Source organism: Cupressus sempervirens, chromosome 4, assembly GCF_028749045.1.
Source record: "Cupressus sempervirens isolate cs-2001-9-10 chromosome 4, ASM2874904v1, whole genome shotgun sequence".
Lineage (NCBI taxonomy): Eukaryota > Viridiplantae > Streptophyta > Pinopsida > Cupressales > Cupressaceae > Cupressus > Cupressus sempervirens.
In genome coordinates, this window is record NC_143121.1 from 248,776,866 (window position 1) to 248,848,954 (window position 72,089).

Sequence of the window (72,089 nt, forward strand, 5' to 3'; positions counted from 1 at the left end):
GTGTTACATTATTTTACTAGAGTGAAGAGGAGGTGGATAAAAGGAAGAGACCAAGTCATAGTGCCCAAAATCTTCTTCCAAGTGATTCTTATTAATCTTTTTAAATTCTAAAATAAATTTTTATCCATTTTTTTCAATATTGGCATATAAGAATTTCTTCTATTAATTACTCTATATTGGAACAACATAGGTAGACATTCACTCAACTTGGATTTTGAAAATGATGCACCAACTACAATACATGCACCCATATTCACTGTGACATTGTATTTTGATATTTGAGTTGCTAAATTCTTGATATATTGATTTTCTCCACATGGATTCTAAATAAGGATATTTGACATTGATTTATATTGAATAGATAACATATAGGGATATTGAAGTCACTCAACTAGGACTTTAAAAATGATGCACCAACTACAATTCATGCACACATATTCATTGTGACATTGTATTCTAATATTTGTGTTACTAAATTCTTGTTATATTGATTTTTTCCACATGGATTCAACAAAAGGAGATTTCACATTGATTTCTATTAAATAGATAACATATAGGGATATTGGAGTATTTGGAACTTCTACTTCTCTGGAGGCTCAGTAGTTTGTTGGCGTGAAAGACCATACAATTGCAATGCCCTTCTGGATCTTTGGTATGTTTGTACATGTGCTCTACAAATTTTTTTGATTGGTATAATGTGGTATTTTTAATTAGCTTTCAATTTTTTTACAAAATCTACAAATCATCTACAATAGTAAGGTAAATTATAAGTTAGCTGATATCATCTAGAATTGATTAGATAAGTGGCAATGCATATGAAGAGGAAAAAAAATAGAAATGGCAAAGCAATCGTGACCAAAATATTCTTCTAGGTACTTCTTCTTCAACAAAAAAGAGGTCATTATTTTTTTTTCTAAGTCTAGCCAATTGAAATATGTGGACTAACTGACTCATGATGAGTTTCTAAGGTAGGCATGTGATGTGAGACCCCACGAAATCCCATTGAATGAATTTGGAGAAGAAGAGATGGAAAGTTCCTTATATTGTTTAGTAGATCACAAATAACTGCTCTTGCGGAATGAGTAGATCACACAGAGAGCTCATTTTATTTGCAAGTCGAGTCAAAAAATTTGTCGAGTAACTAACTCATGATGGGTTTCTAATGCAAGCATGAGATGTGGTACCCAACAAGAGTTCACTGAAGTAATCTGGAGAAGAAGATATGGAAAGTTCCTTATAACCTATTCTTTAGACCACAAATAACTTCTCTTAGCCAATTAGTAGACCACTTAACTAACCAAGTGTTTGAATTTTGTGTTTTTAGGCTATGACTTGATCATTTGTAGTTCAATCTAATGGAGTATTTAATTTAGTGTAGTTCTTTCCTTTTCCATTCTTTTTGCTCTTTCTTATCAATAATCCTTTTGTTCATTCTTGTCTATTTTTTTTTATGATTGTTTAATTTTATTTTGAAATTTCATTTTCTTTGTGTATAGTGTGCAAGTTGGTCCTTTTGTTTACTTTTGATTTTTCATCTTTATTCATTTTATATTTAATTTTTCTGGGTGTGTGTGTTACATTCTTTTAGCAGAGTGAAGAGGAGGTGGATAAATGGAAGAGGTAGTCATAGTGCACAAAATTTTCTACTAGGTAATTCTTATTAATGCTTTTAAATTCTAGAATGAATACTTTTCTATTTTTTGAATATTGGCATACACTCATTTTTTCTATTAAGTATTCCTTATTGGAACAACATAGGTAAACATTTCCTCAACTAGGATTTTGAAAACGACACACCAACTTTGGTGGATGCCACCATATTCACTATGACATTGTAATTTGATCTTTGAGTGACTAAATTCCTGATATATTCATTTTTTTCATTTGGATTCAACAAAAGGACATTCAACATTGATTTCTATTGAATACATAACATACAAGGATATTGTAGTTTTTGGAACTTTTACTTCTTTGTAGGCTCAGTAATTGTTGATGACAGAGAGCATACAACTGCAATACACTTCTAGATCTCTAGTATGTTTCTAAATGCCCTACTCTACAATCTTTTTGGTTTGTATAGTGTAGTATTTTTATTAGATTTCAATTTTTTTATGAAAGCTACAAATCATCTACAATAGTAAGGTAAATCATAAGCTAGCTGACATCTTCTAGAATAGTAAGCTGACTAAGAGAAAAATATTCTTCTAAGTACTTCTTCAACAAGAAACAACTCATTTTTTGTTGTGAATCTAGTGAATTGAAATCTATTGAGTAACTGACTCATCATGAGTTTCTAATGCAGGAATGTGATGGAAGACCCAACAAGTATTAATTGAGCTAATCTAAAGAAGAATAGATGGAAAGTTCCTTATAACCTCTTCACTAGATCACAAATAACTACTCCTAGGCAATTGTAGACCACATAACTAACCAAGTGTTTGAATTCTATGTTTTTAGGCAATGACTTGATCATCTGCAATTTAATTTAATGGAAAATTTAATTCTATTCCATTTTTTCCTGTTTCCTTCTTTTTTTGGCCTGTCAATACTATCTTTTTCCATTTGATGCAATTCATTTATGAGTGTTTCATTTATTTTGAAATTTCATTTTCTTTGTGTATAGCGTGCATGCTAGTTCTTTTGTTCAATTTTGATTTTTCATCTTTTCATTGGATCTGTCGTGTGTGTGTGTGTGTGTGTGTGTGTGTGTGTGTGTGTGTGTGTGTGTGTGTGTGTGTGTGTGTGTGTGTGACATTCTTTTAGTAGAGTGAAGAGGAGGTGGATTAAAGGAAGAGGAAAATCCATGGTGCACAAAATCTTCTTCCAAGTGAATCTTATTAATGCCTTTAAATTCTAGAATGAATTCTTATTCATTTTTTTGAACATTGGCATATAGAAATTTGTTCTATTAATTTTTCTATATTGGAACAACATAGGTAGACATTCCCTTAACTAGGATTTTGAAAATGATGTACCAACTAAGGTACATGCACCCATATCCACTGTGACATTATATTTTGATATTTGAGTGACTAAATTGTTGATATATTGATTTTTTCCATATGGATTCTACAAAAGGAGATTCAACATTGATTTCTATTTAATAGATAACATATAGGGATATTGGAGTATTTGGAACTTCTACTTCTTTGCAAGCTCAGTAGTTTGTTGGCCTCAAAGAGCATACAATTGCAATGCTCTTCTGGATCTCTGGTATGTTTGTACATGTCATGGTCTACAATCTTCTTGGTTGGTATAGTGTGGTAATTTTAATTAACTTTTAATTTTTTTACAGAAGCTACAAATCATCTACAATAGTAAGGTAAAGTATAAGCTAGTTGATATAATCTAGAATAGTATGCTAATTGATTAGCTATGTTGCAATGCATATAAAGAGGCAAAAAAAGGAAGTGGCAAATCAACTAAGATAAAAATATTCTTCTAGGTACTTCTTCTTCAACAAGAAATAGATCATTATTTTTTGTTGCAAGTGCATTCAATTGAAATATGTTGAGTAACCAACTTATAATGAGTTTCTAATGCAAGCATGTGATGCGAGATCCCACAAGAAGTCATTGATCTAGTCTAGAGAAGAATAGATGGAAAGTTCCTTATAACCTCTTCACTAGATCACAAATAACTGCTCTTAGGCAATGAGTAGACCACATAACTAACCAAGTGTTTGAATTCTCTAATTTTAGGCAATGACTTGATCACTTGTAGTTCGATTTAATGGAGAATTTAATTCTATTTTCTTCTATTGTTTTTCTTTCTTTCTTTTCTTGCTTTTCAATAATACTTTTGTCCATTCTTCACAATTATTTTATTAGTGTTTATTTTATTTTGAAATTTCATTTTCTTTTTGTATAGTGTGCACGCTAGTCCTTTTGTTCAGTTTTGATTTTTCATCTTTACTTATTCTATGTTTTTTTTTTTTTTTCTGTATGTGTGTGTGTGTGTGTTACATTCTTTTAGTCGAGTAGGAAAGGAGGTGGAGAAAGGGAAGAGATAAAGCCACAATGCACAAAATCTTCTTCTAAGTGACTGTAATTAAAGTTTTTAAATTCTAGTATGAATTCTTATCTATTTTTTTAATATTGGCATATATTTATTTTTTCTATTAATTGGAACAACATAGACAAACATTCCCTTAACTAGGATTTTCAAAAATGATGCACCAGCTTTGATACATGCACCCATATTCACTATGACATTGTATTCTAATCTTTGAGTGACTAAATTCTTGATATATTGATCTTTGACACATGGTTTCAAGAAAAGGAGAGTTGACATTGATTTCTATTGATGAATAGATAGCATACATGGATATTGAAGGATTTAGGAACTTCTACTTCTTTGCAGGCTTAGTAGTTTTTTGACCTCAGAGAGCATACAACTACAATCGCCATTTGGATCTCTGGTATGTTTGTATAGGTCCTATTCTACAATCATTTTGGTTTACCTAGCTTGGTACTTTTTATTATCTTTTAAAGTTTTTAGGGAACCTGCAAATCATCTACAATATTAAGCTAAAGAATAAGTTAGCTAATATCATATAGAATAGTAATCTTACTGATTAACTAAGTGGTAGTGCATATGAAGAGGCAATAAAAGGAATTGGCAAAGAAATTGAGAGAAAAATGTACATCTAGGTACTTCTTCAAAAAGAAAGTGTTCATTATTGTTTTTTGTGAATCTAGTCAATTCAAATTTGTTCAGTAACTAACTCATGATGAGTTTTTAATGCAAGCATGAGATCGGTAACCAAAAAGAGTTCATTGAACTAATTTGGAGAAGAAGAGATGGAAAGTTCCTTATAACCTATTCACTAGATCACAAATAACTACTCTAAGGCAATGAGTAGACCACATAATTAGTCAAGTGTTAGAATTCTGTGATTTTAGGAAATGACTTGATCATCTACAGTTTAATTTAATGAAGGATTTAATTATATTCCATTCTATCCTTTTTTGTTCTTTATGTTGTTCCCTATCAATATTCTCTTTGTTCATTCTTGTTAATGTATTTATGAGTGTTTTTTTAATTTTGAAATTTGATTTTCTTTGTGTATAGCATGCACTTTAGTCCTTTTGTTCATCTTTTTTTTATCATCTATTTTTTTATTTTTCATTTCTTTTCATTTTTTTTCGTGTTACATTCTTTTAGTAGAGTGAAGAGGAGGTGGATAAAAGGAAGAGCAAAGCTAGTGCACAAAATCTTCTTCTAGGTGATTCTTATTAATGCTTTTAAATTCTAGAATGAATTCTTATCTATTTTTTTTCAATATTGGCATATAATCATTTTTTTTAGTTAATTATTATATTTTGGAACAACATAGGTAGACATTCCTCAACTAGGATTTTGAAAATGATGCACCAGCTTTGGTGCATGCACTTACCGTGACATTGTATTATGATCTTTGAGTTACTAAATTATTGATATATTAACTTTTTCCACGTGGATTCAACGAAAGGAGATTCAACATTGATTTCTATTCAATAGATAACATAATGGATATTGGAGCTTTTGGAACTCTTGCTTCTTTGTAGGCTCAGTAGTTTGTTGACCTCAAATGGCATACAACTACAATGCCCTTTTGGATCTTTGGTATGTTTGTAGATGCTCTACTTTGTAATCTTTTTGGTAGGTATAGCATGGTATTTTTTATCAGCTTTCCATTTTTTTTACAAAAGTTTCAAGTCATCTACTATAGTAAGGTAAAAGCCTATAAGTATAAGCTTGTAGATATCATATATAATAGTAAGCTAACTAATTAGCTAAGTGGCAGTGCATATGAAAAGGTAGAAAAAGGAAGTGTCAAAGCAATTGAGAGCAAAATATTCTTCTAGGTACTTCTTCTACAATAAGAAGGAGCTCATTATTTTTTGTTGCCAGTCCACTCAATTGAAATATGTTAAGTAATTGACTCATGATGAGTTTCTAATGTAGGCATGTGATGCAAGACCCCACAAGAGTTCATTGAACTAATTTGGAGAAAAAGAGATTGAAGTTCCTTATAAACTATTCATTAGATCACAAATACCTATTCTTAGGCAACAAGTAGACCACATAACTAAGCAAGTGTTTGAATTCAAGGTTTTCAGGTAATGACTTTATCATCTATAGTTCAATTTGATGGATGATTTAATTCTATTTTGTTCCATCATTTCCATTTTTTCTGCTCTTTCTTGTCAATAATCTTTTCGTCCATTCTTGTCAAAAACAATTATGAGTGTTTGTTTTTTTTTTGAAATTTCATTTTCGTTGTGTATAGCATGCACACTAGTCCTTTTGTTTAGTTTTGAAATTTTTTACCTTTTCTTGTTCTATATTTTATTTGGGTGTGTTCGATGTGTGGTTTTGTGTGTGTGTGTTAGATTCTTTTAGTAGAGTAGAGGAGGAGGTGGATAAAAGGAAGAGGCAAAGCCACAGTGCAAAAAATCTTCTTCCAAGCGATTCTTATTAATGCTTTTAAAGTCTAGAATGAATCCTCTCTTTTTTAACATTGGCATACACTCATTTTTTCTATTAATTATTCTATATCAGAACAACACTAGCATACATTCCCTCAAGTAGGATTCTAGGAATGATGCACCAGCTGTGGTACACGCACTGAGATTCACTATGACATTGTATTTTGATCTTTGATTGACTAAATTCTTGATATATTGATCTTTGACACATGGATTCAAGAAAAGGAGAGTCGATATTGATTTCTATTAATGAATAAATATCATACATAGATAGTGGAGGTTTTTGGATCTTCTACTTCTTTGCAGGCTCAATAGTTTGTTGACCCCAGAGAGCATACAACTATAATGCCCTTTTGGATTTTTGGTATGTTTGTACATGCCCTACTCTACAATCTTTATGGTTGGTGTAGTATTTTACTTTTTTATTGGTTTTCAAAAATTTAATAGGAGTTGCAAATCATCTACAATAGTAATCTAATGCATAAGCTAGCTGATATCATCTACAATAGTAAGCTAACTAATTAGCTAAGTGATAGTGCATATGGAGATGCAAGAAAGGGGAAGTGGCAAAGAAACTTAGAGCAAAATGTTCTTCTAGGTACTACTTCTTCGACAAGAACAAGCTCAGTATTTTTTATTGCAAATCCAGTCAATTCAAATATTTTTAGTAATTGATTCATGATGAGTTTCTAATGTAGGCATGAGATGCGAGACCCCATAAGGGTTCGTTGAACTAGTCTTAAGAAGAAGAGATTGACGATATTAATGGGCTTCAAGTTAGCAGAATTTCAAAATAGAGAATGGAATTTCAATTTCTAGCATTAAGAAGTTTTAAAAGCTTTAAAGATTTATTAGTTGCGTGCCATTGTTTTACTCATAAATAAACTGAGTGGATTATCTATGGATTATAATTATAAAACAAAACTTTTAGGATTATCTGTAAGCTTTATTAGTACAAAGAATTTACATCTTTCTTGTGTATTTCATTCATTGCATGTCAAACATGCTTTCTTTTTTCATGCTTGTGCATTCATGTTGATTCCTTGTTCCATCTTTTGTTCATTCTCTTAGGCTTTATTAGTTGCATTCCTAGTTGTAGGAGCTTGATGGGTATGTTTAAGTTATTCATTTTTATGAAAATTCAAAATGAGTTATGTGGATACAATTTTCATGGGCTTCATGTAAGTAGAATTTCAAATTAGAGAATGAAATCCAAATTTCTAGCATTGAAAATTTTTAAAGGCTTTGAAAATTTATTAGTTGGGTGCCATTGTTTTACTCAGAAAGAAATTGAGTGGATTATTGGTGGACTGTAATTATAAAACAAAACTTTTAGGATTATCCATAGGCTTTATTAGTACAAAGAAGTTATATCTTTGAAGTTGATGTGCTTGATGAGGTTTTCATGAAAGATTAAAATCAGGATCTGCAACATTTTAGATTGTTTTCATGACATTTTTTTGCATTTCTTTGTATTCCATTTGTTGCATGCCAAACATGCTTTCATTTTTTTTAATTGTGCATTTATGTTGATTCCTTGTTCTATTTTTTGTTTATTCTCATTGTTTGTTTTGTTCTGATTTCTTCATTTTTCTTGTGTAAGAATGCTCACTAGTCTGTATCTTCATCTTATTCATTTTTTCTTTTTCTAACATGTTTTGGTGTTATGTTTTGTCTCTCAGTGTAAGAAGAGGAAGAAAAAAGGAAGAGATAGAACAAGCATGGGGAAAATGTTCTTCCAGGTAATTCTTTAGAAACAAAAAAAAAAGATCAATAATACTAGTTGCAAATCTAGTCAGTTCAAGTTGACTTGATAAACTTTGTAAAGGACTTTCATCTTGGATTCAAATAATTTAGTCTTAGTAATTTTCATCCTCTTGATCAGGACTTAATCTTTTCTCCTTTTCACACCACTAATACATTGCAACCTTTTCTCTATTTTAATAGTCTTGAGACCACATTCTATCAATTTTTTTTATACACCCTTTGTATTATCATGTTCTAATAGCCTTGAAGTTGTAAGCACTTCTCATTTGACATCTAAATGGAGGATAATGTTATGGTTTATAACTACCTCGATATTCAGCACATTATCCTATGCCTAAGCAATGATGTCAAGAAATTTAAATAATCTGAAGGAAAAAGAAACTACCATTATTGAGATATTCATTGGACTCATTATTATGAGAAATTGAGTTATTAAGTTATCCATACTATCACTTGTTAGAAGGATACAGTAGTCCTCAATGAGAGAATAGTGGGAAGAATGTTAGAAGACTCATTAGGAAATATGGCATTAGAAATCTCAAAATCTAGTGTGTTACCTTAAATAAGTCTGAAATTCATGACCATGATGTAAAATGAATATGGATATAACTTATAAGCATAGTTGAAAAACTTGCCAAAGCCAAAAACTTGTCAAGTCTAAAAAAAAATATTGGAAAAAACTCAGCTAGTTTTTGGAAAAACTCAGCTAGTTTTGAAAAAATCAGAAGATACATCCAAAGAGTTAATAAATGAGAGCACAAAAGAAAAAATCTTAGTCTAGATATATTTAAACACAAAGTGGGTACAAATTTGCAATCCTATTTGGATTGCTGATGGCTAGAAGTAGAATAGTAAATAATTTATAAGAAAATTAAAATTAAATGCATCATTACAATTACATCTTCCTCTTCCTATCTCTCGTAAAAATTAGGGGATAGGTAGAACTAGAGGGTCTAGTCCTAGAAGTTTTCACTAGGCATGATTGTGCCTCCTTGCTCAATATGTGTGACTTAGTTAGTGGCTCATCTTCCATCCTGGATGTAGCTTTGCCTCTAGCTTCTCCTAGCACTAGCAATGATTTCTCATTCAACTCAATATCATTCAATGTGAACTCCTAGCCTCCTTAGCTTACCCCTCCAAATTATTGATGTCATCCTCTTCAAAAACTACCACAAATCCACTTCAATTCTACCTCAATTTTTCTCCAAATCAATAGAAATCAGTTTGCAAGTATTTGGTAGATTATTCTCCCTTTCTCATCAAAATACAAGTGAAGAAATGAGAAATGAAATTAATTTGAGTCTTTTTTTTCCTTTAAGTTCTATTACAAAACTAAGACCAACTTTTTAACAAAAATATGCTAAGCAAGTACTTAGTGAGTTTTTTCCAAAAATTTGGCAAGTTTTTGGTACCAATTTTAGTTGTAAAAAATCACCAAGCAAGAAAATTTGTTCAGTTTCTATAACTCTGTGAATACTATATTAGTTTCTATAACTCTGTGATTACTCTCGGTAGTAGTACATCAATCATAACATCTAGAAACTAACTTGAGACTTAATTAGTAGAAAAGAAATGCAAAGAAGATGAAGCAAAAGTAGAGGGACTAAGATGTTCAATGTAATAAAATGCCATTTAATGTCATTAGAAAGAGATATTATAGAATCATAGATACCTCATTTTGCTTATATGAATGGGTTTATCATTGTGAGATTCTTATGACCTTTATATTAGAAGAGAGATGTGGTTCTATCTCAACATGAAATTTTAATTCCTTGCATAGAGACAAATTTTTAGTTTCCCCCTGTTTAGGATCCATCTTAAAATCAAGGCTACAATGCTCTTAGATAGCTTACAGAAAGCAATAGTGTCAGTACCAACATGATAAAAATGGGCAATATTGTCACATAGATTAAAGGACAAATGATACAGAAGGAAGAAGATTTTGACCAACTTTATAGGATATCAATGTGTATATAATGTTTGTCAAGGTGAAGACATTCAACTTTATATAACCAATAGAAAGAAATAATCATCAGTACACATATTACAAAAGGCCAGGATAGTAGAGGATGAGGAAATTATCAAAGATGGAGGTGAAACTCTTTGAATAGGAGCAAAGTAGATGAAGAGGTGGGTCATCAAATGAGGAAAAGAAATAGCAATAGTGAAGAAGTGGCAAGGACTAGATGATGGAACTCAAGAAATGCATGAACTAGGAGAAGCATAAGGATGAATGGAATCAAAGTTTCTTCAACTTAACAATAATAAAAAGTTAAAGGTATTACTAATTTAACATCTACCTTGATAATAAAAGATCCACCCTTTCAAAGGACACATGTATACCAAAAAGAGAGGGAAGGTGCCATACATTGGAAAAGTCTCTAGTGTTGAGAGCCCTAATTGATTTAGCATTCAAGTGGTTCTTTTTAGCTTACATTGGTATTTGTTGTAGCTTGTGGTAGTTTGGCATTGTTATTGCATGCAATAGTGAGTCATTATTTTACAATTTTGGCTTTCTAGTTTGCTGATAGATTAAGGACTTTTTCTTATATCTGAGGTAGAGAGACATCGCAATATGAAGCAGCAAGCTTTTCTTGTTGCTTGGATTATGATGAGAATGATTTGCATGATATATTGGAACTCAAAAAATGCATGAAGGAGGAGAAGCATAAGGATGAAGGGAATAAAAGTTTCTTCAACTCAACAATAATCAAAATTTAAAGGTATTACTAATTTGACATCTACCTTGATAATTAAAATCCACTCTTTCAAAAGGCACATGGATACCAAAAAGAGAGGGAAGCTGCCATACATTGGAAAAGTCTCTAGTGTTGAGAGCTCTAATTGGTTTAGCATTTTGAGACACAACTCTTTTTAGTTTAGGTATTTTTCCTAGCATGTGATAGTTTGGCATTTTTTTTGCATGCACTAGTGAGTCACTATTCTACAATTTTGGTTTTCTATTTTGTTGATAGATTAAGGGATTTTTCTTACATCTGGGGTACAGAGACATCTCTATATGAAGTAGTAAGCTTTTTTTGTTACTTGGATTACGATGAGAGTGGCATGCATGACATATTGGAACTCAAGAAATGCATGAAGTAGGAGAAGCATAAGGATGAAGGGAGTCAAAGTTTCTTCAACTCAAAAATAATAAAAATTTAAAGGCATTACTAGTTTAACATCTACCTTGATAATAAAAGATCCACTCTTTCAAAAAACACATGTATACCAAAAAGAGAGAAAAGCTGCCCTACATTGGAAAAATCTCTAGTGTTGAGAGCTCTAATTGGTTTAGCATTCTAAGACGTGGTTCTTTTTAGCTTGCATTGGTATTTGTCATAGCTTGTGGCAATTTGGAATTGTTATTGCATGCAACAGTGAGTCATTAGTGTACAATTTTGGCTTTCTAGTTTGCTAATAGATTAAGAGCTTTTTCTTACATGTGAGGTAGAGAGACATCTCTATATAAGTAGTAAGCTTTTGTTTTTGCTTACATATTATGATGAGAGTGGTGTAAATGAATTAATTGATTATAAAGATAATTTAATGATTTCTAATAGATATTAGTTATTTTGTTCCTTTGGAATATAAATCTATAGATAAAATAGTTTTGATTCAGGGTACCGTTTTTCTCTTAATCTTTCAATTTTCACAGTGTTCTTTCTCTTAAGAATGAATGTTTTGATTATCTTTCTTTCATGTTCATTTTTCAAGTAAACTTATGATTATGGTGTTAGTTATTTGAATCCTTTTGTCTTGAGTAAATGACTCATGGAATATGATTCCAATGCAAGCATGACCTGAGATCGCTTAACCGATGCTAGAAAGAAAGACATGAAGTTCCTTATAATCTATTTGGCATATGAGTAGATGACATAGCTGACCAGTTGTTTAAATTTTGTGTGATGTTTCTATTAGTTTCTTTTACTGTAATATCTTAGAGATTCTTAGCTAAAATTGAATAAGAATAGGTTTATTGGATAATGTTCTCTAATACACTGCACGGGCAAGATTGGCCTACTTTGACTAATGATAGTCCATATTGTTCTATTTTTAAAAAAATTATGAAATGAAAGTACCAAAAGATTTTTAGGAATCTAACTTATAACATCTCCCTTTATTTTATTGTTTCTAATTTGCTACAAATTTTGAACTTTTACATTATGTAATTATTTTGTCACTAGTTTAATGCAAGAGGTATTTTACAATGTAGGTATTGGTAGCAACATATGCATCGGCATGCTCTTTTGGGTATTTCATATTTGACAATGCGGGTATTTTTTTGTTTATTACCTTTCAAACATTTTACCAAACCTACAATTCATCACCAATAATAAGTTTCAAAAAAGTTAACTAAGCTTTGTTAGTTATGTATTTTACTGAGTGCTGAAGTTTGTTCACCATTGGAATTTAGTATTTGGTTCAAGGTTTAATAATTTTGATATTCCTTAATTTGAGAGATCTATTTGTTTGTTGGATTTATTCATTTTTTTCAATATTTCAAATGGAGTAGAGGGTTACAATCATTGATATCCATTGAATTTAGGTTAGCAAATTTTATAGAATAGAAAATGAAACCTTGATTTCTAATATTGAGATGTTTGGATTGTTTTGAAGATTATTAGGTGGTGTCATTCTTTTAAAGTTGAAGTGTTCGATGCAGTAAGCATATGTTCCTAACATTTTAGACTATTTTCACCAATATCTAATAAAATGTATGTGTTTTTTTTTCTATCATATTGTGTGATGTTGTGTTGTGTGATAAGGATCATAGATAATGAAACATAAGAAGTGCAAATGTGGAAGGATGTGAAAGATAGGAAGTTGGGGAGGATAAGACCTACTTTATTATTTCCTTTTCACCTATTTAAATTGTTATGTGATTTATTTTGGATTGGTAGTAGGCTAACATACACATGTATTGGGGGTTTTCTAAACTAATTATTTGTAGGTTCAGATGTTCATTGACTTCATAGCCGTAGTGTCCTATTGGGTATGTCTGTACATGTTCCACTCTACAGTTTATTGGCTTTCAATTTTATTTGAAGAACTTTCAAATCATCTACAATAGCAAGTTAAAGTGTTTACCATTGGAATCTAATAATTTTTCTTCAGCATTTAATATTAGTTTAGGTTAACAGATTTTATAGAATAGAAAATGAAATTGTGATTTCTAATATTGAGATGTTTGGAATGTTTTGAAGATTATTAGGTTGGTGTCATTCTTTTGAAGTTGAAGCGATTGATAAGGTATGCATATGTTCCTAATATTTTAGATTGTTTTCACCAATATATCATAAAATGTATGCACTGTATTTTGCATCATGTCATGCAGTGTTGTGTTGTGTGGTAAATCTCACGAATGATGAAACATAAGAATTACAAATGTGGAAGGATGTGAAAGATAGAGAGTTGGGTAGAATAAGACCTGCTCTATTGTTTTCTTTTCTCTATTTTAATTGTTATGTAATTTATATCAGATTGGCAGTAAGCTAATATGTAGGTGTCTTGTTGGTTTTTTGAACTCCTACTTCTTTGTAGGTTGAGCTGTTCATTAAATTCATATCTATAGTACCTTATTGGGTTCCTGGTTTTTTTGTACATGTTCTTCTCTATAGTTTATTGGCTTTCAATTTTTTTTAGAGAAGCTACAAATCATCTACAATAGTAAGCTAAATAATATTATAGTGTTTTCCATTACAATCTAATAATTTCACTCCAGTGTTTAATATTAATTGGGATTCCTTGTTTTGGGAGTTGCGGTAGGTATATTGGAGTTATTCACTTTCATTAAATTTGAAATGGGATTACAATGCTACAATTTTCATTAGCTTCAGGTAAACATATTTTATAAAATGAAGAATGGAATCCCACTTTTGAGTATTAAAAAGTTTGGGATGTTTTAAAATTTATTAGGTGGGTGCCTGTTATTTTATTTGGAAAAAAAAAACTCACAAGATTATCTGTGACTTCAATAATATAGAAAAAACTTTTAGGAATATAGATGGGTTGTTTCAGTACTGTGAAGCTACAATTATTGTAGTTGATGTCCTTGATGAGTTTGACCTAACTTATTAAAAATGTGCTTTAGTAACAAGTAAGATTGTTTTTATCACCATTTCATGAGGCTAATTTGTATGTTTCTTGCGTATACCATTCATTTGGTTAGGGATTCTCTTTTTAAGGGTGTTCTCTTTTGCCATTGTGCAATTCTATCAATGTTTCCTCTCTCTATTTGTTCAAGTCGTGTTTCCAAGTACTTGTTTTGTTTTGATTTTTTCATTTTTCTTGTGCAAATGAAGTCACTAGTTTTTTCATTCTTCTTATTCAATTTCTATTTTTTTGTCATATGTGAGGTAGAAAAAAGGAAATGGTAGAGAAAAAAAGGCTAAAATTTTCTTCCAAGTAATTCTTCATGGACAAGAAAGAGCTCATTATTACCTTTTGCAAATCCAATCAATTCAAATTGACATGATGAACTTGGTAAAGAAATTTTATTTTAGATTCAATTTATTTGATCTTTTTTAGTATTGAAGGCATACGTGAATCCAATGTATTTGTTTATAGAGTTGGAAGCAAATTACATATAAACCCCCACTCAGTGAGCTTCCATATAAATTGAAGGGTCATTTCTGATTTAAATCACATCAAAAACTACAAAGATATTGAATTCTTGCATTCCATAGTGTACCATGCTTTAGTTATGGTGATTAATCAAGCCATCATTGTGAAAAAAAGTGACATCTAAGGTGCAATTTAAAACCCAAATAGTTTAGTCATGATTGCTTGATGGGTCGAAAGTAGCTGCTCTAGAAGGAAGTCATATTTCCAAAATAGCTAGCCTAATTTATAGATTGTTTATAATTTTAGGCATTGAGCTGGCCTTAATGTGGATTTTCCATCAAGTGTAATCCCTTGGAGAGGTCATGTTCAACTTCTTCTATGACACATTTGTCTAGGAATTAGTAGCCCACACAGCTCAATGGGGTTGAGGTTCTTTATACAACTGATATTGTTGCATGTAATTTGAACATAGGTATGCATGGCTCGTATCCTTTTCACATAAATTTAAGAAAATTTGTTTCAACACCTAACATACAAGAAGGATAGTGGGGGGTTTAGAACTTCTACTTCTTTTCAAGCCCAATAGTTGATTGATCTCATTGGACATGCAACTACAATGATCTTCTAGGTTTTTGGTATGTTTTTACATGATATTATTTTTTGGCTTTCAAAATTTTATGGCTCAACTGCAATTGTCCTAGTCTGCAATCTTTTGGGTTTAGTATGGTATTATTTATTGGTTTTTAATTTTTTTTACAAAAACCTGCAAATAATCTACTATAATAAGCTAAAGTATCAGCTAATTGATCTCATCTACAATAGTAATCTTACTGATCAACTAAGTGGCAAAGCATAGGACGAGGCTAAGTGAAGTGGGAGAGAAATTGAGATTAAAATGTTCTTCTAGGTAAATTTTTTCAATAAGAAAGAGCTCATTTTTATTTTTTTGCAAAACAAACAATTAAATTGGAATGCCTACATTTGTAAAAGAATTTTCATTTTAGATTAAAATTTTTATTCTTTAGTAGTTTTTGTCCTCTTCATAGCAACTTCTTGGTCTCCTCACCTTTTCTCAAGACTCACCATTTTCATTTATAAATTCACTTTATGTAGAAGTTGAAGGATATTCATTTAATATCCACTTCCCTCATCTTCTTATCTTGTCATAAAAGTTAAATAAGAAATTACAATTCAATCTCACTCAACCCTATTTCTTGTTAGTTGAAGGTACTCGCCAATACTTACTTTGAAGAGGTCATATAAGTGGATAACAGGTTTTTTGTTTGCATAAATAACAATGATGTTTGGGTAATGGATCTCATGTTACAACGTTTTCTCTATATAACTATTCTTGATACCACATTCTATTAAATATTTTTATACACTATTAGTATTGTTACCCTATACCCTTTCAGCTCTAAGCCTTGCCTTTTCTATTTTTTGCATTACAATGTGAAATTTTTTTCCCCATTTTTGACCTCAAAATGTGGATTAGAGTCTCAAGGAATCTCATTAATATTTTGCAAATAACTTGTATACTTGTTGTTTCAAAGTTACATTCTAGAAATGATTGCTTGAAATGATGTCAAATATTTTTAAAATGTCTTCAAATAGATACTAAGATGTCTAGCCAAGAAGCATAGTGCAAATGCAGTGAAATAAATTCAAACTCTAAATTCCCTATCAAAATGATCAACTTGGAATCATACCAAGCCAAGGATACAATACTGGATTCAAGTCAAGTTGCTAATATGCTGCAATGTCATCCAAATAGCTGAAGTGTTAACTAGTTGCTTCTTGTATCCCATATCCCACAAGAAAGACCTTCTAGTTGTTGATGGAAGTGTATGGCTGAGATAACTCTTCCACATTCACCCAAAAATCAACCTTTCTACTAAAAAACTAAATCAGACCATGCAATTAGTCCAAACCCTCCTTGAAATCATCAAGCTTCCTCCAAAATCAAGGTGTGGGTTCTTTCAAATCTTGATATGGAAGCACTAAAGTAGATTTATAATGCTCAGCTCACTATGTAACACTAATATAATCTAAAACTTCTTTTCATTTACCCTCCTTTTTTCTTGTGGCTCATATTTTTCCATGCTTTACTTGTTCCTCATACTTTCTTGCAATTCCTAATTTCCATGAATGTTTCCTCCTACTTTCTTGCTGCTCCTATTTTTCCTTGATTTTTTTTTTCTTCAAGCAATCCACAAAAAGCCTTCTCAAGAAATGGAGATTTCTATATCCGGCAATCAGCTAGAAAGTCTAATAGTCCCATTTTATCAATGTTGGAGAAATGTCCAAGCTAATAGGCACAAGACTTTTTGTTCTCGAGTCCCCAAGTTTCTGAAAACCCTACTTGTAGAGCTCGCCTCCAATCTACAAATGATATCATGAAACCCAAATGATTTTGAAAATGATCTCCCAACACTTTTTTATGCTCCCCTCTAAGCCATTTGAACCCCATCTAGGGCTTTGCACCATATTTTATTACTTTATGAAAAAGTGATACTAAAGAGTCACTTTTTATTATATTATTATTTTCTTATAAAGTGACTATAATATCAATTTTTTTATTATCTTTTTACTATACCAAACTTCAAAAAATAATAATATATTTCCTTTATTCCTCATAAAATGAAAACCAGGGCTTAAAACCAAATTCTTTCCAAAGCTCACTACTTCTAAAACTATTTGAGCCCTATAGGAAAATTGGAACCTTGCTCAAAACACAACCTAAAACTACACAAGAAGCCCTAGAGTGGGCCCCCTTAAGCATTTTGGTGACCTACAGAAACTCGTATGATAGGTCAACCATCTCCTCATCACCTATCTCTACAAAGGGGACATTACACAATGATATCTGTGGGTGTGACATGCTCAATTGTAATGATAATTTAATGCTTTAATGTAATCAATACATTTTTCTTCTAATACTAATTAGTTAATTTTGTCTCCTTAGAATATAGATCTACAAATAAAATTCTAACTACCATTTTTCCTTTAATCATATTGTTGTCACACTTCATTTTGATCTTGTAAGGAATGAACAATTTGATTTGTTTTCACTTTTGTTTTTTTAAGGTAAACTTAGGCTTTTGGTTTTCCTTTTCTTTTTTTAAATCCATTTGTGAATGACTTATAAACTAAGATTTCAATGTAGGCCCCTGAGATGCAGGAGCTATTTCAACTAACACAAAGATGAAGAGATGGGAAGTATCTTATGACTTTGTTGGTAGATAAAATGTAGTTGATCTACAGGTAGATAAAATCACTAACCAAGTGTTTGAACTCTTTTTTTTTTATAGAAATGAGATTATCTTCTTTAGTTCAAATTAATAATTCTATTCTATTATGTCCTACTTTGTTCTGTGAAATTTTCTTTTTGTCCCTTATTGTTTCTTTTCTTTTCTAGTGTTTGTCTTGTTTTGATTTGATTTATCCTTGAGTCAAGCGTGCAAGTTGGCCCTTTTGTTTTGTCTTCGATTTTCTTTTTCTATTTTTTTTTGGGGGTTGGGACTTGTTGGTGTTATATTTTTATACTAGAGGAGAAGAGGCAAAGCAATGAGGGAAAAAATCTTCTTCTAGGTAATTCTTCTTTATTTCTTTTAATGTAAAACTTTATTTACATATTAATTTGTATTGGCTTCAGTTTATATTAAGGCTCAATCCTATGTCATTATTTGAAGTGTGTTTTTCATTTTATCAGAATGTGGATAAAAAGAAGAGGCAAAGCAACCAAGGAGAAAATCTTCTTCCAGGTAATTTTTCATTGTTGCTTTTAAATCACACTGCCTAGGTAATTTGTCATTATTGCTTTTAAATTGCAAAACTTTATTTACATATCAATCTATATTGGGCTTCAATTTATATTAAGACTCAATGCTCTATCATTATTTGAAATGTGTTTTTCATTTTAACTTATTTAAAATATAAATTATTACGTAATTGGTAATTTTTTTAATGTTAACTTATACTGTTGAATATTAGAATAGACAAGCTATAGACACGCCCTCAGCTAGGACCTTAAAAGTGATGTAGTAGCATTGGTACTTGCAGCCATATTCACGGACCGCTGTGACATAATTTAATGTGAATTTTTTGATTAATTGTTTTCTAGTGTTTGAGTGACTAAATTTTGGAATAACTATGAATCTTGTAAATTGTTTACTTGTATACATAAGCATGTTTTCCTTTCAAAAATTTAATTGCTCAAACAATGACATAGGTTTGCAAATTTAAATAACATACATCTTTGCAAACAAAACAAATATTTATGAAAGTATAAATATTATTAATTTTAACTTGGACGAGGATCACACATGATGAAACATATGAATTGAAAATGTGGAAAGAGGTGAAAGATAGAGATTTGGGGAGGATAAGACCACCTTTGTTGCCTGCAGTCAATAAAAAATATGTAGTCCTAATTTCATTACATAGAAAGAAATTTTCAATGCACATAAGGGTGTTGTGAATAGTGTTCAAGTACTTCTTGGGCTACAATTTGTTTCTTGTGTGACTATATTTGCAATGGTTATTGTAATCTTGGTCAACTCTATACAACCTATTGACCTATATATGAAATTGATCTTTTGCAATGCTATTTCTTTTGCTACTTGCCAATCATTTTCTTCCACTATTTTAATTGTTATGTGATTTATACCAGATGCTTGATACTACTAGCAAGTTAACTAAAAATACATTGGTATTTTTAAAAAAAAAATTCTACTTCTTTCTAGGTTCAATAGTTCATAGACCTCATGGCTACAAGCCCTATTGCATTTCTGGTATTCCCAACATGTCATGCTCATAGTCTTTTAGGTACAGTTTAGTATTGTTTATTGTCTTTCAAATTCTTTATAGAAGTTGAAAATCATCTACAATAGTAAGCTTAAGGATCAGGTAACTAATTTTTGTATTGTTATGGAGTTGAATCATCAACTAACTAATTGATCCTTGGTTTGGTTATGACATTTTCAAATAGTTAAATTTGTGCATCATTGGAGTCTACTATATTTTCTTTGGTATTTAATATTATTTTGGATTCCTTTTTTTGGGAGCTCTAATAGGTATGCTAGAGTTAGTTCATTTTCATTAATTTTGCAATGGGATACATCAAAACAACTTTTCTTGGCTTCAAGTAAGCATATTCTAAAAATAGAGAATGGAGTCCCAACTTCTAGTGTTGATGAGTTTGAAATGTTTTCAAAATTGATTAGTTGGATGCCATTATTATACTCAAGATAACACTAACACGATTATCTATGGATTGTATTAGCATAGAAAAATATCTGGGATTACATGCAAGTTGTATTAGTATAAAGAAGCTACATTAATTAAGTTGATGTGCTTGATGAGGATGACACGAAAGAAAAAAAATGGGATATAGAAATGGGACGTAGTAACATTTTAGATCATTTTCATGACCATTTCATGTGACTAATAAGGTGTGTTTGATGTTCTATCTTTTGTTTATGTTTCTTCATTTTCTTTCCAACTATTTGTTTTGCTTTGATTTTTTCTTTTATTTTTTGTATGAGTGGGCTTGCTATTTGTTTGTTCATCTTATTCATCTTTTATTTTTTCTATGTTTTTTTGTGTTTAGTGTTACATTTTTGTGGTAGAGCATAAGAAGAGGTAGAAAAAAAGAAAAGGTACAACAACTGAGGGAAAAATATTCTTGCAGGTAATTCTGCCTATGCAAGAAAAAGCTCATTATTACTTGTTACAAATCCAATCAATTCAAATGGACATGATAAACGTCATATAAAACTTTCATATTGTATTCAAGTTATTTAGTCTTAATAACTTTTATTCTTTAATTACAACTTTTTTGTAAATTGTTTTACACACCCTTACTATAATTATGGTCTACCCTTAAAGTTCTAAGCTTTACTTATTTGACATCCAAATCAAGAATAATTTAGTGCACTATAACTACATCTATATATTCAACACATATTCCTATGTCCAAGAAATGGTGACAAGAAATTCATGTAGAATATTAAAAAGATAAGAACAATCTACAAGAAAAGACACCATAATTATTGAGTTATTTCATTAGATTCATTGTTTCCATATGTACATTCATAAAATTACATAGTAGAAGGGTATAGTTTACCTAAATGAAGAACCTCAGAAGAATGTCACAAAGATAATGTGTTACCTCAAAGAGGGCATGGTCATAACGTCTAGAAACTCAAGATTAAGTAAGTAGAGAAGAGATACGAAGAAGATGAAACAAAAGTAAGAGGATTGTGATTTTCAATAAATTAGAATGTCATGTGACTTAATCGCTACCTCATTTGATTTGTTAGAAAAGAGACGTGGTTCTATCTCAACATGAAACTCTAATTCCTTGTTCACCAAAATTATTTTAGTTTTCCTGTGTTTAGAAACCATCTAAAACCAAGGTTATAATGATGTTAGATAGTTTAGAGAAAGTAGTGTCATTACTAGCATGATAAAATTAATATGAGGTAAAAGGATAGATGATGTGATAGAAAGGGATTTTTAGCTGAAATAATGAGGATCAATGTGTATAGAAGGTATGTCAAGGTTAAAGTTCAACCTCTTCCTTATCTTATTGTTTCTTATTTGCTAGAAATTTTAGCTTTTTCATTATTTTAATACAACTAGTATTTGAAAATGCATGTATTGGTAGAAAACATACAATGATATGCTTCATTGGGCATTTGGTATTCGACAAGGTAGGTATTATAAACCATTGTATTGTTTATTGACTTTTGGTTATTTTCACAAACTTGGAGATTAGCACCAATAGATTGGCAAGTTTAAAACTAAGCCAAGTGAGCTTTTTTGGGTTTATTCATTTTCTTTAATTTTTTTAAATGGAATAGAGGGATACAATATTATTTGGCTTTATGGTGGTAGATTTTATAGAATAGAGAATCAAATCTCAATTTCTAATATTCAGATGTTTGAAATGTTCTAAAGATTTATTAGGTAGATTCCATTGTTTTGAAGTTGAAGTGATTGATGAGGTATGTATGCATTTTTGATACTTAATATTGTTTTCGGCAATAAATTATAAAATGTATGTGCTATGTTTTGTATCTTGTCCTATTGTATTGTGTTGTTTAGTGTGGTTGTATGTTGTTTTCTATTGTATGATGTTGTGTTGTCTTGTCTTGTTTAGTGTGGTGGTTTATGTGGTGTAGTGTTGTAACTTGTGATGTGTTTTGTGGTTGTCTTAGATCAATTAGGAGACGTCATGCAAGCTTCCACCTTCACGTGGTTGGCCTTGTTAGTAAAGAATGTTTGAATAAAATATTCTTGAAACTAAGAGAAGCTCATGTGTAAACATTCTCATTTTTAATAAAATAAAATTAAAGAAATTTCTAAACTTACATGCACAGAAAAATTTCTAAATGAAAGAAAATTGTTGTTTGGAAACTCTAAAAATTTACTAGCATATGTGGTTGACCTTGTTCGTAGAGAATGTTTGAATAAAATATTCTCTAAATTAAAGAAAATTTTAATTTAGAAACTCCAAAAAGTTGCTAGAATATTGATTTGTTAAAAATATGATCCTCCTATTTTTAAGTCTTCTTGAAATTGATAGTTTTTTTAATTTTTATTTCCTTCCAAGATTGACTCTCTAGTTCTCCATACTCCCCATAACTACTCAACTCAATAGAGACTCCTTGACACAAATTGATTTTGGTGATTAATAAACAAGACTTTATGGTTTTCTTCTTTAAAAAAATTTGGTTTTGTTTCTTATTTGTTTGCAAGTGTTTTAAAATTGAAGGGATACATGTAATTATTTGGCAAAATGCCATGCTGATTTTGTCACAAGAATAATACACCAATTTCATAGTTGACATTTCTCAATACATCCATTGAAGGTGAAGGTGCCAAAATATTTCATTCTTTTTTGCCATTAATTGGATGCCTCAAGGAGGAGAAGGTAGAGAGTCATGGGAAGAGGGTTGGATTTTTTGGACCAAGAAAAATATAGAGAGGAAGTGGAAAAGAGGGTCTAGAAAAGGAGAAGTTCATTGAACCAAAAACAAATAGGTGAAGTTGTAAGGAGTGACATGAAAAGAAAGGGTTGGAAGAAGCCATCTGATTTTTCTAAGGCTAGGAGAAGTCCACAATAGTAGAAGACATAATAAAAAAATTAAAAGATAAAGGTTTGTTGAATGAATATAGAGTTGCATGGGGATAATTGGTCTCTTGGAGGCTAGCTATTAAGACAAATTGATTTTCAATTTTAGATATTGTGGGGTCAATTAGGTTCCAAAAGAGATATATTATTTGAAGGGGTCCAAATTTGTCTCACCAATTAATAGAGTATGTGGTTATTTAGAGCTTCTTCTCAATGTATGAAATAAAAATTGGGAAGAAGTGAAGTTTGAATTTGAATAAAATCATCTCTTAAGTTAAAATTACTTATTTCCATTTTGAAATGGGCATTGAACTTAGTTCACTTGATGACTGATGTTAGTTTAAGGTTGAAGTTATGGTTTATAGTTTGCACTAATTGGTATCAAAGGAGGTTCAATTGCAAGTGAGATTAAATTTGGGAATGTGGAAGTAGTCAAAATCACTCATAGGGGGTGAGATTGCAAAGGAAAAAGAGGAGCTAGAGGCTTGTAGCTGAAAATTACAAAGATAATAAGAGTGTGCATGGTTGAAGCAATAAAGGGTATCACTATGTGGTTGGGTTCCATGGAAGTGGCTTAGAGAATTGGTGGACATGTTGAAGTTGTCAGTGATGATGAAGAAGAAGAGTACATTCTTGAACAAGTTAAAGAGTTGAACCAAATGGGGCTTGAACTAGGAGAAATCAGATTGATGTATAGAGTGGGGTGGAGAGATGTAGGTAGAAATTATGGCATGAATAGTTTCTTTTGTTAGCTAACAAAACACTATTGTGAAGGGGTGTCAGTTGTGTCATTAGTTGGTGACAGTTGCATACTTAACCTACCATATCGAGTCTATTTGTATGGAATTTGGAATAAGCGAGATTGTGGTTAATGTTGGAACTGCAATACTTCTCTGTAATACTCTGATACAATCAATGAGAATAATATATTTCCATTCAAATGTGTCATGTATTTCTTATGGTATTGGTTTTCATATTGTTTTTCTTTTATTAGTAGAACTTTTTGCATGATATTAGTATGTGATTGAAATGACAATATCACTTTCATAAATTGCATGCAATTTAACTTCCATATTTTGTAGATAATAGAGGAGGCTTACCAATATTTCTTAAAGGAGAATAAAAATCCAATAGAAGACAATCAAACCACTCCTAGGGTAAGGGCAGATTTCCACATGGAATAGGACAACCAACAAATGAAAGAGATAGAGGAAGGAAGCATGAAGTGAAAATACACAAGGAGGTAGGGGAAGAGGAGATTTCCTAAGAGGAAACAAATACATATAAAGTGACACCAAAAAAATATGAAGAGATTAATAAGCAAGTGCAAGAACTACTTCATAAGGCACCGATTAAAGAAAGTTTAAGGTCATGTGCAGTTCCAATAGTGTTGGCACCAAAGAAAGATGGAAGTTGGCACATGTGTATGTACTCAAGAGCAATAAATAACTTAACAATCAAATATCAGTTTCCTTTACCACGGATGACTTGATGGGTTGTTTGAGTTTTCAAATGCACTAAACACTTTTTATGAGACTAATGAATGAATTATTGAAGCCTTACCTTGGTAAGTGTGTGATTTTTTATTTAGATGATATTTAGTGAGTCAAAAAGGAACAATAGCAGCATATAAGGGAATTCCTACAAAGGCTAAAAGAGAAAAAGTAGATGAAAAATCTAAAAAAGTGTAGTTTCCTGAAAGATGAGTTATCTTGTTTGGGTTCTATTATTTTTGGTTGTGGCCTAAAACTGAGTCCAAAAAAGGTGAAAATCATTCTTGAATGGACAACACTAGGAAGTATTTGTAAAGAAAGAAGCTTCCTTGGCCTATTAGCAAGCTTCCAATCATAGAAATAATGAAGGGAGATAAAAGTGAATTTGTTTGGATAGTGGCAACTTCCATGGCTTACTAATTAGCCCATGCTAGTACTTCTAGATTTTAGTTAATTCTTCCAAGTTTATTGTAATGCAAGTGGGAAAATGATGCATGATGCTCATGGGAAAATTAAATTTAAAAAAAAAAAAAAAAATTGTGGAGGAGAGAGAAAGTGACAAAAATAGAAGGAAAAATAATTTTTTTCAAAAAAAGGGAAAAAGGAGAAAAGAGGAATTTCTATTTTCAAGGTGCATAGGTGGCGTTAATAAAAAAATAAGAAAAATAGTTGTCATTCCACTAATCGAGGTGTGTAGGTGGAAATTCTAGAAGGTTTTGGATAAATCATGTATTTAATATTTGTTGGGTGCTTAGTTGTATTTGGGTGGGAATTTAATATTTATTTAAAGGTAGTTGTATTTACCTTTTATCCCACATTGGTTGTGTTTGTAATGTCTTGGGTTAGAATTGCCTATTTAAGCAAGGCTTATTATCATTTGTAATCAAGTTTGAGAAATAGAAGTTCTTGAATTATAAGCTTTTCAAATGTAATCTCTTCTAATGAATTTCAAGTATTAATGGATGATGCTTTATGAAGCATTTTTTTCATCTCTCTATCTCCATCTTGTTGTGATTTTGGTTGTGAGTTGGTGCGGGTAGTGTGGCTCGTCATCAGTGGTATCAGAGCATACCTTTGTTAGTGGTAGAAGAGCAATACTACATCAGTGGTATCAGAGCATACCTTTGTTAGTGGTAGTAGAGCAGACCTACATTAGTGGTATCAGAGTAGGAGTTCTTGAGCATGAGGAAAGATCGCTGAACATGAGGCAGTTTGCACCAGGACCTTGAGTTGGGTGAAGTTTGTCAAGAAGTTTTTGATTGTGTAGACAGATCACCGACTGTGAGGCAGTTTGCACAAGGTTCTTATGTTGCACTAGATTTGTCTTCTAAAGACTTGATTATGGAGAAGAGGAAGAAGAAGATGACTTTTTTTATTGGATGGGTTTTGAGGATTCCTCGACTTGAGAAAATTAGGGTTAAAAATCAAGAGGCATTGATAGTTGATTTGCAGAAGCTAAGTTGTCGAAACGAAGAGCACATTACCAGAAAAGAGACGTTGATAATTATTTGGATGCAGAAAAGAAAGATGATCCAGTGGAAGAGCAAGCAGATGAAGAGGAAATAATTTGCGAACCTAAACTTGAAGAAGATGAAGAGCATAAAGATGGCAAGATTTATGAACTTGAAATAGATCAAGATGATTTGAAGATTATAGCAATGGAGGAAAAGTATAGTGCCTTAGGTGGAGATCAGGCAAGTGGAGTAGTTAAATAGGCAAGCAAAGATGAAGATGTCAAACAGGTAAATTCTTATGAATCATGGGATGTTGTGTTTGATATGAGTTTAAAAGATATTGATGATGGTTTGCATGAGGATCTTGTTAGTCATGTGTGGTATGCAAAGGAAGATTGGTATGGTATTGTTGGGTTTACTATAGGTGTGATTAATTAAAAAAGATTGAATGAGGATAAGATTTATACTTGGATAGAGTTCATTGCGAAGGAGCATTTTCAGCAACAAACACTTGTTCCATCTAGGTGTTGGAAAAGAAGAAAGAAGGAAATATATTGGCAGCGGATACTTGTTCCAGCTATGTGTTGGAGGAAGAGGAAAAATAATAATAATAAAATGTCAACAGTGGCTACTTCATTTTGTGAATCCATACTCACAAATTTTTTCCTACCATGGGAGTCAGATGCAAGAGCATCATGCATCAACAAAAAAAATGTGGAAAATTTGCATGTTGGTTTTCTTGTCCCTATTGAGGTGGAAGCTTGTGGTGAAGATGACGATGGTGGTATATCTTTATTTTGGCGTCAAAGTGTGGGACACACTTTTCTATCTACCAAGGGAGTCTGATGCAGGAGCATCTTGCATGGGAAAATTAAATTTAATATAAAAAAAAAAAAAATTGTGGAGGAGAGAGAAAGTGACGAAAATAGAAAGAAAAATAATTTTAAAAAAAAATAAGAGAAAAAGGAGAAAAGAGGAATTTCTATTTTCAAGGTGCATAGGTGGCATAAAAAAAAAAAAAAAAAAAATAGTTGTCATTCCATTAATCGAGGTGTGTAGGTGGAAATTCTAGAAGGTTTTGGATAAATCATGTATTTAATATTTGTTGGGTGCTTAGTTGTATTTGGGTAGGAATTTAATATTTATTTAAAGGTAGTTGTATTTACCTTTTATCCCACATTGGTTGTGTTTGTAATGTCTTGGGTTAGAAGTGCCTATTTAAGCAAGGCTTATTATCATTTGTAATCAAGTTCGAGAAATAGAAGTTCTTGAATTGTAAGCTCTTAAAATGTAATCTCTTCTAATGAATTTCAAGTGTTAATGGATGATGCTTTATGAAGCATTTTTGTCATCTCTCTATCTCCATCTTGTTGTGATTTTGGTTGTGAGTTGGTATGGGTAGTGTGGCCCATCATCCGTGGTATCAAAGCATACCTTTGTTAGTGGTAGCAAAGCAGTACTACATCAGTGGTATCAGAGCATACCTTTGTTAGTGGTAGCAGAGCGAACCTACATCAGACAATGATAAGAGTTCTTCTAAGTCAAGAGGGAAGACCGATAAATTATTTTAGTGAGGAGATAAATGAATAAAAAAGAAAGTATTCTATGTGCAATAAAGTTTCTATGAAATTGTGAAACAACTCAAGAAATGGAGAGACTATTTTTTGTTCAAGGATTTTGTGTTGTACATTGATAATCATGCATTTTAATTCATTAGAAGATAACGTAAACTAATTTAAAAACATATGAAGTGGGTTGAATTCTTGCAAAGTCTATCATTTGTTTTGAAACATTTAAGTGGTAAGTCACATAGAGTTGTTGATGCATTGAATAGGTGTTTGTTGTTGACTAAGATACATGTGAATGTAGTATTTGACTATTTGATAGATTTGTATGAGGAAGATGCATATTTTAAAGAAGCATGATAAATAAGTAACAATCATATTGGGGTTGATAGAAGTTCATGGTTGCAGTATTTTGTAAAAAAATATGTTGTTTAAAGGGAAGAGAGTGTGTACATACCTCAAGGCTCGACAAGGGAAAACTTAATAAAGAAAAAATATAATGAATAATTAAGTGGAAATTTTGGAGTGGACAAAACATTAGCACAAAAGAGAGAGTTTTATTATTGACTAGGAATGAGTGCATAAGTAAAATGAACAACATGCCAAAGGAGTGAAGCAAAACAATAGACTATACCAACCATTTTTTATATCAGAGAGACCATGGGTATGCATTATTAGTATGGAATTTTCTTTGGAATTCCCACAAACACAAAGAATTACTGACAACATTTTTGTTGTAGTGGACAAATAACATGAAGACAAATTGTTATTGTAGATTCATAAATTATGGTAACGAGTGATAACTGGGCTAAGAAATTGAATTGTCAAGACAATTCAATAACTTAGTAATGTAGGGAGGGCATCTTAGATGTTTACCCTCACTTATTTGATTGTGATAATGAATTTTGGTAGGTGTTACAGAATTTGATACTAAGGTCGACTGGACAAATTAAAAGAAAAATATATATAAGATATTTTTGCTATGCGAAGCTACATATGATTATGCTATGTTATGATTATGTTATTCGAGCTTTATGGTGAGATCAAATCAAAGCTTATATGAGCATGATCAAATGCATGAAATTTACAACGGCTAGTCATATATTAAAGATATCACTATAGTTAATTTTGGTACAGTATCTATATCTCACTAATACATTCGGTGGTAAATTCCAATAACCAACTATTAAAATTCCAACTACTATAGTTAGATTTTTGACACAATTTGTCATCATAGTTACTTTGTCAAAAATTGCAACAAATGGGATGTGTTGGAAATAATCTAGACTAACAAGGTTACTGAGAGGGGAGGGGTGAATCAGTAACCCTAAAACTTTAATTCAATTCTGTATAATAACACATTCACCATTCATCCATCTAATCTACTGTATGCATGAAAACATTTATAAAACATGAACACACTAATTTGGTGACCCAAAAACCTTCCAATTAGAAAGTAAAACTGGGGTGGGGATGATGCCCACAAAACTTCAATACTGCAGTATAAAGTTGGGTGGTTAAGGCTTTCAATGATCACTTCTAATGATCTGCCCTATTAGGAGCAATTAGGATTGCTAGATCCACCTTGTTAGAGGATTTACGAACATACAATGAAGTATGCACTCTATTAGGAGATTTACAAAAGACTGCTAAGTCTACCCTATTAAAGGATTTACAAATTGGTTCACCTATTAGGATGAAGCAGTGGATCTGGTTACAACTAATTGCTGATAAGATCTCTTGTGCTCTAATCACCTGATGTGATGGATATAGCTTTTTTGCATCAATTTTTGACCTTACTATATTCCTCTGTTCTGTTGGTGATTCACTTTTTCTCCTCTCAAAATATTCTAATATAACACCAATGATGATCAATATTTCATTATTTCAAATGATATATATCATTCCAATATTTACACTGGCAAGGTCGGCCAATCACAAGTGAACAAACATTATTGAGTCAGCCAGATAGTAGAAAACTCAAGTTCCTCAAACTGACTCAGTGACCTTCTGATACTTGGCATCCACTACAATACACTGCATTGTCATGTACTCAGTAAGAGTAGAGGTAGAGTCCATACTAATCATTCTAAGTAGCTTGAAACTCGATAACCATTGGTGACTTGGTGAATATTGTGTCACTTGGTAAAAATTGAATCCATTGATAACCTTCTTCACTTGGTAAACACTGATTCCTTCATTTACCTTGTTTACTTGGTAAACACTGATTCCTTCATTTACCTTGTTTACTCGGTAAACACTGATTTCTTTGATTGCCTTGATCACTTGGTAAACACTAAGTTCTTTGTTTACCTTGATCACTTAGTAAACACTAAGTTCTTTGTTTACCTTGATCACTCGGTAAACACTAAATTCTACTAATGAATTGATGAGCATTGACTGCTTGGTAAACACTACAAAGCTCGATAACAACTAACTGCTTGGAGAAAACTATTCTGCTTGGTAACCATTATGAAATCGATAAATACCGCTGAACTGCCCGTATGCTCAATTTTCAAAGGAATGCTCGGTATCAACTGTAGACTGAGTGATGAGCTCGATAATCATTCAAAATTGAATAAGTGTTATAACTAATGATAAATATAACATAATTCCAACAATCTCCCCCTTTGGCATTAGTGACAAAAAAACTTATGAGCCAAAACTTATATACAATATCTAACATACTGATGACTGATTCTACTGAATTTACATGACTTCCTTACATATAACTCCCCCATACAATATACACAAGGTATTTACATGAGTTATATGACTTTTATTCATATTATCTCTTTGTCCCTTTGTACATTTATCTCACCAATATTTCTTCTTGAGTATCTCTTTCTTCCCCTTTTTGACAATAATGCCAAAGAATAAAATAATGTATTTACATAGAGACTCCAAAATGTGAGATGAACTCTGAATGTACCTAGAGAATGAGTTGCAGAGTCTTATCCCAGTTCTCTTGCAAGATTTTACATGTGGATAGAGCTATTTGAACTTCTACAGAGAGTTCGATCACATGGTTTGCAACGGAGAAATTGTTGTCATGGATCAATGTTTTTGAATGGGCAATGTGCTTCTGCATTGTGTCCATGATGGGAAGGATCATATTTTGAATATCTAACAATGTAGATCGGATCCTTGACTCTTCTCTCAGCAATTCTTCTTGCTTCTTTGACAAAAATTTGATCCTGAGGTGATGAGATGAGGTTGAATTGGGGTCAAGCTTCAGGTGTTGTGCGCTTGCCTTCAGATCCTCATCTATCTTATTCAATTTCTCTCTTATTTCCTTAGTATACTCGGTAACATCACAAAGCTTAGCAAAAAGAGATGTTAAATTATTAAAATAATTTTCAATGTTGGCCAAAACTATGGTTAAATCAACTTTTTTTATTGCTATATGCTAAGCAATGTGCTCAAGCACCTTATTATCAAACTTCTTTTCTGCCTTCTCTATCAACTTTTCTTGACCGGAGGTATCCTCATTGAATTTATTGGCTATCTCTTCTAATTGTAGCAAAATGTGTTGAGAAGTATCAACATCAACACCTATAGGCTTAGTAATTATATTTTTCGCTTCATCAATAATTTTAAACTCTCTATCTCTCTCATTCCTTAGTTGTCTCTACTTTTCCTTCAGTTCTATGCATTGACTGAGCAACCTTAGTTCATCAACTGAAGCAGTATCCGTATCTATCTTGGGAATGACAATTTTAGTATCTAGGTCTACATCCTTATCAATTGTCTTGCCTGTAAGAAGAAGTTTTAATGGAGTCTTTGGTTTTTCTGTTGTACTAACATCTTTGTCTTTGAAAACAGAGACGATGGTTGATGAGGTTGGACTGGTTGTCAAAACTGGAATAGGACCAACTAAAGGAAGACTGAGAGAGGGGTTGAATGTATCCAAAATTGATATACTTCCTAGAATTGATGTGCATACCAGAATATTTACAATTGAAGAGCTTACTAGTGCAAAAATTGGTGCTAATGTAGCTGAAGTTGACAAAATTGGAGAGCAAATTGGAAAACTTACTGTACATAGTGTAGGAGGAATTGATACTTCTAATGTAGTGACTGCTGCAGTGGATGACTCGATAACTAAAGAAGTTGTCTGCAGCTCGGTAGATGAAGTGCTTGGCACTTGCATTGGGAATACCTAGAGCTGGGAGGATATTGGTGAAGATTGAGCAATTAATGTGGCAGTAGTTCTCACAATCTCACTAGTGGAAGCTATCTTTATAGTAACAGATTTTGGTGGAGAGTGAGGAAGGGATGCAATAACTGCTTCTATAATTTTCACCGGATCATCTTCCTCCTTATCTGCCTCTTCAGCTTCTTTCTCCCTGTCTTCTTCCTCTTTATTTTCCATCAATGCATGTAGTTCTCGTAGTGAGACTGTGATGGATGGAGTGCTATCAATCTCATCATCATTGCTGCTATCATCATCTTTAATTTCTACTGGGTCTTCACTAGGCTTATGTAGATGATAGATATTTTTCCACATGTTTGTACCAACATTTACAACATGTTCAATGTCTTTAATCAAAATCAAATAGGTGTGGAATCTGATAATCATTTTACCTTCATGGCCTTTCATTTTAGTTTTAAATTTTTCTCCAGTGAGACTTGGTTGGAGATTCTTCAGGGATTGCTCATAAATATCTTTTACTATTTGGGTGGCTAACTCCCATCTTGATTGCAATCTCTCTAGTAGTTCTTTTGAGATTTGAGGGGCAATCTGGTCTGGGGAGTATTTCTATTTACCCATCTTACTGAGTACTAGCTCCTCAATCTGCATTTTCTCAGCATCAGTTCTAGTTTCAAATTTCCATACTTTGAAATTTGTGATGCTAGCTCCTTCCTCCAATTTTTTGAGCCTTTGCTCGAATGAGGGTGCAGGCCTAACTAGTATAGGTTTCTGCTTACCATTCTTGGTTCTTCTAGAAAACACTGCAGTAGGCTTCTTCTTAGGTTTGGTAATGATTACCTTACCTTTCTTCTTTGGCTATTCTTCTACAGATTCTTCTTCTCCTTCTTCTTCTCCTCCTTCTTCTTCTTCACCTTCTTCATCTTCACCTTCTCCCTCAGTGAGCATAAGAGGACCGGTAGAACTTTTTAATTTGGCTATTTTCCTCTTGCTCTTGCTTATGTCTGTGGTAGCTTGATTTAAAGCTCAATTCTGGCCTTAGCTTCATCATAGGTTCCAAAAATTTTTTGTCTTGGGTCTACTAACTCATTTACCAGTGCTTCTATGATATCTCTAGTTTCATCAATATTTGCCTCATAGGGAAGAGGTTTCACCCATGCAACTCAGGGTCTGACTACTTGAATGTATACCTTGTCATAGTCAACCATGAAGCATACATCATCCTTATAATCTTCAACAAGATTTGGAGGAATTTTGAATCTGTTATTCATTCTTTCCTTGAAGTCTTCAAAATAATTATCCATAATACTATCAAAATTTTCACCCATTTCTGATACAAATTCATTTAATTGATACAAAACCAAAATATCTTTTCTCCATACAACTGTACCTTTTGAAGGGAAAAACTTTTGTACATAGAAAAATAAACAAACTAACAAAGAACCAAATTTACAAGAGTTGGAATTTGAGGTCCTTATAATGTCCATGTTCTTATTAAGTTGTTTCAACAGCACATCTGCTAGGTCAAACTCCATGTTTTTCTTCACGACCTTATAGGCTAAGTCTACAGCCTCACAGGGCATGCTATTCAATTTGCTAGAGCTATACATCTTATATGCAATTAAATAAATTCCAAATCTTAGTTTTGCATCAGATACATTGTTAGGTTTCAATCCTCTACCATCCCATTCTGCTAGGGTCAGCTTCTGAAGTTCATCGCGACTTAGGGTTTTAGTGGTTTTGGATTTTCTTAACATAGGTAAACCCATGATCTTATGAATCATCTTCTTTGTTATTAGGATGGGTTTCTCTAACCACATTTGACCATTATGCACATGGCTTAAAATGTATCTTATCCATTTCATTTGAAAGTTCCTTGGCAAGTGTGGGATATGGGTCAAACCTTTGGTTTCTAGATGTTTGAACTCAGGTTTGACCATCCACGCATAACTCAGCTAGGGCACTATCCATATCTAGTGTCCCTATTTCTTGAATAGTGCATTTGAAATTAGTAGGAATGCCATTTATAAGTAGTACCTTTGGTGGAATTTTTGATTGGGCTCCATGCGAGTCGAGTGATTCAACTATGGTGGGAATGAGCTTGAAGCTAGGTGCTTTCCATTCTACTCCCTTCACAAGCATTTTAGAGCCTCCCTTTGCCTTGCTGTTGCTGGTGCTTGCGGATGCCATTACTGATCAGTGAGTGAATGATTTTGTTAAACAAATTCTTTGTTGGAAAATCACTTCAAATCGCTTGAACTCACTTTCATGCTCTTGGAGATCTCTTCGCTCTGTATATTCTAAATTCGTGGTGAAAAATGAGATCAAATTTTTCCTTTTTGATAAAAAATTTGCCATTAATGCTCAGCTAAAAAGGTAGCTGAGATGACCTAGGGTTTGTTAGATAGTCTTCGACTTACTCAGTAAACCTTGCAAATCGATGAACAAACAAAACTTTTCATATTCCTGACCTAGCTCGGTTAAGTCTAAAACCAACCTTGCTTGGTAGATGCACCACAGTGAACTATGTCTTATATCTAAAATACTGATTTGTCTTTTGCACTCCTTTATTCTAGAACTACTTAGGATATTGCTTAAAGATGCAGTCCCTGATCCCCTTTTGATGAGTCTAATTAGAAGTGGAGTCTCCCACTTCTTGAGTGACATAGCCATTATTTGAATTTTTTGGCTCAATAGATTTTGGAATCTACTGTTGTCTCATCTTTTTTGGAATGTTGTCAGCTCTGGCTTTCTTTTCATCTTCAATTCTTCCTATATTCATGCAATTCTTGGATATATGACCAATTTTGGTACATGTATAATATCTTATAGTAGTATCCTTTTTTCTTAGGTGATGCCTTGCATAGTTTATTCCAATGTGTCCATATTCTCCACAATAGTGACATCTGCACCAAGTATTGTAGTCCCAACCAAATATTGCTTTCATAACCTATTCTACTGGATTGAATGCTTTGGATCTACATTCAAATGCCTTGTGACCTTGTTTCTTGCATTTGTGGCATTTGTCCTCAAACTTTGGTTTCTCTTTGCATTCATTTGCTTTGTGACCATGTTGATTGCAATTGTAGCATTTACCATTGAATTTTCTTTTACCATTGCTCCAACATCTGTTAGATGTATGACCTAACTTACCACAGTGATTGCAAGTAGGTCTTTGATTCTTTTGGGTACCTTGTTTGGAAGATTCACCTTCTTCATTGTATCCAAGGCCTACTTTACCTTTTTGTCTATGAAAATTTTGCTCATTTTGCAGATTCAATTGATCCATATCTGCTTGAGATTTTATCATCCTTTCATTGACGTGTTTTTCAACATTTAAGTCATTTTTCAAACTTTCATTGATTTGTCTTTTAGATCTCAGATCACTTTGTAAGCTTGCATTGATTTTTCTTTTAGTGATTAAATCATTTTTCAAACTTTCATTCTCAGATCTTAGATTCATAATTTCTTCATTTGCATCAGATAGTTGCCCTACAAGATCTTCATGCTAAAGCGATTGATTATTTCTTACCTCTAAGTCTTCATTTTCCTTGTTTCTCTATTCCAAAACTTCACATAGCCTGATTGATTGGATTTCTTTTTCTCTTTTGAGCTTTTTTACTTCTTCCTACAGAGAACCATTCTTTGCTAAGAGTTCCTTGATTGCTTCATTAACTTCATTTGAATTGCTTGATGGTAAAAGGTCTTCAATCCTTTCTTCAATATACTGATGATCATTTATTTGTCTTGCAAGTTCCTTCCTTCTTTTTAGAGATTGAGAAAGATGCTCCTTTGCTTCATTGAGTTGAGTCATGGCCATTTCCAGATCTAGCTTTTCATTCTCAATAGATTTTTCAAGTTTTAATATCTCCATTGTCCTTGATCTTTGCTCAAGCTGTCAAACTTTATCCTAAGAACCACGAGGCTCTAATACCAATTGTTGGATATAATCCAGACTAACAAGGTTAGTGAGAGGGGAGGGGTGAATCAATAACCCAAAAACTTTAATTCAATTCTGTATAATAACACATTCACTATTCATCCATCTAATCTACTGTATGCATGAAAACATTTATAACACATGAACACACTGATTTGGTGACCCAAAAACCTTCCAATTAGAAAGTAAAACTGGGGTGGGGATGATGCCCACAAAACTTCAATACTGCAGTATAAAGTTGGCTAGTTAAGCCTTACAATGATCACTTCTGATGATCTGCCCTGTTAGGAGCAAGTAGAATTGCTAGATCCACCTTGTTAGAGGATTTACAAACATACAATGAAGTATGCACTCTGTTAGGAGATTTACAAAAGACTCCTAAGTCTACCCTATTAAAGGATTTACAAACTGGTTCACCTATTAAGATGAAGCAGTGGATTTGGTTACAACTGATTGCTGCTAAGATCCCTTGTACTCTGATCACTTGATGTGATGGATATAGCTTTTCTGCATCAATTGTTGACCTTATTGTATTCCTCTATTCTATTGGTGATTCACTTTTTCTCTTCTCAAAATATTGTAATATAACACCAATGATGATCAATATTTCATTATTTCAAATGATATATATCATTCCAATATTTACACTAGCAAGGTCGGCCAATCACAAGTGAACAAACATTACTGAGTTGGCCAGATAGTAGAATACTCAGGTTCCTCAAACTGACTTGGTGACCTTCTGATACTCGGCATCCACTACAATACACTACATTTTCATGCACTCGATAAGAGTAGAGGCATAGTCCATACTAATCATTCTAAGTAGCTTGGAACTCAGTAACCATTGGTGACTTGGTGAATATTGTGTCACTTGGTAAAAATTGAATCCATTGATAACCTTCTTCACTTGGTAAACATTGATTCCTTCATTTACCTTGTTTACTCGGTAAACACTAATTCCTTCATTTACCTTGTTTACTTGGTAAACACTAATTTCTTTGATTTCCTTGATCACTTCGTAAACACTAAGTTCTTTGTTTACCTTGATCACTTGGTAAACACTAAGTTCTTTGTTTACCTTGATCACTCAGTAAACACTAAGTTCTTTGTTTACTTTGATCACTCGGTAAACACTAAGTTCTACTAATGACTCGGTGAGCACTGACTGCTTGGTAAACAGTGCAAAGCTTAGTAACCACTAACTGCTTGGAGAACATTGTTTTGCTCAGTAACCATTATGAAATTGGTAAATACTATTGAATTGCCCATATGCTTGGTTTCCAAAGGAATGCTCGCTATCAACTGTAGACTGAGTGATGAGCTCGATAATAATTTAGAATCGAATAAGTGTTGTAACTAATGACAATATATCATAATTTCAACAGGGATGACCATTGCAATTTTGACAAAAAATGCCTTCAAAAACCATGAACCATTCATGGGTCATTTTTTATGCATACATATTGAAAAATTTCATCGCAAAAAAGGATTGTCGACTCAATTTTTGTGACAATTTGGACTCCAGTGCTAACTAATTTCTAAGAAAGATGCAGTCAAGAATACACCAACCTCATTGGAAATGAATGTCGCCAACATTAGATTACTATCTAACTTTTGACAGCTAGCTAGAATGATTTTTGAAGGGGAAACCATTAGGAGTATTGTATCCATGTCAAAAGTGTCCATCGCAATATTAAGTCATTGTTTGAATTCCAATGGGGTCTAATTGATTGAAAAAAAAATTTCAAATATAACGTTTATAAATTTTGAAAAATAATGGTATTAGGTGAAATCATAACATGCATCTTTATTTTGTATACTGTGGCAAGTTCATTTTGTAATTCTAAAGACCATGTAATGCTACTTTTCAATTGTGTCCATTACAAAATAATTTGAAAAATATACAAGAGAAAATGACACACTCACTTTGTTTGGCATGTCATTGACTGACTGCACTCCAAATAGTTGTTGTAGCATATCAGGACTAATAATTTCTCTTACATTAATTAAAGCATCTTCCCTATTTTTCAGTAAAAACATTCCATCATTATCTATAGATTCACTAGAAATTGGAAGTGTTAATGACAAAATATTACCACCAATGTTCTCTGAAGTCAAAATTAATTTATAACATCAAACATATGATAATATTAATAACCAAATTATAACAATTAATAGTTTAGAAAGCACACAGTTAACCTTTGATAATATGTTATGTATCGGAAATAGTTGAGGAAAAAATAGATGCCACACGAGTAGGCCAAAAGGATTGGTCATCAATGCTAACATTAGTATGTAGATGAGTACTTTTCATTAAAGCTGTTGAAAAATAGGTCAAGGAGATAAGATAAATTATGTGTTATAAATCAATAGAACAAACTTAAAAGGAGAAGAAAAGGGTATAATAGTATCTAGAGGAAAGCACATCATCAACAAAAGAATTAATTGCATCATAAAACATAGTCTCAGTTCTTTGTAGTCAAGATTTCCTATAAGCTTTGATGCATAACCATAATAAGAAAAGATCAATGGTAAAAAATTTCTTGGTCATCTAGCCACAATCAACAAAAAACTTAGAGAAAACCTACCTCATTTAAAGAAACAAGTGAATTGTACATCTAAATAAGCCCCACAAAAGCAATTACTCAACACACTAGTGCAATGGAAACAATAGAGTTTTAACACATATTCACCTTTGGCCATACAATTTTTTTTAAAGTACTCCACACTAACAAAACACAAAAAGAATACACGTCATTAGGAACCTAGTACCATCTCCATAGGAAAATGGATCTTTCTAGCTACATTCAAATAAAACTATTACCAACCATTGTAAACCTAATCAATGATGCTAGCATTCTCAAGTAGTTTTACCTAAAATAATTATTTAGAACCTTCTTGGAACTTTTCATTATGCTTCTTGGTGACTGTGTAGTTGCTAACTCTATAGAACTTTTAGTTTCAAAATCAAGCACTATTTTTTTTGGAGGATGGTTCTCTATATGATGTTCTATTGGTTCCATCCATTTCTACTAACCTCTTGTTTGTCTATTAGATTTGTCTAATTTCTAGCTCTGGCAGGATAGTTGAGTTCTCACCACATCATGTGGTTATTTGAGACCTCCATCATCTTGATTTCATTGTTTCTACTGGGAGTGTTGATTTATAATCTCACTTATATAGGTTTGATGACTTTTAGAGCTCCGGTTCTATAGGTTTTTCTCTTGTTTCTCATGCAGATGTAGTGAGCAAGCTTTGGCATGAGTGTTTTGGCCATGTGAATCATAGATACCTACAATGGATTATTACATAGCAGTTAGTGACTGGGCTATCTGAGATCTCTTGTACTGAAGGTATTTGTCAAGGTTGTACACTTGGAAAAATATCATAGACATCCCTTTTTGACAAGTAGATCCTCACATACAAAGGCATCATCAGAGTTGATACGTAGTGATCTTATGTCATTTCCTACTCCACCTTTTTTAGGTGCTTGATATGTTTTTACCTTAATATATGACTTATCTAGATGCACATGGGTTTAGTTTTTGAAGTACAATTTTGATGTCTTTGATTCTTTTTGAATCTTTAAGATGTATGTGGAGAAGTAGTCTGATATTTCTATCATGAATATACACACTAACAATGGTAGGGAATATGAAAATTAGTCTTTTAGAGATTTTTGCACTGAGAATGGATAACAACAATAGTTTGTTGTTAGAAAAATATGGTTTCCTAGAGAAAGAATAGAACATTATGTGAGATGACCAATTGTATGATATGATCTTGAGCTATGTGTTCTTCAAATTGGATTGAGGCTATCAATTTTTCCAACTTTATTGTAAATTAGATGCCTCACAAGGCATTGCAAAATTTGACTCTTGAGGAGGCTTGGACTCTTGTCCAGCTCGATATTTCTATATTTTGTAATTTTGGTAGTGAGGCTTGGACATTCATTCTAGATGGTAAGAGGAAATCCATGTAGAGGAAGAGTCAAATACTCATAGTTTTTGGCTATTCTGAGGATGTTAATGTGTACGAATTGCTTGATCCTGATTCCAAAGAGATCTTGTTTTGGTGAGATGTCTAGTTTGATGAGCACTATCCTTAGATAGAGCCTCCATCACTAGCTTTTCCCTCGCTACAAACTACTTCCTCTTCTCCTCTACAAGATTATGTATCCTCAAAGGAAGATCCTAATGGTACACCTTACCCACCTCCACCAGATGTCAGTGAGTGTCCAAGTGGGCTTGTGATAATGTTGATGGAACTAAACCTATGGAAGGAGATCCTTTAGATTCTTGTTGCACTTGCGCTTGGACATCTATACTACACTATGGAGTCATGCCATTTTAGATGATCCATAGGGTTTTTCACAAGTGACATGACACTTATATTGGCATAGGGCTATGGATGAGGAGTATTATTCTTCGATTAAGAATCACACTTGGGATCTTTGTCATCTTTCAAAAGGAAGAAAGTTGGTTCGGTGCAGGTGGGTTTATAATACTAGGTTTTTGGTTGATGGTTCTATTGATAGCTACAAATTACATCTTGTTGTGAAGGTATTTTGATAGGTGGAGGTATTGATTACTCTGAGACCTTTTCTCCCATCGCCAAAATGAATTCTATTCACCTTGTACTCTATCTTACAACTTATCAGGGATGGACAATATTTTAGATGAATGTGAAGAGTATTTTTTTGCATGGAAACCTACATGAGAAGACCTATATGGCTCAATGTTATGGTTTTTTGTAGGACTCTTCTATGGTATGAAGACTTAGGAGGTCTTAATATGGTCTTAAACAAGCCCCTCAAACTTTTTATGAAAATATGAATTCGTTCTTGCTTGCATCTCGGTTCACATGTTCCCATTACAATCCTACATTATACATTCAACATCATGGGGATGATCTAATAATACTTGTGTTATATGTTGGTGATCTCATTATTATAGGTAGACCACCCTCTATAAGTCAGGGTGTTCGATGAGCTTTTACAAAGAAATTTGAGATGACAAACCTTGTACTTTTTCATTATTTTTGGCCTATAGGTTATTCAATCTTCAGATGGGATAGTCATACTGCAAGAGAAATATGCTATTGATATGCTTCAGAGATTCAACATTCTTGATTGCAAGCCTATCCCCACACCTTTTTTGTCAATTTTTTTTTTATCTACCACTTCCTTTATATATACAACTTGTGGGTAGTTTTTTGTACCCAACACATAGACATCCTAATCTTTTCTTTATGGTTGGACTTGTCTCTAGATTCTCACATGATCCTCATGAGAGTCATTGGCAAGTTACCAAACATTTCTTGAGGCACATTTGGGGTACTAGATATTATGACATTCATTATACATCAGGTGATCCTCACATTTTTGGTTACATAGACTCAAATTAGGCTAGTGATATTGATGATCAAAGGTCTACTTCTGGCTTTATTTTTTATCTTGGTTCTAGTCCTATCACATTGTCTTACAAGAAACAACATGCTCACACATTATCAAAGTTTGATTTCCCTCTCGATAGTTCCTTCCACCTTTCTTTCAAGTTGTGACAAATAGAGTGCTATACACATTTCTCGTAACCTACTTGAGAATCTATGGACCATGCACATTGAGCTTCATAAGAACTTCATCAGGATTTTGATTCAAGATGGCTCTAGTAGCTTGGAGTGTATTCCCACTACAAATCAAGTTGTTGACATTTTTATGAAACCTTTTGCATCCCCATAGCATCTTTACTATGTTCTATGATTGAGGTGAAGGAAGTTGTCCTAATGTGGTCTTAATGACAAGTCCTTCCTTCCTTCTACTTATTATTTTAACATTCTTCTCTCTCCTTTTAGAGTAGGGTTTTTTCCATTATTTTTCTCTATTTCCCTATTTTACAAAGTTTTTATTTTGTTGGGTGTGTTATCAAGTGTAATTTTTTTCTCATTTTCTTCTTTCTACGAAAAAAATCCCCATACAACTTGTCTATCTCATCCCTTTCATTGGTTATGAGGTAGTAGCATGAAATTTAATAGATATGAATTAATGATAAAATGGCTTTTAAGATTACTAATTTACTAGATTTTAGGATCATATCATCGCATGTATTTGGAATTGTGTGTGTGTGTGTGTGTGTGTGTGTGTGTGTGTGTGTGTGAAATTTGATATATATGAATTAATGAAAAAATTTGATTTTAACATTGCTAATTTACAAGATTTTAGGATCATATCATCAAGTTTATATGGAATATTTAGAAATGTGTGTGTGTGTGTGTATGTGTGTGTGTGTGTGTGTGTGTGTGTGTGTGTGTGTGTGTGTGTGTGTGTGTGTGTGTGTGTGTGTGTGTGTGTGTGTGTGTGTGTGTGTGTGTGTGTGTGTGTGTGTGTGTGTGTGTGTGTGTGTGAGAGAGAGAGAGAGAGAGAGAGAGAGAGAGAGAGAGCCCTCAACCTTATGTACTATAAACCTTGTACCTATCATTTTGAACTCTAAACCCCTTGCCACCAATTAGCAAAGAGAGTGAGAGAGAGGGAAATATTAACATATGAAATAACCTAAACATTGTACCACTAATATTGAAATCTAAACCCCTTGATACAATTTAGCCTGTCACATATAACCAATTTAATGCATCTTCATCATGGGCTAAAACTCTATTAGGGCCAATACATTATATTCTTGGAAAACACAAAGTGTTTGCCACCCCATTCACATGGAATTAACGTGTTGACTTTACCCTAGTGAGATGGAAGAAGAAAATGTAAAATAGTGACAAATTTTTAAATTTTGCGCTTAGTTTCAATGAGATGAAAGAAAGAAATGACAAATGGAAAAAATTTCGGTCATTTTACAAATATATCTCTTTGTCCCTTGCAAAATTGAAAAATTGGGAAAACATAAGACATGTTGGCCCACTTGAGAAGATAACATGATGTCTTGGCTATCTTGGCTCTAACAGAGTTTTATCTTGTGATTAAGATGTCTTGAATCAATTATCATAAGCTAAATGATGCCCAAAATATCCAATCCTTTCAAAATTATTTTATTTTGAATTGCAATGTAGATTTATTCCACATCTTCTATGTTGACGTAAAATGTATATTTTAGCATTGGTCCAAAAACACACTGTATTTTCCAACATTGTTTCATTTTTTCTTATTTTGGTTAGGTAATATATTCACAATTATGAAATAGACTTTTCCACATCTTCTATGTTTAGTTAAATAAAATTCCCATATCTTGATATAAAATGTAAATTTAGAGCATTTTCAAAGAAACATCATTTTTTTTAGGTCTTTCAAATGACTTTTTTTTGTCAATGGTGATAGATAAAAGTTCCATGTTTTCTATGTCCACATTCCTTCAAATGGAGGCATCTAAAAATTCCTAGTGATTTGGGTTTTCTTCTTTGGCACTTTCAACTAATGTTTGGAAACATTGTGTGTTCCAACCTAAAGCAAATTATTCCATGGTTGCTAAGATGCATTTTTTTTCTCATTTGATTTAAGATGGACATGATAACCTTCCCATTTTATATTGAAACACTATACCTTCTTACACAAATCAATTTAGAACATCCACTTCATACATGCCCAATACTATTGTACAATATTTCTCCATATTAACTATTACTCTTATTTAATTCCTTCTACATAACTTGCCTCTTTGGTTTAATGCATATAATCCAAGAATAGATAATCAATTTGTTTGATTGCTTAAAAGTTATAAGTGTTGTATAACTCATGAAAGTTGCCACATCTAAGTACCTAGTAACATCATGGTTAGTAAAAGAATAAATAGAACAAATAATAATTAAATTGGAAGTATATATTTTATATTTCAATCAAATTGACATATAATTTGAAGAAGTCCTAGACTCAATAGTTGTTAAAAAATAAAAAATTAAGATCTTCTAAAACAAAACTATTCTTTTCCCCTTTCTTTTTCATTTTTGATTTTGCAAATATTCATTTTTTGCAATTTTTAGAAAGACAATGCAATGTTATGTGAATATACATAACATATGGATCAAATATGTTAGAATGAGTGTGAATAGAGAAGCCATGATAATAAATCCAATTTGACATAAGATAGTATTATTTTTCATTATGTACTTGTATTACACAATTTCTAAAATAAATGCATCAAAATTAAATATGAATTGATATAATTATATTAGATTCATTAGTTTATAATAATAAAAAATTAATTTATAATTATATCTAACTTTATAAACTAAAACATTTATATTAATTACAATTCCCTTTTCAAATCTATTAGAAACTATTTTTAGTAAATATGAGAATATTACACCAATAGTTAAATGGATGTATTAGAATTAATTGATAATAAATAAAAACTATTTTAAAAATACATACACAAAAAGACCTCATACTTAAGTATTTATATCTTTGAAAAATATCTAGCACTATATATTAGAGACTAAATATTTTAAAGTTACCATCCAATAAATATTTAATATTGTTAAATATTTTTAAGTTGCCCCTAATATTGCATTTTGTAGTAATTAAGAGTTAAAAAATTCACATCATAATGTTTTTTTAAAAGGAAAGGGGATTACATACTAGCTGCTAAAACCAACAAAGATTTCAAATGCTTGAGAAAATTAAGCAATGCAAAGTGATGAAAATGTATTCAATGACCATCTTTGTTATCCAGCATGTCTATCTCTTAGTTAAGCTTGATCAATGTGAGCTTCAACAAGAGCATTGTTAAACTCATTGGCATCACTGTCTCGTGGTTCTACACTCTGCATTATTAGATCATGAAACTTTCTCACCAATCTCTCTCTTTTCTTCTTTTAATGTTTTTTTAAGATTAAATTATTACTATTAAATAAAAAAAGGTCTAACATGATATAAAAGTTTATGTATAAATAGGATGTGAAAGAAAATAAAATAAGAAAGTTATCGAATAATTGAGGTCGAAGAAAGAAAGGTTGAAAGAATAGAATATTTTTTCCCAAGGTTGTTTGATGGTACATTTAGACTATGTGTTTAATAAGTTAGTTTATTACAATTTTCATTGTTTGTAAATGGATTCAATTAAGATAATAATCAAGTTTTGGAGTATAAATTACTTCCTAACAAAGGTGTGGTAGATTCTCTTGCCATCAAAATATTAGGCAATGTATTGAAGACTTTTAAAGAAATTATAGCTACTAAAACTTTTGAAGAAATGGAAACTACTATAAGATAGATGATGCAAGGCAGGATTGAATAAACTAGGGCCAAAGACACACCCAACAATCCAAACCAACCTTGCAAGAGTTAACACAATGGAAGCAAACACAAAAGAGAACAACAACGCACACAAAGAGAAAATATTCTTTATTGATTCATTAAAATATCATCATACATGCCATACTATAAGGCCTTCTAGATTATGGATAGATACAATTACATTCAAATCCAAGATCTTGCTTCAAATTTACACATTCTAGTTCTATTTTGCAATCCTCTCTCAAAACTCTCTCCCAAAAACTACCTAGCACTAAGCCTAAGCACTCTATTTATACTAACCAAAATAGCTCATAGATCATTTGAGAACATAGAGAAGCCACAAGTTAGCCCTTAATAGATATTAAATGTCCAACATGAAAATTAAATAATTGAAAAGCCATAAGTTGGCCTACAACAACACTTAAATGTCGAGAAATTGATGCCCGAGAAAAATCATGATATCCCCTAGCTTTGAATGAATTAGACCTCACTCTTTGAACTGAGAGTATTAATTTAGGTCCTATACAGCCCCTTAAATTCATGAAGGCTGATTCATCAAGGAAAAGTACTCATCCACTCCAAAAGTCAAGCATAGAAAATTGTCATGCAAAACTGCCAGAAATTGATACTCTGGAAAAATTGTAGTGTCTCCTAACTTATGAGGAGTTAGAACTTGTGATCTAGATCATAAATAGAAATTTAGGCCCTCTTCAATTCTTAAATTGTATATATTTTCATTAATTATTAAAATTTAGTTACATAGTTTGTAACATGTACCTAGAAACCAAAAAACATAGTTTCAGTAGAACATAGTTTCAACAAGAAAAGTAAAAATTGAAAACATGTAGGATAGTAGTACAACTCAAGATAATCATGCAATAGACAACTAAGGTTGGAAGAAATGATTCTCCTAAATCATTGAGATGTCACAACCTGAGCTGAATCCAAATCAGATTTAGAAATCCATGAAGCATCTTCCATGGGTCTATTCTTCCACTTCACCAAGTATTCATATTGATCTTTTCCCCTTGTACTCTTACCAACTCTATGATCCAGTATCTATTCAACTTTTTGATCTTCTTTTTAGAATAATCCTCTGATACAAAAATTTCATCATTTCACTCATGATACTTGTATAAATCAGAAACATTGAATATAGGAGATATGTCCATGTCATCAGATAACTCAACTTCATAAGCATTACCACTATCAAATTTCTTCAAGATTTTATAAGGTCCAAAATTCTTCATCTTTAGCTTATGGTATGTTCAAATAGGAAATTTTCCTTTGTTTAGATGAACCATCACCTCATCACCAACTTGAAAATCATGATGTCTCCTAGACTGGTTAGCATTCTCCTTATATTTTTTATTACTTTGTTCTAACCTCAACTTCACTTCCTTATGTAAAGATTTCATAAAATCAGCAAATTCTTCTCCTGTAACACATCGCTTTCCTTCACCAACAATATCTCTCAAATTTGATACTCCTCTAGGTTTCATTCTAGTAAAAATCTCAAAAGGTGTCTTCCCTATACTCCTATTCACAAAATTATTATATGCAAATTTAGCTTGTGCCAATACCATCTCCCAATCACTTGGCTTATTCCCAACTAAACATCTCAACAAATTACCCAAGCTTCTACTCACAACCTCTATTTATCCATCTATCTACAGATGGAATGTAGAACTAAACTTCATCTCAATACCCATCTTCTTCCACAAAGTCTTCCAAAAATAACCAACAAACTTACTATCTCTGTCAGAAATAATACTTCTTTGTAACCCATGCAATCTCACAATATTTTTGAAGAAAAGTTTAGCAACATGCTTAGCATCTAATTTCTTCTTACATGGTATAAAATGAGTCATGTTAGAAAATGTATCCACTACAAAAAAAATCGAATCATACCCCTTTATTGTTTTAGGTAATCCAAGACAAAATCCATACTAATGTCATTCCAAGGTTTCTCAAGAACAATAATAGGTGTATACAAACTAGTATTTTGATTCACTTCTTTTGCAACTTGACAAACTCCACAACTCTTTACAAATTTCTAAAAATCCTTATACATTTGTGGTTAATAATACTTCTCTTTCAGCAAGCTAAATGTCTTATCAATTCCAAAATGTCCAACCAATCCACCTCTATGCTTTTCCTTAATTAGATTCAACCTCATAAAACTTTTAGGAATATACAATTGAATGTCTTTGAACAACATACCTTCTTGAATGAAATACTCATCATACTTACTTATGTGATCTATCAGATTTGGTGCTCTGCACTCTCTCCATGCCTCAAAAAAATTAGGATCAACATCATACAACTCTTTCATTTCATCAAAGCTAAGAACTTCAACCTTCATTTTAGTCAACAAGCAATGTCTTCTATACAATGCATCAGCAACTCTATTAGTAACTGCACTCTTGTGCTCAATGAAAAATGTAAAATTCTGCAAGTACTCAACCCACTTCATATGTCTTTGATTCAATTTATGTTGACTTCCCAAGTATTTAAAGCTTTATGATCAATATATAACACAAACTCCTTAGGAATCAAATCATGTCTCCACTTCTTCAATGTTTGAACAATAGCATGAAATTCTTGATCATGCACACAATACTTCCTTTTAGCATCATTTAGCTTTTAACTAAAGATAGCATCAGGTTTACCATCTTGATTTAATATAGCTCCTATTACATTACCACTTGCATCGCATTCAACTTGAAATACTTTGTTGAAATCAAGTAAAGCCAATACAAGTAATTCAACAACCTTTTTTTTCAAAGTATCAAAACTCTTATCAGCTCCATGTGTCCTTTTAAATTCCTTTTTATCTTCTCTTATTGTCTCGGTCATAGGATTACTAATATAACTAAAATTCTTTATAAAATTTCAGCAAAAACTAGCCAAACCATGAAATTATCTTACCTCACCCAGATTTTCAGGTGCAGGCCATTCCAAAATTGCTTTAACCTTCTCAGGATCCATCTTCAATCCATCAGCTGAAATAAAAAATCCAAGATACACAATCTCCTCTTGCATAAAAGAACACCTTTTCAAATTAATCAAAAACTTTTCCTTCTCTCAAGCTTTGTAATACTTGTCTAATATGCTCAAGATGTTCTTCCTTAGTATTATTGAATATCAGAATGTCATCCAAATAAACAGTCACAAACTTACTTAAGAATCTTTTTAGAACTTCATTCATCAATCTCATGAAAGTACTTGGTGCATTAGTCAAACTAAAAGCCATAACCAACCATTAATATAAATCATGTTTTGCCTTAAAAGAAGTTTACCATTCATCACCTTCTCTGATTCTAATTCAAACAATCCATTATGTCATCCATCCTTTTCATAAGAAACCTATATTTCATTGTAATCTTGTTAATATTTTTGGAATTAATACACATTCTCCATTCTCTATTTTTTTAGGTGCTAATACAGTAGGTACAACACATGGACTCAAACTTTCTCTGATTATTCCCTTTTGTAGCAATTTATGCACTTTCCTATTAAGTTCTTCGTTCTTTATAGGTGTCAATCTATATGGTTCTTTGTTTCGAAAACTAGCTCTAGGAATCAGATTCATAAAATGACTTATACTCCTTACTAGAGGTAAACCATTAGAAATGTCCTCAGCAATAATGTCTTTGTACTCATTCAACAATTCTACAATTTCTTTTGTCACTCTGTCATTGCCAACTTCTGTTGCTCAATCATTACTACCAACACTTGCTCCTCTAGGAATTATAGCCAAATAGACTTGATTCTTCTTTACTTACTTCTCAAATTTCTTTCCATTAACCATGCAAACTTTTATTGCAGTACAACTTACCTCATCTAGACTTTCAATCAAAGACAACAATATTTTCTTCTTCCCATTTACCCAAAGAGTATATTGATTCAATCTTCCATCATGTACAACATATCTATCATATTGCCAAGGTCTACCCAACAAAATATGACAACAATCCATGGGCATAATATCACACAAAACTTCATCAAAGTAATGTCCAATTTTGAACTTCACAAGACATTGCTCACTTACCATTATCTTATGCTCATCTTTGATCCATGAAACATTATAAGGTTTGAGATGTTTCAGACTCTGCAACTACAACTTTGTAACAAGCTCTTTTGATGCCAAATTTGTTGAACTTCCACCATCAATGATTATCTTGCAGCATTTTCCATCCATCTTACATCTGGTCTTGAAAAGACTTCTTCTAAGGATAGGTTCCTCATCACTTCCCTTATTACATAAGGTTCTTCTCACCATCAGATTTTCTCCAGCTTTAGATCCGCTTGGTGAACTCTCAATGTCTTCTTGAATCACAACATTTCTATTATTCTACACACTTTCATAGGATCTACATTTAAAAGATATATTCTCTTCTTTGCCACATCTAAAACAATTACCATGAAAACTAACTCTAGAATAAGAATTACCTCTTCCTCGATAAGATCTAGTACCTCCTCAAAAAGAACTACCACATTTCAATTTGATCTTGTTTTTGTCATCATTCTTCCATTCTGATTTGCCTTTATCTTGCACAAAATTGTTAGATTTGCTACCTTCATTATAAGATTTATCTCTACCTCTCTGAAATCTACCACATCTACCTCTTTGTCTTTGTTCATGCTTCTTTGTCAAGATCTCCTCAATTTTCAAGGCATATTGATATGCTTCTTCCACACTTTCCATTTTCACAAATCTTATTTCATCTTGAATTCTAGATCTCAATCCATTTATGTACCTTGCAATTTTCTCAACATCAACATCCACATGTCCAGATCTAATGTCCAATCTATAGAATTCCTTAGTATACTCTTTCACAGTCATGTCCTTTTGTCTTTTTCTTTGCATTTTTCTCAACAAGCTAACTTGGTAATTAGCAGGAAGGAATTTTTTCTTTACCTTGTTCACCATGTTTGGTCAAGTTTTGATCTTCTTCTTTCCTCTCCTTTGTCTATTAGTTTGTAAATGCTCCCACCATAGTGAAGCACAACCTTTCAACCTAGTAACTACAATCTTCACCTTCTTATTATTAGGAGTGTTTTCATACTCAAAGAAATTCTCCATATTTGAGATCTAATTTAACACATCATTGGTATCCAATTTTCTATCATAAGGAACAAATTCTAAAACATGCTTTGAATTTTCTCTAGACAACACTCTCGATAATCTTTCTGCATCTTGATCTTCTTGAGGGTCTAGATTATGGTTGGTATTGCTTCTTCATCATCACTTACATCATCAAGATGTGCCCCTCTCTTCTAGGCTATGTCCACAACATCTAATCTAGGTGCAATTTATCCCAATTGATCCAATATATCATTTTCAAAATTTCCTCTACCATGAACTATATTTATGAATTAGGTTCCTACAATATTGTAACCCTCTATCAGTTATAGGTCAAATCCATAGATCTGCCACCCTATAACCAAATCTAAAATAGGGTTCTACATGATCCAATCATCACAAGGATGAACCACAAGCTCTTATACCACCTGATACAAGGCATGACTGAATAAACTAGTGCCAAAGGCACACCCAACAATCCAAACCAACCTTACAAGAGTTAACACAATAGAAGAAAACACAAAAGAGAACAACACCACAGAGAGAGAGAATAATATTCTTTACTGATTCATGAAAATAATATCATACATTCCCAGCTATAAGTCCTTCTAATTTATGGTTAGACACAATTGCATTCAAATCTAAGATCTTGCTTCAAATTCACACATTCTAGTTCTACTCTACAATCCTCCCTCAAAACTCTCTCTGTAAAAATGCCTAGCTCTAAGCCTAAATATGCTATTTATACTAACCAAAATGGCTTATAGATTAGTCTAGAACATAGAGAAGCCACAGGTTGGCCCTCAATAGATATTAAATACCCAACATGAAAATTAAATACTTGAAGAGCCATGAGTCAACCTGCAACAACACTTAAATGTCCAGAAATTGATGTCTGAGAAAAATCACAATATCTCCTGGCTCTAATTGAGTTAGAATTTATTATTTTAAATATAGGTATTAATTTAGGTCCTCTATAACCCCTTAAATTTTAAAAGGATGATTCATCAAGGAAAAGTGTACATCCACTCAAAAATTCAAGCACAGAAAACTATCATACAGAACTGCTAGAAATTGATACTTTGGGAGAATTGCAATATCTCCTAACTAATGAAGAGTTAGAACTTGTGCTATATATCATATATATTAATCTAGGTCCTATTCAATCCTTGAAGTTTTTAACTTCTCATTAATTATAAAAAATTAGTGACAAGGTCTGCAATAGAAACCTAGAAACCAAAAAATATAGTTTTAGCATAACATAGTTTTAGTAGCATAGTAAAAACTAAAAACATGCAGGATAGTACTATGCAACCCAGGATGCTCCTGCATCAATAGAATAGATCATATAGAAGATAAATAGATGGTCTTGGAGTAAAAATTAATTCCTAACCAAGTTGGAATAGATTCTCATACCATCAAAATAGTAGACAATGCATTGATAACTTTTCAAGAAAATAGCTACTAAAACTTTATAATAAATGATAGCTATGAGAGAGTGAGAGAAAGAGAAGAGAGAGAATCTTGAAGCACAAATTAATTCCTAGAAAAGGTGTAATATATTATTCTACCTTTAAAATATTATATAATGCATTAAAAACAAATTTTGTTTTATATTCATAGTATCCTTTTGCAATATGTCATGTTCTAACAAGTCAAGCTACAAGAAAAAAAGTGTAGTGAACTTTGACAACTAAAATCTCCATCTTCAAGCATCATCAAGAAAATTCATTTTATGAGGTGAATTTTGTACATCAAGGTTTATCATATTCAACTCAATAAAAAGGGTTATCATTTTCAACTAAAACAAAACATAAAGGAAAGGAGAGTGTTGGAATTGTTTTAGAATTTTCAAGTTAGCCCTTAGAAAAAAGTATAATTGAATGGTTTTTTTCTTCTAACAAGAAGAAGTGGAGAAAAGAAAAAATGGTAGGTGTAGTTACAAAATAAATATGTCATTTGGAGTGACACAAAATGTGTGAAGACCATTAGTTGGATCAATGAAAGTGGCTATGTAGTCACAAAATTAGTTCACCATATGTGTAATGCCCCACCCAAAGATCTTTGGAAAAAAAGGATAAAATATGCATTGAATATTTTTTTTACTAATATAAGTTACTTAACAACAACATAAAGTGACAAAGGGAAATAGAAAAACACCAGGACAAGGTGATGAGAAGAGGGAACATGGCAAGGCTCACATGTTCACCTACACTACCAAAAGTCTTATAACTACTTCCAAAGATCTCCTAGCTCAAAACCACAAACCAAAAACCAAGACACACAAATCATGAGAACATACCAAGGAAATATTATCATTCAATCACAAGGTAAAATATCCTAGCATGCTTATCCATACAAGTCCATATCTACTAGACATATCATAATCACAATTCACAAGTAGAGACCAACAATGGTCAAGTAGAAGACGAGGGCCCAAAGTTATCACCACTCATCTACTAAAGACCATACTAAAAGATAGATGTTGAATCTTGAAATTTGAGTAAGCCTAAAATCCTAAAATCCTAAAAATTGGCTAAGTCTAAATTTTTGTAGCCCTGAAATATCTAAGAATCTTTATCTTATCTTAGAGAGGTCTAGAACTTATCTCAAATGAATACACATAGTCATCCAGTGATGAACATCCATAGGCATGCATATTCCCAACCCAACCCCAAAGATATAACTGAACCACATTACCACTGGGAGTTTGAGCCTCATAGCTCACTCGATAATTGCACACACATGTGCCCATTAGTGGGCACACCACCATCACAATATAAACACACCAGGGTTGGATGAGAACACAAGAAAAACACACAACCAAAAATAACTAGGGAGAATGGATTCTAAACAAATCCCTAAGAAAAATAAAACCTTACATTATAAACTCACTTAATCAACCTCAATCCAGGAGTATGGATTTTACATGAATCTCAATGATGTAGCAAGACCAAACATCATGAACTCACTCAACCGACCTCAATCTGGGAGTATGGATTCTACACGAATCCTAGTGTCCATGAAATAATAACAAGGGTCCAAAAGAATAATAACACTAGGAATAAAATCACTCAACTAGACATAACGTCAAGAGTACAGATGCAAGATGCATCTCAACGCAAACATAAAGATGCAACAATGATCTAAATAGCATGCCAATGGATGATCCAAGTCCATGACCAACATCATACCAAGAAAACCTAAGAAAATAGGGTGGCACACAAATCAAGTTAAAACCCCCAAAATTAGAAAACATTGAAAATAAAACCCATTTGGTCTTAGGACAAAAAAGCCACAAAAATCCAATAAAATTTGGATTTGGAATCCATATACAAAAACAACCAGCATAACAGTGCAAAACCCAAAACCCTCATCTTGGAAAATAGGGAAATGCCCATACCCACCCAATTGGGTAGAGCTAGCACTCACAAATGGAGGTGAACACTAGTTCTTAGCTCCTAACAAATGGCTACCAAAAATAGAAATAGAAATAGAGCTGAAATGTTAAAATGGAAGAGCCCTACATCACAACCAAAAGGGGCAAAATGAGAATCTAAACCATAAAATAAAAATCTTGTAGAAGTAGTTGAAAATTATGACAATCCAAGGTCTCTCTGAGTTGGATCCAATAAGATTGATCTCGCAACGATCTCATACCTGTAACTCATACCATAAATACAACAATAATTCCTTATGAAGAGGCTTTTGAGTTTTACTTTCAAACTTTCTAATTCAAAAGTGAGAAGTGAGGAATTAAATTTCTTTTTGGATATTTATTCACTTTTCAAGTGAATAATCAATTAGGGTAAATAACTAGCTAACCAAGTTAAATCTCAAAGTAACCCAAATGAAAATAGGCTATTCCAAGTAATTGGAATTCATTTATGGCAAAGCTGCCAGAAATTAAAATTAAATAAAAATAAAGCCCAAAATTCCCTTAAACCAAAATCACAGAATTCCTTAACAACTTTTATGACAATGTGAACCTCTAAATGCATAGGTCTAATCATATAATTTAAATGAGTCAAGATTTATCAAATCACTAGAAGATTTAATTTAACAATTAAATAGGATATGTTGACCATATGGGGATGACATTGTTTAAATATGACCAACTAGATCACTAACTCCTTCTACCACTACCAAGGATATAAATCGTGCACACTAAAACATATGATCAAGTGTAATTGCATATAATAAAATAGCCAAAGTAATAAGTGTATTAAATAACCTAATTTAACCATTTATTCAATTATACTAAAATAATCCATTTACATCACTCACACTCACATAAAGCATAAGAAAATAACAATGAAGTAAATTATCGTAGCACTAAATCCAACATATAACATAGTCAAAGATATGTCCACATTTTGGATAACAAGATATCATCATAAAAAATACTATCATCTCAAAATGGAATCATCATGCAAATATCATCAACTGAAAAGCATAGTAGTCTAACATTTATGATACTGAAATCAAAGTATAGCAAGGTAAATATCTGCAACACATAACCAATGAATCTAACATGGACAATCCATTTCTAATTATTTAAGCATTTAATAATGGTTGATTACACATGAAAAAGCACTTAAAACACATAAGAAAAAATAGTCATATAAATGACTAATCACTGCTACAAGAACCTAGTCCAGTGTAGCAAGATAATAATACACAATGCAATCTCTGCACACATATCAGGGTAATGACATAAAAACATCATGATAACACATTGGTCTTGGTAACCACTGTCACAAACCTTAGTGAACCATCTAACACATCATAGTCTCATAAATTAGCCATAAGCATAATCAAAGCAACTGACACAGTAACATAAATCCAATCACAAAAAATATGTAGACCACTCATGGTCCCAATCACGATCCCTTCTCAAGGAGAGATCAACAAGGTTGCATCCATCGGGATAACTTACAAAAGTCAAATGGAAGGGGCACTACAATATGAAGGGGAACACTTAAAAGTAGTTTATAGTTTTGTAGGGAACAAGAAGGTTTTGTTTGTAGGAGAAGATAAAAAAAGAGGTGGATGTTGGGATATGAAGCTCAATGGTCACATGACCTTTGTGAGGCCCCATCCTAACCCATCATAACTCATCTGATATATTTATTTAAATACATTATCATTCAATACTTTTTTGAGATATTATTTGATGGAATAGACATTTATCAATATTGTTTATACCATGTGATGATTACTTTAGTATGCTTAATTATGATTATACTAATGTTTTATATATATGCATGAATTATGATTTCTTATTTCAATAAGTAATTAGAATTGATGGATATGTCAATATTTCAATTATGCAAATTAGTTATATTTTATCAATGTGAAAAAATGAGAAAAGCTTATTAAAATGAGATTTCAAATGTTTTGGTCAATTTGATTACACAAATTTAGTTTATATATAAATGTGATTTTTTATTATCAAATTATTGATATTCAAATTGAGTGTGCAACAAAGTTACCATGGAATTAATTGGAGAAACAATAACCAACCCCATGTGTAAACTATAAAACCAAGGTTAAATATAATGAATAGATTTGAACCTCATTGTCAATTGATTCAATTCATAATTATAATTTGAATGTATGTATTACGTTATTTCATTTTGTATTTAGTGACATGTCAAATGTCTATGTAATGTGATTTTTATAGTGCCACTTGAGACTTGGCATATGCATGTGAAAAATGACATGTCAATTAGGGTTGAAAATGTAACCCTTAGCCTAAAATTGACTTAATTAGGAGCCTAATTAAAGCCCCTTTGGTTAGATATAACTTGTAAAGTCCCACCAATAAGGTTTTTGAATTCAAAATTCCAAGTCACTTTTAGAGGCAAAAAATGGTCCTAGGAATCAAATTTAGTGGAATCTAAGTACCGAAGTGGTAGGGGTATGGATTGTGGACCTTTTTAGCACTACTAAAAGTCCCAAGTAGATTTGGTAACCTTCTAAATATTCCATTTTCCATATGTTCAGAAAATGGAATGTCTTATGACATTTTCCAAACCCACAATCTTTCCCAATACTTGCATTAATGGTAGGGGACATGTTGATGGCCAATGGACTTAGGGTCAATTTAAAATTTATTCCTATTAAGTGGTGGGATTTGGATGCCTTTTTAGAGGCCCTTAGATAATTTAGTGTGTGTTCACCCAATCTCTATCTTTAGAGAAATTAAGTATTGAAATTGGAGCAACAAAGGGAATATGGCTCTTCTCAAACTTCATTTGCCATAATAGTTGTGAACATTGGTGCTTGTTATTCCCATGGATGTTGTTTCATGCTTTCAATAGATTAATATGTGTTCATAAGTTTCTTACATTTGTGCATTTCATGTATTATGGTATTGTATTGTGAGGGATGAGATTTTATATTGTTTTCAATCTTGTTCTTGTTCTTTTCTTTGAATTCACTTGAGAGAATTGTTAATGAGAGTGATAACATTGCTCATCCTTGCATAGGGAAGAAGTGGCCATGTGTGGATGAATGGTTTAGTTGTGACTCCATGAAAGTGTAGAGTCTCTTCTCATGGAGAAGAGGGAAAAATGAAAGATGCATGGGCCCTTGTTTTGCAATCATGTTGGTCTTGTTTGGGGGAGATAAGTAGAAATGAGTATGGAAGATGTATGTGAAATTTAGTCTTTTAGAGGAATGTTATTGTATGTTTTCATTGGCATCTCCTACATGGATGTTACACCTTCACCCCTTGTCATGGGTTCAAAGGTGAAACCCATTTGCGAATACCTTGGTTGGATGTTCCACGTTGTATTTATGTGATTTTTGGTTGAATTTGAATGTAACCTAGTTGATATTGTTTCTCCTAGCTCAGTGGGTTGCCTCCTTAAGGCATAGGTTGGGAGATGAATGCTCCATGGTGTGCCATTTTTATTTACATATTTGTGACAGATTAAAAGGATGGAGCAAGCTTGGAATGGATTCCTTGATGGTGTTCTTAGGTCATTTTGTGTTTGGAGACTTCTCCATTTGTCATACCCTTTTTGTTGCATTATTGAACTTATGTATTGAAGGAAGAAATGGTAGTTTCATTGTGATCTATGAAATGTATTGAAAGTTGTAATTGCATATTCATAATAAGAAAGAAGTTCATGTTATGAGAAAAGATGCATGGTTTAGTTGTAGCGTTACACCAGTAATTTCAATTAATTCTTGTCTTGAAGTGAAGATAAAAAGCATAGTGGTTAAATGTTGATTTACATCATAATTCAAACTCTTTGTCATTTATTTTCAATAGTAAAGAATGGAAGATTTGACATTACTATGATCATGGCATTTCATCAGGAAATTAAATTCAAATGTAAATAGGATTTCTTAAGTTCATGATTAGCTCAATACTCAATTTGATACATGTAATTCATAATTTCTTTCTAATTTTCTTGAATAAATTTATTGGAATAAGATATTAGTTTTAAATAAAATTCACACAATACAATAGTATACCCTACATAGTTTCATTAAAAAAAAATCTATGCAATACCAATTGGAAAAAAAGATGGGAACCATTGCATTAGAAATTTATTAGTGAGGAATAAATTTGGCAATCCATACATTTCTCAAAGAGCCTATTAACTCTCTAGAAAATGTATGGATTTGACAATTAAATCAACTAAAAATATTTACAACATAGAATATTCCTCATAGATGCTCTCTTAATATATTTTAAGTTAAATTTTGTTGGTGTAAATAAGTATTTACTTATTACACTTACTTAAGTTTACTTAGGTTAATGCATTAGTTTATTATTTTGCATTATTTTATTATGTTTATTTGTGACACACTTAGGAGTTTGCGCACCTTTTTGAGTTGTCACATTGACAACATAGGAGTAGGTAACTCTATTTAAGCACATGGTGTCTACAACACTATTTTGTGTGTCACACCATTGTAGGCTTATCCTCTCATCACCACACTTACTTTCATGCTTAATGGAGGATAACCCATATCTAGTGGATATGTGCTTGGTTGTGTGACACATCATGGTATTGATTACGAGGAATTCTAGATGTATCTCAAAGGCCTTTATATATAGACACTCTTAGTGTACTTTTACATTGGATTAATTATGACATATTGAATATATTGTCATTCTGGTCATACTCTCTCTCTCTCTCTCTCTCTCTCTCTCTCTCTCTCTCTCTCTCTCTCTCTCTCTCTCTCTCTCTGGTCTACTATGTGCTTGTGTTTGAGTTCTTAGTTCCTGGGTGAATTTTTCCCTTAGGAAAATTCTTACATGGTATCAGAGCAACTTGAAGATTTTCTCATCACACAGCTATTTCAAGACTACGCTTGCTTCATCACCTCAGCCTAAATCTGGAGTGTTGCAAAAATTGGGAGCGTCTAGAGCCAAATCTAACCTAGCTATTGCATCCAAAATGCTAAAATTGTGAAAATTGACTATAAACTTGGCTACCTTGGCCTAAAGTCGATCGTGAGGCAAAAAAATTTTGCAAATCAGAACCCAAAGGCCTCAATTTGCAATTCGAGTATGATCATTTCATTGATCTAACTAATTATTTTTTAGATCTACTCTGCAATTTTCTCTGAATTTAGTTTTCACAAATTTCTAATGAATTAGGCTAAGAAATTTTTTTAGCAGACCTGGGCAGTGACACCCCAAATCTGCCATTTTTAGAGGTATATTTGTTCTGCAATTCAACATTTATTCTACACTGCCTGAGGGTCCTCTGTACAAATTTCATTGAACACTTCAACCAGCCACACCCAAATCCAACAATTTTGGCATCAAAGCCCAGCATCCACGGCTTCTCTTTGTTAAAGCCCTTCCAAGTATGTGTTTATAAAATAGCTCAGTAGTTTGATACGTATCAAATGTATTTTTATTTATATGACTACCCACCACCCGTCTGAAGATTTCAATTCCCGCTAGTACTCTTTCCTAGCAAGAGATTTGTTTTCTACATGCGAATTAATTTTTTGACATTCAAAAATCTTGCCCATGAAATTTTGGCACATATTTTGTGATCTTTGGCCCTGCAAGTTGGTCATACCCCCGCGCTTGGAAGATTTTTGACAGTCGTATCTACTATCTCAGCCTGTGGTTTTCTCAAACCCTCTGCAACATTCTTCTTGCAAGGAATATCTAGCATTTTTTTAAGAATCCAGCCCAAGCATACGATTTCGGCAACTGATGTAGGAGCATCCAGAGCTATAAGGGAAATCTTGTGTCACCAAAAAAAAATGTACTTAGACTTAATTTTTGTTTCATGTGTTTTCATTTCTGGATACCCATTTGTGTCAAATAAAGGTTCCAACCCTCACAGTTCCACTATCAGTGTTCTAGGATAGAGTATTTGAACACCTTGGAATATGTGTCAATGTCAAAAAAATAGGAGTATGTAATTGAGCAATAATTTTGGTGAACTAAGAGGTCTAAATTGGCCAGATGAATGTAATTATAATTTAAAGCATTCCAAAAAAAGAATCAGGTCAAAAGGCCCCACGATTTGAAAGTTATCGCAATTTTTTGGGTTTTGGAGACCTCCTAAGAATGCTTCAAAGTCAGATTAGGGGCATTAAATGACCTCAAAAAGGGTTTAAAAATGGGGTATGAGAAAATCTGGTCCATAGGGCTATAAAGCACTTTGAGAGCTTTCTAAAAATGTAAACAGTTCGTTAATCGGAGCTACGGTTCAAAAGTTATGCCTCCTGAAAGTTTGATTACCGTTTTTGGATTCTTCTAGATTTGCACCAACTTCTAACATGGCTTATGGAGCCTTCTACTTGGTTGGTGGATGCCTACTAGCACTTTCTAGAATTTACTTCTAGTCCTTAACCCTTCAGGGTCTATTTAAGGACATTTTTGGCATTGTAAAAGGCAGTTCGGAATGGAAATTGAGAGGAGGTGCCAAAGGGAGAAATTATCTCCAGATTTATGTTATTGTAAGCCCTTAGGGCATGTTTTGAAGTCTATTTTCTCTGTACTAAATGTACTAGCTTATTTTCATAGTTAATACAATTTCCCTTTTCTTGTTGTGTCCATTCTATGCATGGGTTGTGTCTCCATCAAGTGGTATCAGAGCTAGTTTTCTTGAGTGTGTAGACAGAGCTCCGACTATGAGGCAGTTTGCACCAAGACTATGTGGTTGTGGGTTTGAGTTCAGAAGATGCCTCCATGAAGAGAGCATGGTGGAAGGACCAGAGCTATTAATCTTGAGGAGGTTAGAGCACTCTAAAAGTAGGTACAAGCATTGCAGGAGGAGCTCCATAGAGGAATAAATGTTGCCACAGGTGGCGACAGTGAGGATGATAATGAAAGAAGAAGAAATTGGACTAGAAGGGGAATTTGACAGGAAAGTTCTGAATTAGGTAGAGGAAAGGCTTTTTAGGGCCATTACTAAATCAGGGAAAAGACCTACAATTGATATGGGTGTATTTTCAAGAAATCTGAAACCAGATGAGTTGATCGACTGGATCAATGAACTGGAAGAATACTTTGAGTATGAGGATATCAGGGACCCATATAGGGTTAAGTTTTCAAAGACAAAACTAAAAGGCCATGCCAAAATCTGGTGGCAAGAGGTTCAATTGGAAGGAAATAGAAGATGAAAGGAGAAGATCACAAGGTGGGATCGCATGGTGGACAAATTAAAGAAGCAGTTCATTCCTGTCGACTACAAGCTTGATTTGTTTAAGAAGATGCATGGGCTAAAGTAAGCAGGAAGATTAGTCCAAGAATATAAAGAGGAGTTTTATCAACTTTTGTTTAGAGCAGGGCATGCAGAAGCAAATAAGTAGAAGGTGGCTCGTTATATTAGTGGGTTGCGACCTAGCATCCAGGATGAATTATGTCTGGTAAGAATGACCAGCGTTGATGAGGCATACTAGTTTGCCCTACGAGTGTAAGACAAGATGAATAAGGGGTTTGAAGGGAGACAAAGAGGGCATGGTTAAGGAGGAAGGGGAACTGGTAGGTCATTTGGAGGTCAAAATAAAACTCCAAAGAAAAATGAAGATGTGGGTACTAGCAAGAACCAGAGGAATGAGGGTTTCAACTGCTCCCATGATCAAGACTTTCGAAACTAGAGAGGAAGAGGTAGAGGACATGGACAAGGAAGAGGAGGCTTCCATGGTACCTATTTCCATTGCAATGAAGAAGGTCATCGTGCCTTTGAGTGCCCTCAATGACAAGGAATGACAGATAGGAGAGCTGAGGTTCAAGCTAGGGTTGCTCATGTGGATGAGGATGCACAATAATCACATTCAGAGGATGTAGAAAGAGGAGAGACCTTGGTGAATGAAAGTTTCCTACTAACTGGTGAGATTGAATTAACAATTTATGTGGCATATGTGCACCCCTAACTAACATAATAAGATGGGATAGAAAAGAGTTCAAATGGACTGCAGCAGCTACAAGAAGTTTTGAATTACTAAAGAAGAAGGTCACAAAACAACCTTTGTTGGCACTTCCAGATTTTAGAAAGGTGTTCCAAATCAATTGTGATGCTAGTGGTAGCACTAATGGGGCTATATTGAGCCAAGAAAGTAAGCCTATTGCATATTTTAGTGAAAAATTGAATGATGTAAAGAAGTATTATGTTTATGATCAAGAGTTATATGCAATAGTTCAGGCCTTAAAGAAATGGAGGCATTATTTATTGCCAAAGGAATTTGTTTTGTATACTGATCACGGGGCATTACAATACCTAAATAGCCAAGGTAAATTGAATCAAAGGCATATGAAGTGGGTAGAGTTCTTGCAGAGCTATACATTTGTGTTGAAACATAGAAGTGGAAAATCTAATAGGGTTGCAGATGCACTAAGCAGGAGACAACTGTTTCTTACAGTAATGCAGGTTGAAGTAGTTCGGTTTGATGAACTCAAGAATCTGTACCCTAAAGATCCATATTTTGCTAAAGCATGGAAAGCTTGTAAAGAGCCTATTGCTACGAATAGAACTAGGTGGTTAAACTATATAATTCAAGATGGTATGTTACTCAAGGGCAGCCAATTGTGCATTCCAAGGAGTTTCATGAGGGAAAATTTGATTAAAGAGAAACACAGTGGAGGGATGGTAGGAAAATTTGGTTGAGATAAGACCATTGCTATTCTTAGAGTACATTATTTTTGGCCTCAGATTTCACAGGATGTGAAAAATTTTGTACAGAGTTACCAGGTTTGTCAAGTTGCCAAGGGATTTAGCCACAATACTGGACTATATCAGCCATTGCTCATTCCATCAAAGCCATGGGAGGACATAAGTATGGATTTTGTTCTTGGATTTCCGAGGACACCAAGGGGTAATGACTCATTATTTGTGGTGGTTGATAGGTTCTCCAAAATGGCACATTTCATTCCATGCCACAAAACTCATGATGTTGTCCATATTGCAGACTTGTTTTTCAGAGAGGTGGTAAGACTACATGGTCTTCCAAGGAGTATAGTTTCTAAAAGAGATACTAAATTTGTGGAATATTTCTAGAGAACATTGTGGATAAAGTTGAGAACAAACTTGAAATTCAATTCCACACATCACCCACAGACTGACGGCCAAACAGAAGTGGTAAACAGAAGTCTGGGCAATTTGCTTAGATGGTTAGTTGGGGATAAGCCCAAGGGATGGGATTTGATTCTACAACAAGATGAGTTTTCTTAAAATAACTCTATAAATAGGAGTACTGGTAGATCACCATTCCACATTCTATATGGAAGTAGCCCAAGGATGACACCAGAATTAGGAAAGATAGAGCGAGGGGAAAGGACAAGTGCTGAAGCTAAAAAATTTGCTGAACATATCAAGCATCTACATGAGGAGGTTCAAGCACACATTACCAAGATGAATCAAGAGTATAAATCTAGGGCTGATCAAAAGAGAAGTCATAAAGAATTCCAAGTAGGGGATCTAGTCATGGTACACTTACGAAAAGAAAGATTTCCAGTCGGTACTTACAACAAGCTGAAAATGAAGAAACTTAGCCCCTACAAAATTTTGAAGAAACATGACTCAGGAAATGCATATGAGGTGGAGTTACCAGATGATATTCACATTTCTCCTATTTTCAACATTGCGGACTTAACAGATTATCATAATGATGGTGCAGATGAGGAACTGATGTTAGAGCCATGTCCAATTCCTGCTTCTAAGAAGGAGGAGATAGAATAAATTCTAGATATCGTGTGGGTAGAAGCACCAAAAATAGGCAGTATGAAGAGTATTTGGTCAAGTGGAAAGGATGGCCAATAGAGGACTCAACCTAGATTTTAGCAGCTAATGTTTCCCATTTGGGATTCCCTCTACCATTCATAAAGTGACACGGTCACTTTTCAATCTACCCTAGGTGTTTGATGCAGGAGCATCTAGAGGTATAAGGAAAATCTTCTGTCACCCAAAAGAAAATGTACTTAGACTTAGTTTATGTTTCATGTGTTTTCATTTTTGGATACCCATTTTGGTCAAATAAAGGTTCTAACTCTCATAGTTCCACTATTAGTGTTCTAGGATAGAGTATTTGAACACCTTAGGATACGTATAAATGTCAAAAAATTAGAAGTATGTAATTGAGCCATCATTTTGGTGAAATAAGAGGTGTAAATTGGCTAGATGAATGTAATTGTAATTTAGGGCATTCCAAAAAAAGAATTAGGTCAAAAGGCCCCACGGTTTGAAAGTTATTACAGTTTTTTCAGATTTTGGAGACCTCTTAAGAATGCTTCAAAGTTAGGTTAGGGGCATTAAATGACCTCAAAAAGGGCCAAAAAATGGGGGATGAGAAAAGCTAGACCATAGGGCTATAAAGCACTTCGAGAGCTTTCCAAAAATTTAAATAGTTCGTCAATCAGAGCTATGGTTCAAAAGTCATGCCTCTCAAAAGTTCGGTTACCGTTTTTGGATTCTTCTAGATTTGCACCAACTTTTAACATGGCTTCTAGAGCCTTCTACTTGGTTGGTGGATTCCTACTAGAACTTTCTCGAATGTACTTCTAGTCCTTAACCGTTCGAGGTCTATTTAAGGACATTTTTGGCATTGTAAAGGGTAGTTTGGAGTGGAAATTGAGAGGAGGTATCAAAGGGAGAAATTATCTCTAGATTTATGTTATTATAAGCCCTTAGGGCATGTTTTGAAGTCTATTTTCTCTGTACTAAATGTACTAGCTTATTTTAATAGTTAATACAATTTCTCTTTTCCTGGTGTGTCCATTCTGTGCGTGGGTTGTGTCTCCAACAAGTGGTATCAGAGCTAATTTTCTTGAGTGTGTAGACAGAGCACCGACTGTGAGGCAGTTTGCACTAGGGCTGTGTGGTTGTGGGTTTGAGTTAAGAAGATTCCTCCATGAAGAGAGCATGGTGGAAGGGTCAAATTTTTTAATCTTGAGGAGGTTAAAGCCTTCCAAAGGTAGGTACAAGCATTGCAAGAGGAGCTCCATAGAGGAACAAATGTTGTCACAGGTGACAACAGTGAGGATGATAATGAAGAAGAAGAAATTGGACCAGAAGGGAAATTTGATGGGGAAGTTCTGAATCAGGTAGAGGAAAGGCCTTTTAGGGCCATTACTAAATTAGGGAAAAGACCTACAATTTATGTGGGTGTATTTTTAGGAAATTTGAAACCAGATGAGTTGATCGACTAGATCAATGAACTGGAAGAATACTTTAAGTATGAGGATATCAAGGACCCATATAAGGTTAAGTTTGCAAAGGCCAAACTTAAAGGCCATGACAAAATCTAGTGGCAAGAGGTTCAATTGTAAAGAAATAGAAGAGGAAAGGAGAAGATCACAAGGTGGGATCGCATGGTGGACAAATTAAAGAAGCAGTTCATTCATGTGGATTACGAGCTTGATTTGTTTAAGAAGATGCATGGGCTAAAGTAAGAAGGAAGATCAGTCCAATGAAGTTTTATCAACTTTTTATTAGATCTGGGCATGCAGAAGCAAATAAGGAGAAGGTGGCTCGTTATATCAGTGGGTTGCGACCTAGAATCCAGGAGGAATTAAGTCTGGTAAGAATGACCAGCATTGAAGAGGCATACCAGTTTGCCCTACGAGTTGAAGAGAAGCTAAATAAGAGGTTTGAAGGGAGAAAAAGAGAGTGTGGTCAAGGAGGAAGGGGAAGCCATAGGTCATCTAGAGGTTGAAATAAAACCCAAAAGAAAAATGAAGATGTGGGTACTAGCAGGAACCAGAGGAATGAGGGTTTCAACCGCTCCCGTGATCAAGACTTTGGAAATTAGAGAGGAAGAGGTAGAGGATGTGGACAAGGAAAAGGAGGCTTTTGTGGTACCTATTTCTATTGTAATGAAGGTCATCGTGCTTTTGAATGCCCTCAATGAAAAGGAAGGATAGATAAGAGAGCTGAGGGTCAAGCTAGGGTTGCTCATGTGGATAAGGATGCACAATCATCACATTCAGAGGATGCAGAAAGAGGAGAGACCTTGGTGAATGCAAGGGTCCTACTAAGTGGTGAGATTGATGGTGGTAGCAGTGATAACTTGGTATCAAAAGAGATGGTCTCTAAGCTGATGCTCAAGAGGGAGATACATCCCCAGCCCTATCGGATTGCTTGGGTAAAAGATGATCATAAGGTACTGGTAAGTGAACAATGTCTCGTAAAATACAAAATTGGGAGTTACCATGATGAAGTTCTCTGTGATGTTATTTCAATGGATGTTTGCCATCTATTGTTAGGTAGACCATGGCAGTTTGATGGATATGCAGTACTTGATGGTCATGCAAACACATATTCTCTAACAAAGGATGGAGTTCCCTGCAAACTGAAGCCCATGAAAAAGGAAGGTGAAAAGGTATGTAGCAGTGCTAGGATTTTTCTTGTTGATGAAAGAAAGTTTTTAGATGGAATGAAACATCAGCGTATGTGCTATGCTTTGATTCCTAGAAAAGAAAAAGAAGGTAGTAGTGAAATACCCCTTTAAGTCTCAGATCTACTAGGTGAGGTTGGAGATATTATCTCTGATAATATTCTAGAAGGATTGCCACTAGTAAGGAAAATCAATCATCAGATAGATATAATTCCAGGAGCTAGTTTTCCTAACAAGGTTGCTCACAAGATGACTGCTACTAAAACAGAGGAGCTAAATAGACAAGTTCAAGAGCTATTGAGGAAGGGTTTGATTCGGGAGAGCTTGAGTCCATGTGTAGTACCTGCAGTATTGGCACCAAAGAAGGATGGAGAGTGGAGGATGTGTACAGACTCTTGAGCTTTCAATAGGATAATTATTAAATATTAGTTTCCTTTGCCAAGAATGGATGATCTTATGGACTGCTTGAGTGGAGCTCAATACTTCACAAAGATAGATCTCAAGAGTGGTTATCATTAGATACGGATTTGAGAAGGAGATGAGTGAAAAATGGCCTTCAAGACCAAGGTGGGTCTTTGTGAGTGGTTAGTCATGCCCTTTGGATTGACTAACACCCCAAGCACCATCATGTGGCTTATGAATGAGGTACTTAAGAAGTTCTTGGAAAAATTTGTTATTGTCTATTTGGATTATATTTTAATTTTCAGCAAGACTTTAGAAGAACATTTATTGCATATTCATAGTGTCCTTGAAAGGTTAAGGGAAGAGAAACTATTAATTAATTTGAAGAAGTGTATCTTCGCAAAAAGGGAGTTAGTCTATTTGGGGTTTGTTATATCACCTAAAGGTCTCAAAATAGATCTAGAGAAGGTAAAAGCCATCTTGGAATGGCCTACTCCAAGGTCTGCTACTAAGGTAAGATAATTTTATGGTTTGGTTAGTTTTTACAAGAAGTTTATTAAGAATTTGAGTGGCATATGTGCACCCCTAACTTACACAATAAGAGGGGATAGAAAAGAGTTCCAATGGACTGTAGCAACTGCAAGAAGTTTTGAATTGCTGAAGAAGGTGATAGAAAAACCTACGTTGGCACTTCCAAATTTTAGAAAGGTGTTCCAAGTGGATTGTGATGCTAGTCGTAGTGCTATTGGGGTAGTATTGAGCCAAGAAGGTAAGCCTATTGCATATTTTAGTAAAAAATTGAATGATGCAAAGAAGAAGTATTATGTTTATGATCAAGAGTTCTATGCAATAGTTCAGGTCTTAAAGAAATGGAGCCATTATTTATTGCCAAAGGAATTTGTTTTGTATACTGATCACCAGGCATTACAATACCTAAATAGTCAAGGTAAATTGAATCAGAGGCATATGAGGTGGCTAGAGTTCTTGTAGAGCTATACATTTGTGTCGAAACATAAAAGTGGAAAATCTAATAGGGTTGCAGATGCATTAAGCAGGAAACAATTCTTGCTTCCAGTAATGCAGGTTGAAGTAGTTGGGTTTGATGAACTCAAGAATTTGTGCCCTGAAGATATTGGTTTGGCTAAAGCGTTGAAAGCTTGTAAAGATCCGGTTGTTGTAGATAGAACTTGGTGGTTACACTATCTGATTCAAGATGGTATGTTAATCAAGGGCAGCCAATTGTGCATTCCAAGGAGTTCCATGAGGGAAAATCTGATTAAAGAGAAACACAGTGGAGGGATGGCAGGACATTTTGGTTGAGATAAGACTATTTCCATTTTTAGAGAACATTATTTTTGGCCTCAGATTTCACAAGATGTGAAGAAGATTTTATGGAGTTGCCAGGTTTGTCAAGCTGTCAGGGGATTTAGCCATAATACTAGACTATATCAGCCATTGCCCATTCCATCAAATCCATGGGAGGACATAAGTATGGATTTTGTTCTTGGATTGCCGAGGACACCAAGGGGTAATGACTCAGTATTTGTGGTGCTTGATAGGTTCTCCAAAATGGCACATTTCATTCCATGCCACAAAACTCATGATGTTGTCCATATTACATACTTGTTTTTCAAAGAGGTGGTAAGACTACATGGTCTTCCAAGGAGTATAGTTTCTGATAGAGATACTAAATTTGTGGGATATCTCTAGAGGAAGTTGTTGAAAAAGTTGAGAATAGGCTTGAAATTTAGTTCCACACATCACCCATAGATTGACGGCCAAACAGAAGTGGTAAACAAAAGTTTGGGCAATTTGCTGAGATGTTTAGTTGGGCATAAGCCCAAGGGATTGGATTTGATTCTACCACAAGCCGAGTTCGCTCAAAATAACTAAATAAATAGGAGTACTAGTAGATGACCATTCCACATTGTATATGAAAGTATTCCAAGGACTACGCCAAAACTGAGGAAGATAGAGCAAGGGAAAAGGACAAGTGCTGAAGCTAAAGAAAATTTGCTAAACATATCAAGTGTCAACATGAGGAGGTTCAAGCACACACTACCAAGATGAATCAATTTTATAAAGCTACAGCTGATCAAAGGAGAAGACATAAGGAATTCCAAGTAGGGGATCTAGTCATGATTCACTTACGAAAAGAAAGATTTCAAGCTGGTAGTTACAACAAGCTAAAAATGAAGAAATTTGGCCCTTGCAAAATTTTGAAGAAACATGACTCAGGAAATGCATATGAGGTGGAGTTTCCAGATGGTATTCACATTTCTCCTATTTTCAACATTACAGACTTAACAGAGTATCATGATCATGGTGCAGATGAGGAACTGATGTGAGAGCCATGTCCAATTCCTACTTCTAAGAAAGAGGAGATAGAAGACATCCTAGATCATCATGTGGGTAGGAGGACTAGAAATAGGTAGTATGAAGAGTATTTGGTCAAGTGGAAAGGGCATCCAATAGAGGACTCAACCTAGATTTTAGCGACTGAGGTTTCCCATTTGGGATTCCCTCTACCATTCATAAAGTGACAGGTTCACTTTTCAATCTACCCTGGGTGTCTGATGCAGGAGCATCCAGAGGTATAAGGGCAATCCTATGTCACCTAAAAAAAATGTACTTAACCTTAGTTTCTATTTCATGTGTTTTCATTTTTGGATACCCATTTGGGTCAAATAAAGGTTCCAACTCTCATAGTTCCACTATCAGTGTTCTAGGATAGAGTATTTGAACACCTTGGGATACGTGTAAATGTCAAAAAAATAGAAGTATGTAATTGAGCCATCATTTTCATGAACTAGGAGGTGTAAATTGGCCAGATGAATGTAATTGTAATTTAGAGCATTCCAAAAAAAGAATTGGGTCAAAAGGCCCCATAGTTTGTAAGTTATCACAGATTTTCTTGTTTTGGAGACCTCCTAAGAATGCTTCAAAGTGAGGTTAGGGGCATTAAATGACCTCAAAAAGGGGCCAAAAATGGGGAATGAGGAAAATTGGTTTACAAGGCTATAAAGCGCCCTGAGAGCTTTCCAAAAATGTAAACAGGTCATCAATTGGAGCTATGGTTCAAAAGTTATGCCTCCCGAAAGTTTGGTTATCGTTTTTGGATTCTTCTAGATTTGCACCAAATTCTAACTCGGCATCTAGAGCCTTCTACTTTGTTGATGGATGCCTACTCACACTTTTTAGAATGTACTCCTAGTCTTTAACCCTCTGAGGTCTATTTAAGGACATTTTTGGCATTGTAAAAGGCAGTTCGGAATGGAAATTGAGAGGATGTACCAAAGGGAGAAATTATCTCCAGATTTATGTTATTGTAAGCCCTTAGAGCATGTTTTGAAGTCTATTTTCTCTATACTGAATGTACTAGCTTATTTTCACAATTAATACAATTTCCCTTTTTCTGTTGTGTCTATTTTGTGTGTGGGTTGTGTCTCCATCAAGTGGTATCAGAGCTAGTTTTCTTGAGTGTGTAGACATAGCGCCGAATGAGGGTTTCAACCGCTCTCATGATCAAGAATTTGGAAATCAAAGAGGAAGAGGTAGAGGAGGTGGACAAGGAAGAGGAGGCTTCTATGTAACCTATTTCCATTGCAATGAAGAAGTTCATCGTGCCATTGAATGCCCTCAATGACAAGGAAGGACAGATAGTAGAGCTGAGGGTCAAGCTAGGGTTGCTCATGTGGATGAGGATGCACAATCATCACATTCAGAGGATGCAAAAAGAGGAGAGACCTTGGTGAATGAAAGGGTCCTACTAAGTGGTGAGATTGAACCAAGACAAAGGAAGAGTTTGTTCCGTACCAGATGCAAGTGTGAGGATAAATGTTGTGACGTGATCATTGATGGTGGTAGCATTGATAACTTGGTATCAAAAGAGATGGTCTCTAAGTTGAAGCTCAAGAGGGAGATACATCCCCAGGCCTATCAAATTGCTTGGGTAAAAGATGATCATAAGGTCCTAGTAAGTGAACAATGTCTCGTGAAATTCAAAATTGGGAGTTACAATGATGAAAATCTCTGTGATGTTACTCCAATGGATTTTTGCCATCTATTATTGGGTAGACCATGGTATTTTGATAGACATGCAGTACATGATGGTCATCTAAACACATATTCTCTAACAAAGCATGGAGTTCACCACAAACTAAAGCCCATGAAAAAGGAAGCTAAAAAGGTATGTAGCAGTGCTAGGATTTGTCTTGTTGATGGAAGAAATTTTTTAGATGGAATGAAACATCGGCATATGTGTTATGCTTTGATTCCTAGGAAAGAAAAAGAAGGTAGTAGTGAAATACCACTTGAAGTCTTAGATTTACTAGGTGAGTTTGGAGATATTATCTTTGATAATGTTCCAGAAGAATTGCCACCAGTAAGGCGAATTAGTCATCAGATAAATCTAATTTTAGGAGCTAGTTTGCCTAACAAGGCTTCTCATAGGATGACTCCTACTGAAACAGAGGAGCTAAATAGATAGGTTTAGGAGCTATTGAGGAAGGGCTTGATTTGGGAGATCTTGATTCCATGTGCAGTAACTATAGTATTGGCACCAAAGAAGGATGGAGAGTGGAGGATGTGTATAGACTCTCAAGCTATAAATGGAATAACCATCAAATATTGGTTTCCTTTGCCAAGAATGGATGATCTTATGGACTCCTTGAGTTGAGCTCAGTACTTCACAAAGATAGATCTCAAGAGTGGTTATCACCAGATATGGATTCAAGAAGAAGCTGAGTGGATGACGGCCTTCAAGACCAAGGAGAGTCTTTATGAGTGGTTAGTCATGCCCTTTGGATTGACAAATGGCCCAAGCACCTTCATGCGGCCTATGAATGAGGTACTTAAGTAGTTCTTGGTAAAATTTGTTATTGTCTATTTGGATGATATTTTAATTTTCAGCAAGAATTTGGAAGAACATTTATTGCATATTCATAGTGTCCTGGAAAGGTTAAGGGAAGAGAAACTGTTAATTAATTTGAAGAAATGTATCTTTGCAAAAAGGGAGTTAGTCTATTTGGAGTTTTTTATATCACCTGAAGGTCTCAAGATAGATCTAGAGAAGGTAAAAGCCAACTTGGAATGGCCTACTCCAAGGTTTGCTACTGAGGTAAGATCATTTCATGGTCTAGTTAGTTTTTATAGGAAGTTTATTAAGAATTTTAGTGGCCTATGTGCACCCCTAACTGACTCAATAAGAGGGAATAGAAAAGAGTTCAAATGGACTGTAGTAGCTGCGAGAAGTTTTGAATTACTGAAGAAGAAGGTGACAGAACAACCTGTGTTGGCACTTCCAAATTTTAGAAAGGTGTTCCAGGTGGATTGTGATGCTAGTGGCAGCGCTATTGGGGTTGTATTGAGCCAAGAAGGTAAGCCTATTGCATCTTTTATTGAAAAATTGAATGATGCAAAGAAGAAGTATTTGGTTTATGATCAAGAGTTCTATGCAATAGTTCAAGCCTTAAAGAAATGGAGGCATTATTTATTGCCAAATGAATTTTTATTTTATACTGATCACTAAGCATTACAATACCTAAATAGCCAAGGTAAATTGAATCAGAGGCATACGAAGTGGGTAGAGTTATTGCAGAGCTATACATTTGTGTTGAAACATAGAAGTGGAAAATCTAACAGGGTTGTAGATGCACTAGGTAGGAGATAGTTTTTTCTTATAGTAATGCAGGTTGAAGTAGTTGGGTTTGATGAACTCAAGAATCTGTACCCTGAAGATCCTAATTTTGCTAAAGCGTGGAAATCTTGTAAAGAGCCTATTGGTGTAGATAGAACTAGGTGGTTAGACTATCTGATTCAAGATGGTATGTTATTCAAGGGCAACCAATTGTGCATTCCAAGGAGTTCCATGAGGGAAAATTTGATTAAAGAGAAACATAGTCGAGGGATGGTAGGACATTTTGGTCGAGATAAGACCATTGCCATTCTTAGAGAACATTATTTTTTGCCTCAGATTTCACAA